At 45.3% G+C, this 59,994-nt stretch overlaps 2 protein-coding genes across 3 annotated transcripts; both read left to right on the top strand.

Annotated features, from left to right (window-relative positions):
* The first annotated feature begins 2,108 nt into the window (after window positions 1–2,108).
* On the top strand, window positions 2,109–36,075 carry C4H14orf93 (chromosome 4 C14orf93 homolog). 2 transcript variants are annotated; one of them, XM_066277439.1, is made up of 7 exons: window positions 2,109–2,183; window positions 23,647–24,687; window positions 27,199–27,519; window positions 31,859–31,920; window positions 32,149–32,252; window positions 34,958–35,070; window positions 35,338–36,075. In XM_066277439.1, the coding sequence occupies exons 2-7, from the start codon at window positions 24,094–24,096 to the stop codon at window positions 35,755–35,757; spliced, it is 1,614 nt and encodes a 537-aa protein (XP_066133536.1). In that variant the 5' UTR covers window positions 2,109–2,183; window positions 23,647–24,093; the 3' UTR covers window positions 35,758–36,075. The 2 variants fall into 2 exon arrangements, with proteins under 2 accessions (XP_066133536.1, XP_066133537.1); XM_066277440.1 differs by lacking the exon at window positions 27,199–27,519.
* A 3,285-nt stretch (window positions 36,076–39,360) lies between these two features.
* Window positions 39,361–49,449, top strand: AJUBA (ajuba LIM protein). The gene is made up of 8 exons (XM_066277467.1): window positions 39,361–40,755; window positions 43,567–43,668; window positions 45,338–45,405; window positions 45,529–45,591; window positions 46,635–46,765; window positions 46,849–46,900; window positions 47,520–47,588; window positions 48,040–49,449. The coding sequence occupies exons 1-8, from the start codon at window positions 39,720–39,722 to the stop codon at window positions 48,163–48,165; spliced, it is 1,647 nt and encodes a 548-aa protein (XP_066133564.1). The 5' UTR covers window positions 39,361–39,719; the 3' UTR covers window positions 48,166–49,449.
* The last annotated feature ends 10,545 nt before the right edge of the window (window positions 49,450–59,994 follow it).

Here is a 59,994-nt window from a genome sequence, read left to right as displayed (position 1 = left end):
CCTCCTCTCTGTCTCTCTCTTTCCTCCCGCAGCCAAGGCTCCATTGGAGCAAAGATGGCCCGGGCGCTGGGGATGGCTCCTTGGCCTCTACCCCAGGCGCTAGAGTGGCTCTGGTCGTGGCAGAGCGATGCTCCGGAGGGGCAGAGCATCGCCCCCTGGTGGGCAGAGCGGCGCTCCTGGTGGGCGTGCCAAGTGGATCCCGGTCGGTCGCATGCGGGAGTCTGTCTGACTGTCTCTCCCCATTTCCAGCTTCAGAAAAAAAAAAAAAAAAAAGAATATCCTAGACATTGAGGACCAACAAGTGTATGGAAGAGGACTGACTGATCACCAGTGCTGAAATATAGGGACTGAATAAGACAGCTGGCTTGCAGTTTCAAGTCGGTCACCTGTTAGCTATTAGAACTTGTAGTAAGCTCTCTTTGATTCTGTCTCTTATAAATAGGGATGCCAATAATCTGCCTGCTAAACACTGATATAGTCAGATTATCTAATTTCAAATTTCATTCATCATATTAAATTTTGCCCAGTTATCCTGGTAATGTCCATTATAGCTTTTCTTCCTAAACCAGATCAATCAAGGATCATATTTTGCATTTAGTTTTATGTCTCTTTATTGTCCTTTAATTTGGAATAGTCACCTTTGTGTGTGGCTTCCTTACATTGATGTTTGGAAGTTAAGTGTTCAGGCCATCTATCTTGTGGAATGTTGTGACCATATTTTTAGAGCTGAGCTCTTGATTCAGTGAGGTATAGTGGTTAAAAATTTAAACTATAGAGCCAGATTTTTTTTTGTAATTTATTAAGGTGACACTAGTTATGAAGCTAGATTTTGAGTTCAAATCCCAGGTTTCTCTCTTATTAGCTGTACAACTTTAGTAAAGTTATTATGCCTTTCTGTGCTTTATTCTCATCTATAAATTGAGGATAATAGTACCTATATACTACTGTGGAGATAAATAAGTAAATACATGTAAAGTGTTCACAACAGTCCCTGCACATAAGTGCTCAGTAACTGTTAGTTACTATAGAAGGCAAATTCTTGTCTTGGGATCTGAGTTTCCAAATTTGTGTCTTAGCCAGAAAAGAAAATTCACTTATTTAATTTTTTTTCAATGTTTACTAAATGTCTACAATTATGCCAGCTGGTGCAGTAAAAAATTAAAAAAACAGATTCTGAATGGAAAAAGAAGTTTGAGATATGATCTCTGATCTCAAACAGCTTACTAGTGTGAAATTACTAAATGTATGAAACAAAGAAGGTAGAGTTAAGTACTGCTACCCTGAGTAAGCATGAAGTTCATGCTGATAGAACAAGGAAGTGATTCATGTTGACTAAAATAGCTGAAGAATGGATAAAAACTGACTAGTCTGAGAAGAGGAGACAGGCATTATTCCAGGCAGCGAAGACCACTTGAACAAAGGAATAATAAGAGGTGAACAGGTAAGGGCAGTAGGAACTAACAAACAGGGGCGTGGGACCTGATAAAGGGAGGCTTAAAATCCAGTACAGGCAACCAGGTCTTCATGCAGGATGTCTAGAAAAATCGTTTTAGGTTCTTGAGAGTGAAGTCTTAGTTAAATAGAGAAAAACTGAGGATTCAGGAAGAGTAAAAACACTACCAAAAGTGTAAGACTGCTTTCACCTAAGTATTTTACATGTATGAATATTCATTTAAAGGTGAGAGTATTAAGCAACAGACGACGTGACCCAGAGACGTGACGCAGTAAGCTTGGCCCCACAAACTAAACCCTTGTTGCTTAATCCTACCTAGTCAGGAATTTTACTGACTGGTTAACTAAGTTTAGCAAATTGTCAGAAGAAACTCGCTCACTGTTTTACTATTTACACTGGTACGAGGACATCTTTGCACTGAGAAAAAATGATGGGTAAAGGTAAGAGGAGGGTAAGAAAATGAAAGGAAGGTAAGAGGTGAAAGGGATAAAAGGAGAGCCGGGCCGCCAGGGTCCCTGCGGGAGGGGATCGGGGTCGGGGGTCGGGCGGCCCTCAGGGAGCCCCACTGGGCCCGCGCCTCCGGCGCAGCGCGTGTGCTTGCGGGCGGGGCGCCCTGGCCGCCAGTGGCCAATCCGGGCGGGCGTCTTGGGAGGGGCGGGGCTTGACGGTTCGGGCTCCGCGCGTCCTCCTTTTTGCACACACACGAATACAAAGAGCAAACGACCTTCGGGTATCCTTTTTCCATTTTCCCCCCTATTTAATCTTGTGTGTGTGTTCAAAAAATTTAAAACTAGAGATCTGTGGCAGTGCTGGGGTGAGGAAACTGTTGCTAGGGGGAATTTGCGCTTTCCCCCGTTTCTTTTTCTGTCTCTCTTCCTCTTTCTTTTTTCCTAGTCAAGGATTTAAATATACCAAGAACTTGAGAAGCAGGATCGTCGTGTACAACTGTTTCCAGCCAAATTTATAGAAAAATTTTTTTTTTCTTTTTGCTACCACATTTTAAGAACTGATAAATTTTTGTAGTCGAGGATTTTAAAAATTTAGCTGCTTGGGGAGTACAGATTTCGTTTTTTATACGAGATGAAGGGATAATGTAAATTTCTGCCACGGGCATCGTTGAAGAAGAGGAGGCTTAAGACTCCCTTACAAACTGTTTGCGTGTGTTTTACACGGTCACGCAGAACCAAAACTAAGTGCCTTGAATGTGGCAATTGTTCAAGGCCCATGGGTTAAAAATGTTTGAATAGTGTAATTGTGACACTCATTACCCTGGGGAGTGGGTCAAAGCCCCTTTTACGGTGTCTTACACGCATTTTCATAGTGTGTGTGTGTGTATTTCATGAAGCACATAACATCGTAAAGCTTTATCTGAGGGTTTTGTGCTTTGTATATATGTACAGTATGTACAGTTTGTGTATTTGTGCCATATTTTTGTTTTCTGAAGTGATTGCCTTTGGTTTTATGTGTGCAAAATAGCCCTTAGGGTGTGATTTTTTTGTTCTTTCTGTTGTGTTCCCAAATGTGATCAAAACGGTGTTGTGTGCAAATTCAAGTTTAGAAGAATTCCTATGCTTAGCATATTCAGGCACTTTGTGTGCATTTACTCTCTTTTCCTGCTCCTCTTATAAAGGATCAGATAAGTGAATAATTAAATAATTGCCAGGGAGTACACAGTCCAAGTAGCAAATGAAGGTAGGCAGTTTATTGAATCTCTGATTCAAAGCCTTTTTTCAGTGACTGTTTCGCCTAAGTGGTTTTGCTTTTTATTGTGTCCTATTCTTATATGTACAGCTGTGTATATTTTGGCCTTTATGTGTGGTTTGGTTGGTGTGTTCAAGAAGGGAAGTTCTCTCTTGGCTTTTTGACAAAATTGTCGTTTATAGCTTGCTATTTGTTTGAAAAGCTCCGCAGCTGGCAAAGTATCAGGAAAATAATCCAGTCAAATCCAATTCTCAAAAACTACTCATGGTAGTCAGTGGTGAGGGGGAGTGGTCAGAGGGGAGGCAAAGGCAAATAATAAATAGAGAAATCATGAGAAATGCTTTTGTGTCCTGTAGCATTTTTGGAATAAAAAGCCTGCTCACATTTAAGTTACAGAGAAAAGTATATGAATTAGAGGACAACAAACTTAAAGCAGAACCTCTGATTATGTGAGATATATTCTCACTTCACTCTGTTACTGTCTCCTATTAAAGAGCCATATGGAAAATATTTATATTCAACTCTATGTTCTCAGATTGTAGTGAAAGCATTGAAGTATATGGGGTGATGAGGGAGAAACTGGAATGTTGCAAGTGTAGTAGCAGCCAGGAGATTAAAGAAAGGGATCCACTATAGAGTTCAAATTTCATTACCACAATGTGTATGATGATAATACATTTCTATCCTTCACCTGCTGCCCTAGTTCCAAGCAATATTTGAAACACTTAAATAACTACAGCGATAAAATATTTGTACTGATCATGAAATCCATTATAATGAAAGTGGCCCTGTGTGGGCTCTCTGTTTCTTAACCAGAATGAATGTACTTATTCCTTAACAATACAAGCTAGATCAGTGCTTAATAAATAGTGTTTCAAATGTGGATCATTGTACAAGTTTAGACCAGCCTAACTTTGAAATCTAGTTAGATTTTAGTGAGTTTTGTGATGGTGGCAATGCTGGAAATTTATAATGAATTTTACCCTTTCTAATTCTTTTCTGCAGTACTGCAGATCATCACACTTTTTAGCTTCCCAGAAAAGGGAGAGCTCTTCCTAGAGCAGAGCACAGCCCAAGCCCCTGACTTCCTAGGCTATTTGATTATTACTAGGACACCAGGCTCATATCCAGTGTCTTGCTTTCTTTTTAAGAAGAGAATCCCTCTCATGAATATATCTTGGCTTGGTCTTCCTAGCAAAGTATAGCAAAATTAAACTTAGTTGATTTTGATTGAGAATCTGTGAGGCCCCTGAAGATGAAAACTTCTTTGAACTAAGGGGAACTGCCACTTTGCTAATGATAGCTGAAAGATTTTGTAACCAAGGCCGTGGGGAACGAAAATCCTCCCACCACCAAAAGTATGGAACCGATCTGTGGCAACTATATTTATAATCTTGTACACTCAGCTTTGTAAGCAGAAGAGAAACAAAAGTGAGTAAATAATAAAAAACACAAGTTAAAGATGGCGCCTGAAGGGCCTTGAAAAATCCTCGCAGTCGTGTTCCTCCTTGAGAAGGCCCCTCCTTTCCCTGGCTCGTTGAGTGACTGTGGGTTGGAGCCAATAACGTCCCTGGCTCTGCTCCTCCCATAGTCTAACCGCCAATCACGGAGCCAGCGGGCAAGCAGGGCGGTGCCTACCAGCGTGCGCGTGCTGGTCGGTACACGGGCCGGCGCCTTCATTTCCCTCAACTGCCGGTGCGTGGGCTTTGGTCATGCTGAGTAAGCTGGCGCGGCAGTGCCGGGCACACGCAGTGGGGACACCGGCGGGCTGCTATAGCGAGGCCGCAGCAGGAACTGCGGCGCCGCCCTTAGCTGAAGTCTGCAGATCTTGCGTGGTCACGTAGTCTACCCACGGTGTCCCAGCTAGATCCCCGAGTGCTCCTCGGGGCACTTTGCTGGCCGCCACTTCTCTGGACTCATGCCTTTCCGTGGGACTCCCAAGACACGCTCTAGATTGGGTTCAGGGGCGGGTCGCCCACTTCCTTGTGGCTTTGTAGCCAGTGCCTGAGCCCTCTCCCTCCTGTGTTGCCTGTGTCACCCCTGTCTCTAACAATCACCCTGTCTCTTCGGAAATGGTTCTGTCTCTGGTGCCCACCTCGTCATTTTTTACTAGTATTTAATTAATTATTTACCGAGGTCTTTCTGAGCACATGATGTTGCTTTAGTTTTTCATTCTTCATTTTCTCCAAGAATGCAGGAAGAATCCTTTTAACACCAGGCACATTTATATGAAAAGGTTAAACTGGATATATTAATTTTACCAAGTGCATTTTAGCAAATGTAAATGAAGACTGTGCAACACTGAGTTTAAAACTCTGTACCACTCTACAGTTATACTTGGATTGTTTGGATTAGGTGGAATCCTTTTCATTCTACCTCATTCTGCCCTCTGGGTCTACATCTCTCTTTTTTATCCCTAAAAATGAAGCCTTAGACTTTCTTTGCAGGACAATAGTATTTTATGATATTTGCTTACCTACTCTTCTTGTGTGATAAAGAGCTCATTTCTGATAGAACTAGGTCTTCAGAGGACCTTTTAACAAGTGAGCTATTTTGCAACCTCAGGTGGAGGAGCAGAGCTGACCAGCAGAGCAGGAGCTTTAAGTGTCTTTTCCTTATTTATTTATTTTTAAATATTTTATTTTATTGATTTTTAGAGAGAGAGAGGGGAGAGAGAGAGAGAGAAGGGGGAGGAGCAGGAAGCATCAACTCCCATATGTGCCTTGACCAGGCAAGCCCAAGGTTTCAAACTGGCAACCTCAGTGTTCCAGGTGGACGCTTTATCTCACTGCGCCACCACAGGTCAGGCCCTTATTTATTTATTTATTTATTTATTTAGTATTTTTCTGAAGTTGGAAACGGCGAGGCAGTCAGACAGACTCCCACATGTGCCCTACGGGGATCCACCTGGCACGCCCACCAGGGGCAATGCTCTGCCCATCTGGGGCGTTACTCTGTTGCAACCAGGGCCATTCTAGCGCCTGAGGCAGAGGCCATAGAGAGCCATCCTCTGCGCCCGGGCCAACCTTGCTCCAATGGAACCTTGGCTGCGGGAGGGGAAGAGAGAGACAGAGAGGAAGGAGAGGGGGAGGGGTGGAGAAGCAGATGGGCGCTTCTCCTGTGTGCCCTGGCCGGGAATTGAACCCGGGACTCCTGCATGCCAGGCCAACACTCTACCACTGAGCCAACTGGCCAGGGCCTCCTTATTTATTTTTTTAATTTTCAAATTTTTATTGATTTTAGAGAGAAAGGGAGGAAGGGGGGGGAGAAACATTAATTGGTTGTTCCGTTTATTTATGCATTCATTGGTTGATTCTTGTATGTGCCCTGAACACGGATCCTACCTGCAACCTTAGCATATCAGATGTCACTAATTAACTGAGCTACCCGGCCAGTGTCTCCTTTAAAAAAGAAAAAAAATATTGATTAATTGATTTTTAGGGAGAGCAGAAGGGAGAAAGAGAAAAATAAACGTTGATTTTTTGTTCCACTTATTTATGCGAGATCATTGGTTGATCTTGTATGTGCCCTGACCCGGGATCAAATGTGAACCTTGGCATATTGGGACAATGCTACCCTCCCAGAGCTCCGTTTTTTATTTCTTAAAATGAAAATTATGGCATGGCCCTGACTGGCTAGCTCAGCAGTAGAGTGTCAGCCCAGTGTGTGGAGGTCCTGGGTTCAATTCCTGGCCAGGGCAACAAGAGAAGCACCCATCTGCTTCCCCCCCCTCTACTTTTTCTATCTCTCTCTTCTTTGCCTGCAGCCAAAGCTCCATTGGAGCAAAGTTGGCCAGGAGCTGAGGATGGCTCCATGGCCTCTGCCTCAGGCGCTAGAAGGGCTCCAGTTGCAATGGAGCAATGCCCCAGATGGGCAGAGCATCACCTCCTAGTGGGCATGACGGGTGGATCCTGGTTTGGTGCATGCGGGAGTCTGTCTCTCTGCCTCCCTGCCTCCCTGCTTCTCACTTCAGAAAAGATACAAAAAAAAAAGAAAAGAAAAAGAAAATTATGGCATGAATTGCTATGCTTTTAGTAATCACATTTAAGGAAGTCCATTGCTAGTGTGACCCTGAGTGAGTCAAGGACCCGTTATAAAAACATATATCATCTGAGTAATACCGTATCACACATATCTGTTAGTGAAAAACTTTTATTTTTCATAGTTTGGAGGTGAACTCAGTCATGCAGAAAATTCAAACTCAGAATGGGTAGAAAGCAAGCAAGGGAGCTGCCAAGAATATGATATATTTAGTTCTAACAAAAATACATGTGACTTGGGAGGAAAGGGATAGTTAAGATTATGGGCAGTCTCACCCTGAACTGTCTGAGTAAAGAAGATGAGTTTTGTTTTTTTTTAAATCCAAATGTTTGTGAGGAGAATATCAAAATTATTGAAAAGTACATTTTCTAGTCTCCTTTCATATTAGACCAATACTGAAATAAACCCCAAACACATATTCTATGCAAACAAGTTTGACAGCTGCTGTTATTTTGTTTTGGCGACTCATAAGATTCAAGATCTTTTTCTGAACACTCAATTTTCAAAGTTGATAGCATTTTGCAAAAGGCGTGTATATTATTCTATGGTGGTCAGTCCTAGTTTATTCCTAGTTTTTCTTTCTTGACCAAAAATATTAACTTGATTTTAAAATAAATTAGTCTAAAATTGCAGAAGTTAACAGTATCGATGTTTAATAATGTCATTGCTATTACCTGGTTAATTTACTACAGTTAATATTGCTTTGCCAAACATTCCCTGTACTACTTCATGGGTTAATGAATTAGTGTTATACATTTTGAGAAGAAAGATAGCAAAATAAAGTTTATATATGTTAATAATGTGACAGGGTTGGCTGACCAGGCTGTGGCACAGTGGATAGAGTGTTGGCCTGGGATGCTGAAGACCTAGGTTCGGGGTCACCAGCTTGAGCATGGGATCATAGACATGACCCCATGGTTACTGGCTTGAGCTAAGGGTTGCTGGCTTGGCTGGACCCCCGGTCAAGGCACATATGAGAAAGCAATCAATGAACAACTAAGGTGTCACAACTATGAGTTGATGCTTCTCATCTCTCCCCCTTCCTGTCTGTCTGTCTCTGTCTGTTCTCTCTCTCTTGCTAAAAATAATAACATACTACTCACAAAAATTATGGATATTTCAAAATGAATATGAAGCAATAAAATATCCTTGAATTTTTGTGAGCAGTGTCATAAAATAATGTGACAGGGTTCAATGGGCTTGAGAAACTTAAGCTAGTGATGGATAAAAGCAAGAATAATTATGTTAGGTCTGGAGTGTAACAAAAACGAAACAGGTTGCGCTTGACCAGGCAGTGGTGCAGTAGATAGAGCGTCGGACTGGGATGCGAAGTACCGGATTCGAGACCCCGAGGTCGCCAGCTTGAGTGCAGGCTCATTTGGTTTGAGCAAAGCTCTCCAGCTTGGACCCAAGGTCGCTGGCTGGAGCAAGGGGTTACTCGGTCTGCTTAAGGCCCACGGTCAATCAACAACTAAGGTGTCGCAACGAAAAACTGATGATTAATGCTCCTCATCTCTCTCTGTTCCTGTCTGTCTGTCCCTATCTATCCCTCTCTCTGACCCTCTCTCTTTGTAAAACAAAACAAAACAAAACAAACGGAACAGGTTGTAGGTTGTAGTAACAATAGTGCCAATAATAAAATTTTGTTATCAATTTGAATTATTCATACGGAAGAAAGTCTGTCTCCAAAGTAAAAAGAATCTCTGTAGTATATACAATTTTGTCTTCCTTTCTCTACCTCAACAAACTTTCTCCCTGCGTTCATGTTTTTCTTCTCAGGAAAGAGTTCACCATTCTTTCTTTCACATCGGGAAAATCCTTGCTGGGAGAAAACTTAAATCCTATTCTAATATCTCCACTCTCTATTTTTTCACTGGCATTTTTCTTTCTGCTTATTTTTTTTAATTGTTAAAAAAATTTACTGATTGATTTTAGTGAGAGAGGCAGGGAAAGAGAGAGAGAGAGACAGGGATATCAAGCAGTTCCTATATGTGCCCTGACTGGGGACCGAACCATCACCCTCTGTGCTTTGAGACAATGCTCCAGCCAACTAAACTATCCAGCCAGAGCCAGGGCTCTTTCTGCTTTTTTTATTTTTTATTTATTTATTTTTGAGACAGAGTCAGAGAGAGGGATAGACAGGAACGCAGAGAGATGAGAAGCATCAATCATTAGTTTTTCGTTGTGCATTGCGACTTCTTAGTTGTTCATTGATTGCTTTCTCATATGTGCCTTGACTGCGGGCCTTCAGCAGACTGAGTAACCCCTTGCTGGAGCCAGGGGCCCTGGGTCCAAGCTGGTGAGCTTTTTGCTCAAGCCAGATGAGCCTGCGCTCAAGCTGGCGACCTCGGGGTCTCGAACCTGGGTCCTTCCACATCCCAGTCCAATGCTCCATCCACTGCGCCACCGCCTGGTCAGGCATCTTTCTGCTTTTTTAAAATTGAATTTATTGGAGTGACGTTGGTTAATAAAATTATGTAGGTCTCAGGTGTGCAATTCTATAATACATCATCTGTATATTATATAGTGTATTTACCCTCTCAAATTGTCTCCTTCCATCATGATTTATCCCTCCTTTACCCTCTTCTACCTGCCCCCATCCTCATTTCCCTCTCGTAAACCCTTACTGTTGTCTGTGTCTATGAGTTTTTTTTTCTTTGCTTATTTCCTTCACATTTTTCTTTTTTTTTTTTAACTTTTTTATTAATTTTTAGAGAGGAGAGAGAATGAGAGAGAGAGAGGGAGGGGGGGAGGGAGGAGCAGGAAGCATCAACTCCCATATGTGCCTTGACCAGGCAAGCCGAGGGTTTTGAACCGGCAACCTCAGCATTCCAGGTTGACGCTTTATCCACTGCACCACCACAGGTCAGGCCTCCTTCACATTTTTCATATGGCACCCAACCCCCATCTCCTCTGACACCTGTCAGTCTGTTCTCCATATCTATGAGTCTGTTTCTATTTTGTGTGTGAGCTTATTTTGTTCATTGGATTCCACATATAAGTGAAATCATATGGTACTTGTCTTTCTCTGACTGGCTTATTTCACTTAGCGTAATATGCTCCAGGTCCATCCATGCTATTGCAAAAGGCAAAATTTCCTTCTTTTTTTATGGCTAAGTAGTATTTCATTGTGTAAACATACCACAGCTTTTTTATCCACTCATCTACTGATGGGCATTTGGGCTGCTTCCAAATCCTGGCTACTGTAAATAATGCTGCAATGAATATAGGGGTGCACATATTCCTTTGAATTAGTGTTTTGGGTTTCTTTGGATATATACTGTGTAGGGAAGTGGAATTGCTGGGTCATAAGGCAGTTCCATTTTTAATTTTTTGAGGAATCTCCATACTGTTTTCCACAGTGGCTGCACCAGTCTGCATTCCCACCAACAGTGCAGGAGTTTCCTTTTTTGCCACATCCTTGCCAACATTTGTTGTTTTTTGATTTCCTGATAATAACCATCCTGACAGGTGTGAGGTGATATCTCATTGTGGTTTTAAATCAAATTTCTCTGATAATTAGTGAAGTTGAGCATCTTTTCATGTTCTTTGCCCATTTCTTAATTGGATTGTTTTTAATGTTGAGTTTTGTAAGATCCTTGTAAATTTTTGGTATTAAACCCTTATCAGATATATTGATGAGTATGTTCTCCAGTGGTGGGATTCAAATAATTTAACAACCGGTTCTCTGCCCTAGTGACCGTTTCAAGTATAAAAAAGATAAACCAAAAGGTAGTTTATTATTTCATGCATTTGATACTTAAATAAGAATAATAAAAGAGGTAGACAAAACTTGATTATGTTATAAGAAAGAGTTTAAAAATATTAATGAAAAAATATGAAATTATACCTGACAAAAACAATATAAGTTGTCACCCCTGGTTGTTTGGCACTATTTCTCTTTAATTAATTAATTTATTTTTACAGGAACAGAGAGAGTCAGAGAGAGGGATAGATAGGGACAGACAGACAGGAACGGAGAGAGATGAGAAGCATCAATCATCAGTTTCTCGTTGTGACACCTTAGTTGTTCATTGATTGCTTTCTCATATGTGCCTTGACTGGGGGCCTCAGCAGACCAAGTAACCTCTTGCTCGAGCCAGCGACCCTGAACACAAGCTGGCGAGCTTTTTGCTCAAGCCAGATGAGCCCACACTCAAGCTGGAGACCTTGGGGTCTCGTACCTGGGTCCTTCCGCATCCCAGTCTGATGCTCCATCCACTGTGCCACCGCCTGGTCAGGCTATTTCTCTTTACATTATATGTTTGTTTACTGAAGTAAAGAATGCAAGGAAATTAAAATGTAGTATTTCATCAAAGGTATACAGGTAATGAGTTTTATGAAATGAATAAATAAATATTACAAGCATAGTTCTGTCAATTTTTTTTTTCACCTGTGGATGGAATGAACATTACCACAGGCACTTAGAATACCCTGTTGCACAGATGAAAAAGAGTAAGAAAGCCCTGGCCGGTTGGCTCAGTGGTAGAGCATTGGCCTGGCGTACAGGAGTCCCGGGTTCGATTCTGGCCAGGGCACACAGGAGAAGCGCCCATCTGCTTCTCCACCCCTCCCCCTCTCCTTCCTCTCTGTCTCTCTCTTCCCCTCCCGCAGCCAAGGCTCCATTGGAGCAAAGTTGGCCTGGGCGCTGAGGATGGCTCTGTGGCTTCTGACTCAGGTGCTAGAATGGCTCTGGTTGCGACAGAGCGACGCCCCAGATGGGCAGAGCATCGCCCCCTGCTGGGTGTGCTGGGTGGATCCCCGTCGGGTGCATGCGGGAGTCTGTCTGACTGCCTCTCCCTTTCCAACTTCAGAAGAATACAAAAAAAAAAGTAAGAAATGTAAATTTGTGATTTTCACACTGGGCAACTGCCCAAGAGCCCCCCTTAGAACCCTGATTACAAGTGCCATTTTAACAACCAGTTTGCTGAACTCAACAAAAAATTCGGTATTGGTTCTGCAGAACTGGTGCAAACTGCTGAGTCCCATCACTGATGTTCTCCCATTCAATGGGTTGTCTTTTTATTTTGTTGATGGTTTACTTTGCTGTGCAAAACTTTTTGACTTGATGTAGTCCCATTTTCTTTTGTTTACCTTGCCTGAGGTGATGTATCAGAAAAAATACTGCTATAAAAAATGTCCGAGATTTTACTGCCTATATTTTCTTCTAGGATTTTTAGAGTTTCCAGTCTAACATTTAAATATTTAATTCATTTTTAGTTTATTCTTGTGTATGATATAAGAAGATGGTGGTTTCTTTTTCTTTTTCATTATTTTTGCATTTACCAGTCCAATTTTCCCAACACTATTTATTGAGTAGACTATTTTTACGTCATAGTATGTTCTTGCCTCCATTTTATTTTTTTATATTTTATGTATTTATGTATTAAGAGAGAGGAAGGGAGGCAGATGAGAAGCATCAACTTGTAATTGCGTCACTTTAGTTGTTCAAGGATTGCTTCTCATATGTTCCTTGCCGGGCAGAGGCAGGAGGGCTCAAGCCAAGCCAGTGATTTCTTGCTCAAGCCAGTGAACTTGAGTTCAACCCAACAAGCTTGGGTTCAAGCCAGCGAACTTTGGGCTCAAGCCAGCAACCCTGGGATCATGTTGATGATCTCATGCTTAAGCTGGCAACCTCACACTCAAGCTGGTGAGCCTGCGCTCAAGCCTGATGAGCCCTCACTCATGCCTGCAGCCTCAGGGTCTCAAACCTGGGACCTCAGCATCCCATGCCAATGCTCTGTCCACTGTGCCCGCACTGGTCAAGCAATAGCCTGTTTTTTTGTTGTTGCTGTTGTTCATTTCAAAGAGAAAGAGTGAGAGAGATAGGAAGGAAAAGGGTGAGAAGCATCAACTCATAGTTGCTTTCACTTTAGTTGTGCATTAATTGCTTCTTGTACATACCTTGACTAGGGCTCAGTCAGTGTTCCCTTTTTCAAGCCAGTGACCTTTGGGCTCAAGCCGGCGAATTTTGGGATTATTTGGACGATTTCCTCACTCAGGCCAGTGACCCCATGCTGATGTGCCTGCACTCAGAGCCTGGTGATCTTGGGGCTTCAAATCAGCAACCCCAGTGTTCTGGGTTAATGCTTTTTCTGCTGTACCACCACTGGTCAGGGTCTTGCCTCCTTTTTCAAATATCAATTGACTATAAAGGTGTGGGTTTATTTCTGGGCTCTCTATTCTGTTCCATTGATCTATATTTTGTTTTTATGCCAGTACCATGCTTTTTTGATTACTATGGCCTTGTAGTATAGTTTGATTTTAGGTAGCATGATTCCTCCAACTTTGTTCTTTCTCAGGATAGCTGTTGCTATTTGGGGTATTTTGTGGTGCCATATAAAATTTTGGAATATTTATTCTAGTTCTGTGGATTTTGCCACTGGTATCTTGATAAGAACTGTGTTAAATCTATAGATTGCTTTGGGTGCTATGGACATTTTAATTATCTTAATTATTTCTATCCATGAACACAGTATATGTGTCCTTCAATTTCTTTCCTCAGTGTCTTATACTTTTTCCAAGTACTGGTCTTAAACAGCCTTGGTTAAATTTATTCCTAGGTATTTTATTCTTTTTGAAGTAATTGTGAATGGGATTATTTTCTTAGTTTCCCTTTTTGATAGCTCATTATTGGTCTATAAAAACGCACAGATTTTAGATATTTATTTTGTATCATTACTGAATTCACTTATCAGTTCAAGAAGTTTTTTATTTTTTGGTGGAATCTATAAGGTTCTCTATACACATCTGCAAATAGTGACAGCTTTACTTCTTCCTTTCCAGTTTGGATGCCTTTTATTTCTTCTTGTCTGATTGCTGTTGCTAGGATCTTTCTGCATTTTAAATATGCTAAAGTTCTAGAATCTCTATTTCCTTTCTTTCATAACTGAAACTCTAGAGAACCTGACTTCACATCTTGTTTGCATTTTCTTTCCATCAATTCTTCTTTTACCTACTATATAATATTACTTTCACCACCAAAAAAACTCTCTAGTCACTGCCAATGATCATCACAGATAACTTTTTTCCTGTTATTTTTTTAACCATTCTGCTGTGCTTGTCACCATTGATCAGATCCACTTTCTTGACAGTTGGTCTTCTTAGGCTTTCATAACACTTTTCTCCCACCTCACCAACCATTCTTCTCTTTTAATTAAACCTCTCCCATGGATTGGCTTGCAATGTTGTCCTTGGCCTTTGCATTTCACGCTTTATATTTACCCCTTGGTGAACTCATGCACTCTCTCAGTTTCTACTACAATCTTCCTGCTAAAGATTTCAAATCTGCATTCCAGATCTGACCTTTCTCTTGGTTGTGTTCCTCAGTCAGTTGCTTTCAGTACATTTTATTTAAAGATGTTGCCATCAGTTGAAATTTAATGTTAAATAAATACATGTCTCTGTCATGCTGGTGCCTCCTCTCAGCTTCCTCATTTCTATCATTACATCAGTGGTACCATCTTCTGACCTTCAGGCGTACAATATTGAAGTTGTCTTTAGCCAATATTTTTATATCCCATATATTTTTTTAAAGATTTTATCTATTCATTTTAGAGAGGAGAGAGAAAGAGAGAGAGAGAAGGGGGGAGGAGCAGGAAACATCAACTCCCACACGTGCCTTGACCAGGGAAGTCAGGGTTTCGAACCAGTGATTTCAGAGTTCCAGGTCGACGCGTTATCCACTGTGCCCCCACAGTCAGGCAGTTTCTTTTTTTTTTTTTTTTTTCATTTTTCTGAAGCTGGAAACAGGGAGAGACAGTCAGACAGACTCCCGCATGCGCCCGACCGGGATCCACCCGGCACGCCCACCAGGGGCGACGCTCTGCCCACCAGGGGGCGATGCTCTGCCCATCCTGGGCGTCGCCATGTTGCGACCAGAGCCACTCTAGTGCCTGAGGCAGAGGCCACAGAGCCATCCCCAGCGCCCGGGCCATCTCTGCTCCAATGGAGCCTTGGCTGCGGGAGGGGAAGAGAGAGACAGAGAGGAAAGCGCGGCGGAGGGGTGGAGAAGCAAATGGGCGCTTCTCCTGTGTGCCCTGGCCGGGAATCGAACCCAGATCCTCCGCACGCTAGGCCGACGCTCCAGTTTCTTTATCTATGTTGTAATGTCAGTGGCTGAGGCCAGGCAGATTCACATTGGATTCGGGCAGATGGTAGTAAAACTGCGGAGCCGGAGAGGATTGGGCCATTCTGTATAAAAAAGTCTCACAATGACAGACAAGCATACAGGCAGGGGAAACCAGCTTCTGGGCAAACAAACAGCAAAATGGCCCCTCACAGTGGCTGGCAGGCAATCTGCCATCTGTAATCCCCCCCCATATTAATGAAAGAAAAATTATCATCCCTAGCCAATTGGCTCAGTGGTAGAGCGTCAGCCTGGCGTGTGGTTGTCCTGGGCTTGATTCCTGGTCAGGGCACACAGGAGAAGCAATCATCTCCTTCTTCTCCCTTCCTCTTCTCTCTCTTTCTTCCCCTCCCACCGCCTTGGCTCAGTTGTTCTGGGCACTGAGGATGGCTCATGGAGCGTCTGCCTCAGGCGCTAAAAATAACTTGGTTAGCAGGGCCCCAGACAAGGGTTGCCGGGTATATCTCAGTCAGGGTGCATGTGGGAGTCTGTCTCACTATCTCCCTTCCTCTCACTTAGAAAAGAAGAAAAAGCCCTGGCCGGTTGGCTCAGCGGTAGAGCGTCGGCCTAGCGTGCGGAGGACCCGGGTTCGATTCCCGGCCAGGGCACACAGGAGAAGCTCCCATTTGCTTCTCCACCCCTCCGCCGCACTTTCCTCTCTGTCTCTCTCTTCCCCTCCCGCAGCCGAGGCTCCATTGGAGCAAAGATGGCCCGGGCGCTGGGGATGGCTCCTTGGCCTCTGCCCCAGGCGCTAGAGTGGCTCTGGTCGCAATATGGCGACGCCCAGGATGGGCAGAGCATCGCCCCCTGGTGGGCAGAGCATCGCCCCTGGTGGGCGTACCGGGTGGATCCCGGTCGGGCGCATGCGGGAGTCTGTCTGACTGTCTCTCCCTGTTTCCAGCTTCAGAAAAATGAAAAAAAAAAAAAAAAAAAAGAAAAGAAGAAAAGAAAAAAGAAATATTACCAGTTCTTCCTCCAATATGTTGAACCTTTATATCCATAGCTCTCTCATTTTCATCAGTTCACCCCTGGATTACTTTTTTTTTTTTTTAATTCTTATTTTATTTATTCATTTTAGAGAGGAGAGACAGAGGGAGAGAGAGAGAGAGAGAGAGAGAGAGAGAGAGAGAGAGAGAGAGAAACAGGAGGGAGGAGCTGGAAGCATCAACTCCCATATGTGCCTTGACCAGGCAAGCCCAGGGTTTTGAACCAGCAACCTCAGCATTTCCAGGTTGACTCTTTAGCCACTGCGCCACCACAGGTCAGGCCACCCCTGGATTACTTAAAGAGTCTCCTAATCTCTAACTGTTCCACTTTTAGGTTTCTAAACAGGGGTCAGCAAGCTATAGCCCATAGACAAAATCTGGTTTGCCACCTGTTATTGTATGGCCCATGAGCTAAGAATGTTTTATATATTTTTATTTTTTATTGATTTTAGAAAAAAAGGGAGAGAATAAGAGAAACATTAATTTGTTCCACCCAATCATGCATTCACTGGTTGATTTTTAAAAACTTTTTATTTATTAATTTTAGAGATGGGAAGAGAGAGAGATCTGTTGTTCCATTTATTTATGCATTCATTGGTTGAGTCTTATATGTGCCCTGACCAGGGATCAAACTTGCAACCCTGGTCAGGATGACACTCTAACCAGTTCAGCTAACCGGCCAGGGAAGTTTTTGTCATTTTTTAATGTAAACAACAAATGTAATATTTTATGGTGTTTTTATGTCTGTAAGTAAAGTTTTTTTGGAACACCCATGCTCATTTGTTTAACATATTGTACATGGCTGTTTTGTGCTCCAATGACAGAGCTGAGTATTTGTGACAGAAATCACATGGACTACAAACCCTAAATTGTTTTCTACCTGGTCCTACAGGAAAAGGTTTGCCGACTCCTGCTCTAATAGTTTCCTTAACTTGGATTTCAAAGTTCTTTGTCAGCTTTCTTTACCTTTCTATATAGCCCCTTTGTTCTGACCTCTCGCATGTACCCTGTTAATTCCTGTAATGTTTGTTTTTTTTTCTCATCTGTTATGTCTTCTTACTACCCGACCAGTTCATCCTATGTGTACATCATTGAAGGCTCAAGTGGAGGTTTTTCTTCTTTAAGACCCCTTTCTCATACGATTTCATTTTGTTGATTTTTCCTTATTTTGACCTAACTCCTCAGGCCTTTTTTAGTTTGTACCACATTTTTAGGCACATGTGTGTATTTTGCTTTGTTCTTTAGACATTGCCATTCTCAAATATACTGTAAGCTCCTTGCACATAGAGACTTTGTCTTCCTTTCAAGTACTTAGATGTGATTATCCATTTTGGTGATTCATCCTTTAGCATGTCATTATATGCAGAGAAGTTTTAGAAACAACTCTTTTAAAAAAAAAGCAACAAACCACAAAAAAACAAAAAAACTGCCTGACCAGGCAGTGGTGCAGTGGATAGAGCATTGATCTGAGACACTGAGAACCCAGGTTCAAAACCCCAAGATCATCAGCTTGAGTATGGGCTCATTCGGCTTAAGGGCAGGCTCACCACCTTGAGCACGGGGCTGCTGGCTTGAGTGTGGGATCATAAGCATGGCCCCATGGACGCTGGCTTAAGCCCAAAGGTCGCTGGCTGGAAGTCCAGGGTCACTGGCTTGAGCAAGGGGGTCACTGGCTCAGCTGGAGCCCCCTGGTCAAGGCACATATGAGAAAGCAATCAATGAACAACTGAAGTGCCACAACAACAAGGTGATGCCTCTCATCTCTCTCCCTTCCTGTCTGTCTCTCTCTAAAAAAAAAACCTCCAAAACAAAAAACCTTGTTCACCTTTAGTAGTGGAAATTGTGTAACTAATGAAATTAGTGGGTTTTTTTGGTTTGTTTTTTTGTTTAATTTTTATTTATTTATTTATTTTTGTGGCAGAGACAGAGAGAGTCAGAGAGAGGGACAGATAGGGACAGACAGACAGGAAGGGAGAGAGATGAGAAACATCAATTCTTTGTTGCGGCTCCTTAGTTGTTCATTGATTGATTTCTCACACGTGCCTTGACTGGGGGTACAGCAGACCGAGTGACCCCTTGCTTGAGCCAGCGACCTTGGGCTCAAGCTGGTGAGCCCTGCTTAAACCAGATGAGCCTGCGCTCAAGCTGGCGACCTCAGGGTCTTGAACTTGGGTCCTCCATGTCCCAGTTCGATGCTCTATCCACTGCGCCACCACCTGGTCAGGCTTGTTTTGTTTTTAATCACTATCCAGCATCTAAGTTATCTGGTTAGTAAATATTATAATGTGAAATGATCCTTTATTATCTGCTGACTCAGTTTCTTTCCTTGTTCTTTCATTTCAATGTCTTAGAGCAGTGGTCCCCAAGCCCCGGCTGCGGACTGGTACCGGTCCATGGGCCATTTTGTACCGGTCCGCAGAGAAAGAATGAATAACTTACATTATTTCCGTTTTATTTATATTTAAGTCTGAACGATGTTTTATTTTTAAAGAATTACCAGATTCCCTCTGTTACATCCGTCTAAGACTCACTCTTGACGCTTGTCTCGGTCACGTGATACATTTATCCGTCCCACTCTAAAGGCTGGTCCGTGAAAATATTTTCTAACATTAAACCGGTCCGTGGCCCAAAAAAGTTGGGGACCACTGACTTAGAGTTTATGTGAGAGACTAGAACAGGAGGCAGGGAAATTAAGTCAGCAATAATATTTATAGAAACCAAAAAAGAGTTATTTGAATTCCCATTGTGCTACAGTGCACTGTACTTAATTCAAGAAAAACACCTATTTGTTGTCCTAAATTGGACATTCTAAAATGGACATAGTATGTTAATACACAAAATAGAAAAGTAGAAAGAAATTGAGGGAAAAGAATTCACAATACAAAAATATATTTATTATTAAAAACTAGCAGAGTTGAATATTATTCTTAGTCTAAAGCCAGGTGCTATAGTAAATAATTGCACATACTCTGTTTTCTTAATTATCTTTCTAATTTGCACCGTAGAAGGTTTTGTACCTATAAATACATCCTGGAGATTTGAATTTACTCTTAGAATTTTTGAGACAAATTTAGGGGAAATCCCCCAAAGTTCATTTCAAACCATTGTTTGTTTTGTTTTGTTTTGAGAGGCAGGGAGAGAGAGACAGAAACATCGAGCTGTTCCTGTATGTTCCCTGATGGGGGATTTGAACAGGCAACCTTCGCACTCTGAGACAACACTCCAGAGCTATCTGGCCAGGGCATAACTTCTATTGATTTTTAGAGAGACAGAAAGAAGAAGGGAGAGAGAGGGGAGAAAGGGAAACATTTGTTGCTTCACTCAATTGTACATTTTTTGGTTGCTTTCTATGTGTGCCCTGACTGGGAATCGAACTTGCAACCTTGTTGTTTCAAGACAGTGTTCTTAACTGACTGAGCTAAATGGCCAGGTCTGCTTTGCTTTTTTTTAAGATTAGAAAATCAGGATAGGTGTCCAGGGTGGGAACACAGATGTTTCAGGAATAATCATGGTATTGTCCAGCAGCTAGTGTGGAGCACTGACCGTGTGCCGCATTCTGTAGCTGCCTTACTCTGTAGATCTAGCACTCTGTGTATGATCTTAACAAAAACAAAGTTGGCAGAGATGAAAACTCTGGGGATCCAAAAAAAAAGTGAAAAATTTGCCTCAGTTCACACAGCTCTTAAGTGGTGCAGCAGGTTGAGAACCCCCCCACCCCCCTTTTAAACTTATTGTTCAGTGCGTTTTTGGAAAGATCATTTAAGAGGGAGGGAAGGATTCGAGGCAGGCACTGTGCAGGCAAGGGTAAAGGCCTTTTGCAAGAGTGTTTGGGGCAAGAGTGTAGCTATCGTCAGTTGGTATCAGAAAAGTTCCTCACCCAGGTTCCCAACTTGATGTATCTTAATTTTTTTTTTTTTTTTTTGTATTTTTCTGAAGCTGGAAACGGGGAGAGACAGTCAGACAGACTCCCGCATGCGCCCGACCGGGATCCACCCGGCACGCCCACCAGGGGCGATGCTCTGCCCACCAGGGGGCGATGCTCTGCCCCTCCGGGGCGTCGCTCTGCCGCGACCAGAGCCACTCTAGCGCCTGGGGCAGAGGCCAAGGAGCCATCCCCAGCGCCCGGGCCATCTTTGCTCCAATGGAGCCTTGGCTGCGGGAGGGGAAGAAAGAGACCGAGAGGAAGGAGGGGGGGTGGAGAAGCAATTGGGCGCTTCTCCTATGTGCCCTGGCCGGGAATCGAACCCGGGTCCCCCGCATGCCAGGCCGACGCTCTACCGCTGAGCCAACCGACCAGGGCCATGTATCTTAATTTTAAAAATTTTTTTATTTATTAATTTTAGCAAGGGAGGAAGGGGGAAAAAGAGAGAGACAGGAACATAGATCTGTTCCCGTATGTGCCCTGACCAGGGATCGAACCGGCAACCTCCGTGCTTTGGGATGATGCTCTAACCAACCAAGCTATCTAGCCAGGGCTCTTAATTTCTTTTTTTAAAGTATATGTATATCTTACTTTCTGATTTTATCAATATTGACCTAACTGACAAGCATGTATATATTATCATCTACATAATTACTTTTTTAAAGATTTTATTTATTCATTTGAGAGGAGAGAGAGAGAGAGAGAGAGAGAGAGAGAGAGAGAGAGAGAGAGAGGAGACACAAGGGTGGAGGAACAGGAAGCATCAACTCCCATATGTGCCTTGACCAGGCAAGCCCAGGGTTTCGAACTGGCAACCTCAGTGTTCTAGGCCGACGCTTTATCCACTGTGCCACCACAGGTCAGGCACATCTACATAATTTAACTTTCTTTTTTTCACAATACCCATGTTTCAGATTAAACTAGCATGATGTTGGTTAAAAAAATGAAAAACCCTGCAGGAGCAGTGTAGGCCTTTATTTAGGAAGGAAGAGGATATAGAAATGATTCATCCATGAATTGACATTGGAATCACTTAGTGCTTTCCTTTAACCTTTCATTTTAATTTGGCTTTAACCTTTAGTTTTAGGCTTAGTTGTGCCTTCCAGTGACTCTAATGACAGAGAGAAACTATAATGGATTTGAGTTCAGTTCTTGCAAGGAGTAAGTATATGGCACAGAAAAGTGTTTCTTGATCTAAAGAGTGGAAAGAACAGATGAAGACTATTCTTTAACAACCAGATGAAATTAAAATGCATTGTCAGATTTATACGTTGAGTACCTCAAAGACATTGATGTTACCTGTCCTTTTTTTTTTTTTTTTTTTTCCCCCCTGAAGCTGGAAACCGGGAGGCAGTCAGACAGACTCCGGCATGCGCCCGACCGGGATCCACCCGGCATACCCACCAGGGGACGATGTTCTGCCCCTCTGGGGCGTCGCTCTGTTGCATCCAGAGCCATTCTAGTCCCTGAGGCAGAGGCCACAGAGCCATCCCCAGCGCCCGGGCCATCTTTGCTCCAATGGAGCCTCGGCTGTGGGAGGGGAAGAGAGAGAGAGAGGAAGAAGAGGGGGAGGGGTGGAGAAGCAGATGGGTGCTTCTCCTGTGTGTCCTGGCCAGGAATCAAACCCGGGACCCCTCACGCCAGGCCGACGCTCTACTGCTGAGCCAACCGGCCAGGGCCTACCTGTCTTTTTTTTTTAATTGATTTTTAGAGAGAGAGGAAATGAGAGGGAGTGAGAAAGCGGTGGGAGAGGCAAGAAGCATCCACTTGTAGTAGTTGCTTCCTGTATGTGCCTTGCTTGACCAGCAAGCCTAGGGATTTGAACCAGCAACCTCAGCGGTCCAGGATGATGCTTTATCCACTGTGCCACCACAGGTCAGGCCAATATTACCTGTTTCTAAAATGAGATTGCTGATTTAAAAAAAAAATCCCCGTCTGACCTGTGGTGGTGCAGTGGATAAAGCGTCAACCTGGAAACACTGAGGTTGCTGGTTCAAAACCCTAGCTTGCCTGGTCAAGACACATATGGGAGTTGATGCTTCCTGCTCCTCCCCTTCTTTCTCTCTCTCTCTCCCCCCAAATGAATAAATAAAAATTATTAAAAAAAAAAACTTAAATAAAAAAAAAATCCCCAAAATCTCAGTATACAAACAATTTTTCTGACGTCTTCCTCTCTTTTTTTTTAAAATGTTTTATTATTCATTTTTAGAGAGGAGAGAGAGAGGGAGAGACAGAGAGGGAGAGAGAGACAGAGAGAGAGAAGGGGGGAGGAGCTGGAAGCATCAACTCCCATATGTGCCTTGACCAGGCAAGCCCAGGGTTTCGAACCGGCGACCTCAGCATTTCCAGGTCGACGCTTTATCCACTGCGCCACCACAGGTCAGGCTCTTCCTCTCTTTTTAATTGTGATATTAAAATTTGCAAGGTAAGATAGAAATGTATCTCTTGAGGAAATTATAAACATACTTAAGATTTTATCATTAGGGAGCTTCAGACAGAAGGATTCTTTTTCCTGTAATCAAGTGTCATTTAGAAAAGGACAGTATGAAGTTCCTTGGAGTGCTCCTAGTGATACAAATCAACCTTCCTACCTCTTCTCTCTCTCTCTCTCTCTCTCTCTTTCTCTCTCTTCTGGAGCGGTCTAATTGGTTAACTACAGTGATTCAAAAGAGAGGCTGTTTGGTTTATCATTGGTATTCTGGTTTCTCCTTTCATGGGGGATGGTCATGTGGGCAAAGTAGCAGCTCTTAACTATTTAGACAGTCCTGTTGAACTTTGCCTCTTCCTTAAGGAGCATGAGAAGTGGAGACCAGAGACCCCAGAGGTGATCTCTCTGGGCTGAAGGATTCAGAACACACCTTATATAGAGATGGAGGCCGAAGTGTATAGCAGAGCACAGGGCTCTGCAACCCTAGGTTACTGCAGCTCAATTCTCTGATCCAGCTTTTCCCTTCATTTCCCTACTCCATCCCCAAAGCATTAATGATATAATAGTGTGAGGTCAATGACATGTTGAGGACTGCAGTGATCAGCATATTTCTTATTTTTAGGAGTCTTACTCTGAATGCATCTGTGTGAAAATTATAGAGAGGATAAAGTCATGATTCTTTATGTCAACAAAAAGTGATATCAGTTCAAATAATAAACACTAGACTGAAAATAGATAGCTAGATTCTGTTGTCTTCCTCTGACCTTGGAAAAGATATATAACTTCTTCGCATGTCTTTTCTCTGGAACTGGTGTAATATGTGTTTCCTAGAGCGGCCTCAATGATGAGATAACCTATGTGAAGTGTTCTCATCTCCTTAAGGAATGATGTCAAAGCAATAAAATACAATACTTGTTATTACAGCAAAGATAGTGAGGAGGAGGAGAAAGACCTACATTTTCTTCCTTAATCTTCTAATCTTCTCAGATCCTGTGGTCCTTTCAAGTCCCCTGTCTGCTCCTTAGGCTGGAGTGGTAGGGGTTCCATGTTTGGGTGCAGGAAGAATGCCTCTACCTTCTAAAACTGTGTTCATCGGGGGGGCTTCGTAGGTACGACCCTTCCCGTAGGGGTGAATGTGACACCTAGTGTGTTGTGCTAGGGAAGCACAGGATCTGCAGACAGAAAGTGGCGTCTGTCTCTCCGCTGCAGGACTAGGAGAAGCAGCCTTGGACTGTGTGCTCCTGCATGGCTTGCCTACTCCTTCACAGAATGCACGTCCTGGTGCACAGGCTCCTCTGATCACCTTCTGTGAGAAAGAGAAGTGAGTCCAAAGAGGCCAGTGCTTCTTACCCAGCTCGTGAAGTCCAGTTGACTGGGGACACCTTTTGGAGTAGTCCAGCAGTGTGAGCGTGGTTGTTTCTCATTCCGTCAGCCATGTCCTTCAGTGCCACCATCCTCTTCTCCCCTCCCAGTGGCAGTGAGGCCAGATGCTGCTGCTGTGCCTGTAAGAGCGAGACTCCTGGGGGCAGCACAGGCTCTCGGGGCGGGAATCCTCCTCCCAGCACCCCTATCACAGTGACCGGACATGGCTTGGCAGTTCAAAGTTCAGAGCAGCTCCTGCATATTATCTACCAGCAGGTAGATAAGGCAGTGGGTCTGGCTGAGGCCGCTCTGGGTCTTGCCAGGGCCAACAATGAATTGTTAAAACATCTCCAGGAGGAAGTAGGTGAGTTGAGGCAAGGGCAAGTGTCCACCCCTGATGAAGATGGGGACAGCCGGGCACATGGTTCACCACTTGAGGAGCCTGGGCCTCTCAAGGAAAGTCCCGGAGAAGCCTGCAAGGCCGTGTCTGCCATGGAAGAGGAGTGTGACAGCGCGGGCAGCAGTGTGCAGGTGGTGGTCGAGCAGCCGCTGGGAGCAGCCTTGGCGGTAGGGCCTGGGCCTCTGGGCTTCCCAGCCACTCAGAGAGATGTGCGGCCCCCGGGATGTGCCCTGGCTGCCAGCGAGGGGGCCCCGATGCTCAATCCTGTGAGTATGGCTGCAGAGCAGGACACGAGTATTGTTGCTTCTTAGTGCTTTTCCTGGCCTTTCTGTTTTTCTCTCTTTCTGTATTTTCCCCCTCCTTAAGCCTTTATTCTATTGTATTTTTGATGAAATAGAACAGTACCAAGCTTCCTTTGCCTTCAGAGATAATCAACACTCCTGTCTTCTTCCTGAACCATAGCCTCTTTGGCAGGAGGTCATTTCTGGTGTGTGTGGTGATGGGGTGCCCTTCCCTCCCCTCAGTAGCCGTGTGGCACCTTCTCCACAGCTGTCTCAGCTCTCCATGAGCTCTGCCTCTCCTGGCGAGACTGCCTGCCGTGCACAGACGGCTCATTTATATTTTATCACGGGCCCTCTGCTTGCCAAGAGGAATTCAGTACAGAGAGAGGGGGATGAGAGGGGAGAGATGCAGAGGTAGAGAGAGAGAGAAGGAAAGAGTGAGAAGAAGGACAAAGATAATAGAAGACAGGCTAGGGAGGGAAAGAGGCAGGTGGAAATGAAGGGTTGAGGAAGGAGAGAAAATGAAAAAAGGGAACACAAAAATGGTGAATCTAAATGAAAAGAGAATTTCTGCAAGAGAGAATATGAAATAATGTGGGAAGAAGGCAGAGGAAAAGAAAATTAGGAAAAGAAGCGGGCCATTGAGAGTTAAACAGTAAGAGAATAATGTAAGGAGAAAGAGGGAGGCAAGTGAGCATATTTGTGAGCAGGAAAAGACACAGAAGTACTTTGTGCTATTTCAGTTTCTTTATTGCTCAGGGCCATATGAGCAGGGAAATCCTGGCTGAGTAGAGTAAAAACTGCAGAATGTCACACATGGAAGTATGAAAAGGAGATGGAGCAACTATAGAGATCATAGGGATGGGAAATAACAGATGTGTTGCCGCTTGAGAGACAGTGGGAGGTCTGTCAGCTCTCCTCCCCCAGGTTCTTCCTCTGCCCTTTCCCTTTTCCTCCTCCCCTCCAGACAAGGCCCAGACACCCAGGAAGGAGTAGAGGAGCAGAACACAGGGTGCAAACAGGGATGCAGTGCCCAGGCCATCGGCTGGGTCTGAGAAAGGAATGTACAAACTCCCCTGTCCCCCTCCAGTGTCACACTGCAGTTGGTCACTGTCCCCTAAAGCAGTGTCCCCAACCTCTGGGCTGTGGACTGGTACCGGTTCGCAGAGAAAGAATAAATAACATTATTTCCATTTTATTTATATTTAAGTCTGAACGATGTTTTATTTTTTCAAAATGACCAGATTCCCTCTGTTACATCCGTCTAAGACTCACTCGTAATGCTTGTCTCGGTCATGTGATACATTTATCCGTCCCACCCTAAAGGCTTGTCCATGAAAATATTTTCTGACATTAAACCGGTCTGTGGCCCAAAAAAGGTTGGGGACCACTGGCCTACAGGCCTAGCCAGGTTGGTAGGTGATGGCTACTGCCAGTCTGTACATGGCCGGGACTACCGGTGATCTGGAGGGCTGCGGGAGGAAGAAATGAGAAGGTGGGAGGAGGCAGGAGGGTAACAGGCCCGGCAATGCCCTGAGCTGTGGTTCCTTCAGGCAGGGAAGGCTTCCAAGCCAACAGGATGGAATTACATTTCCCAGCGCAAGCAGCTCACACGTCTATAAATCTCAGCCTCCTCCCCCGCTTCTTTCTGTGCCCCCCCCCCGCACTTTACTGTTTAGTTTTCTTGGCTGCAGAAATTCCCCCTCCTTTCTTCCGTCTCTCTCCCTTTCTCCCTCCTTCCTTTCCCTGCCCTGTATGTCCTTGAGTGAGGCACAGTCAGGCAAGTAGATGTCAGGGCAGTGGCAGCTGAATGGCCAGGGCAGATCAAAGTGAGGACACATACTGGCCCCACAGCAGGAATGGAGGGGGGCGTTGGTGCCAGCCTCTCTGGAGATTTCTAGCTCTCCCATTTTTCTCCAATTCCTCCTCTTTGTTATTGTTACCATTTTATTTTCTTCCATCTCTTGCTTGATTTTCCTTTCTTGTCATCACTTCCTCCCCCAATTCCTTACAATTTTTTTATTGATTGAATTTTAGAGAAAGAAGAAAGAGAGAGAGATCAATTTGCTGTTCCACTTATTCATGCTGTCATTGGTTGATTCTTCTATGTGCTCTGACCTCAGCATGCCAGGCTGATACTCTAACCAGCTGAGCTACCTGGCCAGGGACCCCCAAACCCTTTTAGACAAAACACTCCAGTTCTTATACCCAAGAGCAAATATAAATGACCTCTCACAAGTAAAGCATCAGAAACATGCCTTATCCTTATAATCAGTCCTGTATCAATGACCCCAAACGAGAGGCCCTATACACACAGAAATATTTGCCTAGCACTCGCATAGGAGTCCCATAGAAACAAGCCATTGACCATTAAAGACTGTGCTAGATTCCCACCGCTTTCCACTCTCTGTTCTTTATTCTTGGCCAAAGATTGATGGTTAACCAGGTTCCTTTAAGCCTGGCTGGCTAATAGGCTATTCTTTTTTATGTTCTTAGCTGGTGGATGATTATGTGGCCTCTGAGGGTGCAGTACAGCGGGTGCTGGTCTCTGCTTATGCCAAGCAGCTCTCACCAGCCACACAACTGGCTATCCAGCGGGCAACCTCAGAGACAGGGCCAGAAAATGGAACCAAGCTGCCACTGCCTCGCCCTGAGGACATGCTCAGTGCTGCTGCTGCGCTGGAAGGTGCCTTGGAAGTGTCAGGCCCAGGGGGAACTGGGGAGCTGAGACACTCTCTAGGGTTTACTGCTTCCCCATGCAGGACCAGAGGGAGTGGGCAGAAGAACTCCAGGCGCAAGCGGGATCTGGTACTTTCTGTGAGTGAGCTTAATTTCTATGAATTTATCTTCAGTCTGGAAAGATAAATGAAGAGTGAAGTGTGGGTTGATTTTAAACTTCCCGTATTGAATGAATGGTATACTGAATCTTACTGGAGTGGGAGGAGCAAGGACATTGTTCCATAGCTGTAGGGATAAGCAGTCCCCTGCCACCAATGGAACTTTTTTATTTATATATATATTTTGGGGGGGGTTGTTTGTTTGTTTTCCTTATGACAGAGACAGAGAGGTATAGAGAGGGACACACAGACAGGAAGGGAGAGAGATGAGAAGCATCAATTCTTTGTTGTGGCATCTGAGTTGTTTGTTGATTGCTTTCTCATGTGCCTTGACCGGGGCGGGGCAATAGCAGACCAAGTGACCCCTTGCTCAAGCCAGCAACCTTGGGTTCAAGCTGGTGAGCCTTGCTCAAACCAGATGAGCCCACGCTGGAGCCAGTGACCTCAGGGTTTCAAACTTCGATCCTCTGTGTCCCAGTCTGACGCTCTATCCACTGTGCCACCGCCTGGTCAGGCCCAATGGAACTTTTTTAGACTTTTCAAAATATATTTAATATTTTGCATTTTAAAACAGGGCATTATATCACATCTCCCAAATATCTATTAATCTTAATGGGAAGATCTTTAAGGGAATGAGCAGTTTGGCCACTGAAAGATGGCACTGAAAACGCCTACAGATTACCAGTGTTCAGGGTAAGCAGCAAGGGGACCTTTGGGCAGAAATGCTAGGGTGTCCTGAGGTGGTCCCAAACCCCAAAGATGCAGAGGACCACTGGACACTAAGATCAGTTACAAAGGTTTGGGAATTCTAATGAGTCTAAGAGCTCTTGGCAAAGAAGGCACTGGCCTGAACCAGGTCTGTTTAGAGCCTCGGCATGGCTTAAAGCACTAGGAATGTCGCACAACACCCTGCAGTGCACAGGACAGTGCCCTACAATTATCTGGCCTAAAATGTCAATAGTGCTGAGGTTGAGAAACCCTGTTCTAGGGTGACCACAGGCCTCTGGATCAACTCTGTGCCCAAAACCATCTTTCTGATAACCATGGAGGTATTCTTTAGCCATATAATGTTCATATCGAATGTAACAGGTTTCCATTCCCTGGATAAAGGCTGATGAAGTAACTTGAGAGTTGTGGTTAGGCATGGAGATCACCACTCACATCCAGCCAAAATCTTATCACAGTATATCGTCTATTTCTTCTTGTTACAGTCGTAGCAAAGATTGAAAACATTTTATACCTCCTTTATTTATATTACTTCTTTCTTCCTTTTCCTTTTTCTAAGAGATCCTACTCTTACTCTCCCTTTTATTTGTTTTGTTTTTACATTGAGGGGCTCTTTCTTTTTCTAGGAATGAAGAAACCATAATCAATATCAACAGGTTTCTAACCTTCATTTCAGATTTTGGTTATGTTCAGAGACATCTCCTCACTTATCAGGAATAGGGAATGGGCTTAGTTTCTCTGTCATGGATTTTGGCCCAAGAAGTCCACCTTGTTTCCAGTGATAAAACGGAGGCATTTCAAGGGATTTCCCCAATCTCCAGTGTTTAAGTTATGAATAAATACATAATAATTCCATTCTTCTCCTGCCTACTGTCTCCAGTCAGAGGTTTAGTGTTGAGACCTGGCTTCATCCTGCCCTTTGGAGAACTTGGTGGAACAGCAGACCTTCTGGGAGGACAGCATGCTCACTCATTATAGCACTTGAGAAGGAGGGCCAGTTAGGGAACTGTGCTGTCCACCGCAGAGGAAGGTTTACAATGTTATTGTGCCAGACTGGGTTTAGAGGGAGAAGCATAGATTGCAGATCTTTGCTATTGTAACCTTTAGCTCTGAAGAGGAATCAGAGAGGCAATCTCTCTGATCTTCTGAGGCTGCTGTGGATTGCTGCTAGGATCCAAAAGGACCAAACCAGAACTCTTAATTCCTTGGAATGCTGCACATCCCAATCCCAGCCACCCCTTGTGGAATTTATTTTTAGCTCACTCAGGAGGTAGTTGAGCCAGCAGCCTGTACAGTCTTAACACTTATTATTGTCTAGAGTATTTTCCCTTTCCACTTCAAGCTTGGTTTGATTTTTATCAGCTCATCTCTTTCAAGCCACTTGAATTGGAAACTATGTGACTTTTTTTATTTTTTCTGTCTTTTGCAACTCTTTCAAATTCTTTCTGAAGCATTCACACTCCCCACATGATTCCTTAAGTTTGGGCTTCTAAGAGATAAAGTAACTCTGTCAAATATGAAGTTAGTGTAATCGTCTTTTTTTATAGAGTGGAGGCCCTAGTCCCAAAGAATGAACAGTAACCCCTAAGTTGATACAGTTAGTCAGCCACAGAGGTAGAAGGGTAAGTTGGGCATTTCTGAATCTGAAGCTGATGCCTTGAGGTCAAGCTTGAGCAGGTCCATCAACTTAGGACTGGGTAACATCCACTGACTGCAAGAACTTGGAATAAAAATATAATCAGAAACAAAAGGACTAAATTTAATAGGAATAAGTGTTAAATCCTGAATTAAAAAATTTTTTAAATCTGCAGAATGGTAGAGATAGTAATACATATGAAAAATGAACTTGAGTTGACTACAGGTTCAGTATGAATGAAGCCTGTGACACTATGAGTAGGAATGGGGTTGCTAAGGTAACACCATCTTGGGTTTCATTCTTAGAAGAGTAGAGTTCCACTTAAGGAAGTAAGGCTGCCTTTGGCCAGACCTCAACTAATAAGTTAGATTCGGTTCCAGGTGCCACGCTGTAAGAGAGATGCTGGCAAACCATAGAGCCTCACAGTTTCACAACAAGTCTGTTTGGAAGCTCTGTCATGGGGAGTGGCTAAAGCATGTGGGGGTATTTAGACTGGGTAAGAGAAGACTTTGAGACTACATGAAAGCTGTCTTCAAATGTTTCAGGTGCTGTTATGAACAAAATGGGTCATATTTTGGAGCATCTAAAGCAATTTTTTTTTTTTTAGTGTGCACTAGAGAGAGATAGAGAGAGACAGGAAGGAAGAGAGATGAGAAGCATCAACTCATGCCAGGGAAGGCAGTGGGGGGTGCTCCAGACAAGCCAGTGACCATGGGATCATGTCAATGATCTCCTGCTCAAGCCGGCGACCCTGTACTCAAGCTGGTGACCTTGGGGTTTCGAACATGGGACCTCAGCATTCCAGGTCAATGCTTCATCCACTGCACCACAGCCAGTCAGGCTAGGTCAGAATTTTTTAACAGAGATGTTCAATAGTACAATAAGCTGACTCAAAAAACTAGTGAGGACCCATGGTAAATGTGTAGAAGCTAAGCTGAAAGACAGCCTGTTGAATGATGTGAAAGGGAGGCTGTGTGAGAGTCTCCGAGGTCCTCTCTGTTTCACATTTCTGTTATTTTAGGTTTGTGTTTTTCAGACCATAATGTGTGTGCCCCTGAGACTTGTAATGTGCAAAGGGATATACCTGGCTCATTTTCCTGGGTTGTCAATTTTACTAGAAGATTTTGGAGGATATTTATATATTAAAAGAAATACAGATATATATTGTGAAGAATTTTTTTTTAAGTGAGAGGAGGAGAGATAGTGAGACAGACTCCTGCGTGCGTCCCCACCAGGATCCACCTGGCAACCCCATCTGGGGCCAACATTGGAATCAACTGAGCTATATTGTTTTTTGTGTTTTTTTTTTTAAATTTATTGATTTTAGTGAGAGAGGAAGGGAGAGCCAGGAATATTGATCTGTTCCTGTATGTGCACTGACCGAGAATTAAACCAGCAACCTCTTTGCTTCCGGATGACGCTTTAAGCAACTGAGCTATCTGGCCAGGGCTATTTTTTTTTAACCGAGCTATCCTCAGTGCCTGAGACCAGCACTTGGACCAACTGAACCACTGGCTGCAGGAGGGGAAGAGGAAGAGAAGGAGGGGAGGGATGGAGACAGAAGCAGATGGTTGTGAAGAAATTTTTTAAATTTGCATGTATAGCGGCTTCAAGAAATGTCCATTTGCAATAGCCCTGGTGTATATTCACTCTCTCCTTGCTACTGGGAGTATGTTTGTGGAAATGCCTGAGACCCTCTGCTCTAGTGATCATATTCCTTAGGAGCAGAAGTCAGACCAGGGATGATCTTGGAGTCTTCACACAATTTAATTGAAAGGGGACCCCATTAGAAATAGTAACTTGGATAGGCTCTCTGGCTAAGAAAAGACATTGACAGAAATGGTACCCAGACTGTGGGAAGGATTCAGGCAGAAAACCCTATGGGGACTATATGTAGGAACAGTGGAGGGTTTTTTATATACACTCCTGCTTGATTCTGTTTGTTTTTTCCCCCTAGAAATTGGTCCACAATGTGCATAACCACATCACCAATGACAAGCGATTTAATGGGTCTGAAAGGTATGATCCACTGAAGGGAAATGACTCACAGCCTACTTTGCTGAGGAGTGGGAAGTTGAGGGGACTGCTCTAATATAACAGTGAGGCTATGGCTTTGGACACACCAATGCCTCTTGTATCCTCTCTTATGCCATGGCGGAATTTACCACAAAGTTGATTAGTGCTGGGATTCTCTCTTTGGTTTCAAAAATGCCGACTGCCTTATTCACTCTCTTCTTTTTGTGGCAGCATCAAATCCTCTTGGAATATTTCAGTAGTGAAGTTCCTTCTGGAGAAGCTCAAGCAGGAGCTGGTGACCAGTCCCCACAATTACACTGATAAGGAACTGAAAGGTAAGAAAAAACTGAGTTAGGCCTTGGCGGGTTAGCTTACCTGTAGAGCGTCAGCCCAGGTTCAATTCCTGGTCAGGGCACACAGAGAAGCCACCATCTGTTTCTCCACCCCCCTCCCTTTTCCAGAGGTGGATTAAGGTCAGTTGAGGCTCTGGGCGCAGAAGAAAATATTGGGCCCCTTACATTAGAAAAACGTGTAAAGTTGAGGTTTTGTGGGGCCCTTCAGAAGTCGGTGCCCAGCATGCACGCCTGGGGCACCCACCATTAAATCAACCTCTGCCCTTTTCTCTCTCTCCTTCTGTCTCTCTCTTACTCTCCCCTGTGGGTCCTGGTCGCAGGGGTGTATGCAGGAGTCTGTTTATCAGCCTCCCCATTTCTCACTTAATAAAAAAAGGAAAGAAAAACCAAGTTACAGTAACTCCCTAATCCTTCCTCCTTGTTCCTGGTCAGAAGAGAAGAGGTATAGTGGAGATGATTTAGGTGGTTTTGAAAATAGTGAATTAAAAAAGGTTTTTTGGAGCCTGACCTGCAGTGGGCATGGATAAATGTTGACCTGGAATGCTGAGGTTGCCAGTTCGAAACCCGGTCAAGGCACAGATGAGACACAACCACTTCGAGTTGATGCTTCCCATTCCCTCCTCCTCTCACTTTCTCTCTTTCTCATTTCACCTCTCTCTAAAAAGAAAAAAAGTTTTTTTGCTTTTCACCTACAGTATTCACAGGATTGTGTCTAATTGCTTTTTCTCCTACCCAGTCTGAAGTGAAAATGGGAGAAGGAAAGGGCTAGAACACAATCATATGTGATGTGTACATAGGGCCTGAATCTAGGATGTTATGAATAGGAGATCAGAATCCCGGCCTGCCCTTTTTTTCCTAAGTATTATGTCCTGGCCTTTCTATTTTCCTAGCTCTTCTGTTGTTTGTCTGTAGCCAACCCTGAAGCATTAGAAATGCTACTGCTAGCCTGACCAGGTGGTGGCGCAGTGGATAGAGCGTCGGACTGGGATGCGGAAGGACCCAGGTTCGAGACCCCGGGGTCGCCAGCTTGAGCGCGGGCTCATCTGGTTTGAGCAAAAAGCCCACCAGCTTGGACCCAAGGTTGCTGGCTCCAGCAAGGGGCTACTCGGTCTGCTGAAGGCCCGCGGTCAAGGCACATATGAGAAAGCAATCAATGAACAACTAAGAAGTCGCAACATGCAACGAAAAACTAATGATTAATGCTTCTCATCTCTCTCCCTGTCTGTCTGTCCCTGTCTATCTCTGCCTCTGTAAAAAAAAAAAAAAAAAAAAAAAAAGAAATGCTACTGCTGAAGAGAGCCAACGTCACAGTTCAGTAGAGGTGGCACACTTGACACCTGTCTGAGTCAGGACGGCTCCTAGGAGTCCTCACTGGCAACGCTAACCAGAAAACAGATGAACCAAGGGATAAGTAGCAACTTGCTTAAAACCACCAGCAAGTCAGCTGCAGAACCAGAATGGGCCCAATGGGTCAGTTCAACCCCCAGTCCAGGGTGTACCACCATATCACATGTATCTTTGTCAGAACCAGTCCTGAGCCAAGACCTGACACCTACCCTCCCATCGGTCTGCTTGGCCCCACACATGGGAATGCTGCAGCTACTGGCAGGCAGAGAAGCAGCCCCCAGGCTCATGGGCTCGAGCCCCGCAATCCTGCCTGCAGCCTCTAACCATCGGTGGGACTCAAGCACATGCTCTGTGGTTAATGGCCACCCACAGTGAGTGGCATCTGACCCCACCTTCCAGGGACTGTCGCTGTGTATGCCAAAATGGCAAAGCTGAAATAAGGTGATTAAGTGACAAATAAAGCCACCATTTTACAAAAAAAAAGAAAGAAAGAAAGCTTCTACTGAAAAAATACTTAATTTACTATCAGCAGAGTAGAATGGGGGTGAGTTTAATTGGGGAAGGAGGAAAGGAGTTACAAAGTATTGCAATTTTCCTTTTCTAGTGGGTGATGGGGGAGTCAGTGTTAGAGATAGATGTAGGCAGGGAGAGCTAAACCGAAGAGGAGGTTTTTTGTTTTTCTTTGTTCTTTTTCTGATGTGACATTTTAGTTGTTCATTGATTGCTTTCTCATATGTGCCTTGACTGTGGGCCTTCAGCAGACCGAGTAACCCCTTGCTCAAGCCAGCGACCTTGGGTCCAAGCTGGTGTGCCTTGCTCAAACCAGATGAACCCGCACTCAAGCTGGAGACCTCGGGGTCTCGAACCTGGGTCCTCTGCATCCCAGTCTGACACTCTATCCACTACACCACTGCCTGATCAGGCAAGAGGAGGTTTTAAACATAGTGAATTTAAAATAAACCTTTTTTGCCCTGGCCGGGTGGTTCAGTGGACAGAGCATTATCCCAGAGGGCTGAAGTGTCGAGTTCCCTCCCAGGTTAGGGCATGTATAATAAGCAACCAGTGAGTGCACAACAAAATGGAACTAAGTGGAACAATGAGTTAATGCTTTTCTCTCTCTCACCGTTTCCTCTCCCTTCCTCTGTGTCAAATCAATGGGATTTTTTTTTTTTTACTTAAAAAAAAAATGTTTTGTTTTGTTTTTGCTGATGGGTGATGAGTTCTCCAAGAAAACCCATTGTCTAAGGAGCGATTCTCATTCTCCCATCCAGTAGTGTTAGGGCAGAACGAAGGGCTGAGAACAACTGCTCTTTGCTCCCTCCCTTCTCCATCCCTGCCAGGAGCCTGTGTAGCCTACTTCCTTACTAAGAGGCGTGAGTACCGCAACTCCCTGAACCCCTTTAAAGGCCTGAAGGAAAAAGAGGAGAAGAAACTTCGAAGTCGCAGATACCGGGTAGGTTTCTAGGCCTTCCTTTCAAAATACTGAACTCTAAACCCTAATATACCACAGAGGGAAGGGCCAGAGGTCATGGCATCTGAGACTAGAGTTGAGAGTCAGGAATGTAGGCAGATAGAGGAGAGGAGGGTGAGCCAGTTCTAAGATTTGACTTGGGGCTTTCTTGGGCACAGATTTTACACAGCCTTCCTCCCAAACCTTCCTCCCAAGCCTAATCCATAGTTTGTTTCTCTTCCTAATCTCTGTCCTGGGACCCTACCATAGCTTTTTGCCAACCGATCCAGTATCATGAGGCATTTTGGACCTGAGGACCAACGCCTGTGGAAGGAGGTGACAGAAGAGCTGATGTCAGATGAGGAGGACAGTCTTAATGAACCAGGTGTCTGGGTGGCCCGGCCTCCCCGTTTCCGGGCCCAGCGCCTCACGGAGCTCTGTTACCACCTGGACGCCAACTCTAAGCATGGCACTAAAGCCAACCGTGTGTATGGTCCTCCCTCAGACCGATTACCTTCTGCTGAGGTCCAGCTCCTTCCACCAGAACTTTATAATCCTAATTTCCAAGAAGAGGAAGATGAGGGAGGTGATGAGAATGGACCTGTCTCCCCATCTTTTGACCAGTCCCACAAAGCTTGCTGTTCTGACTTGAACTCATTTATTGAAATCAAGGTGGAAAAGGATGAGTGAGAGCTATAACCAGGAGTAGCTCTGGTTTCTCCCACTCCCCATGTCCCAGAAACAGGTGGCTATGGGGCTTCCCAGAATAATGAGATGTCCTCTGCAGTCTGAGAAAGCAAGCCTGCCTCTTAACACAGTCCCTACTGGAAGTGGAAACTGGCAGCTCTGGTGGGATAAAAGGACTTATCTGAAAGGGGGAAACTGTCCCCATTGTGAATGGCAAGTCAGAAAACGGGCTTATTCCTAAGCATAAACAATGTCTCAGAAGAGTCTGGGGTGAGAAAAGGAGGAGGATGGGTCTAAGAAATATGAGGCCTTCTCAACATATGCCTGGGTCTCTGAGTTTTTGTTTTGTTGGTTTTGTTATTTTTTGGGTTTCACTCATAGCTCTGGGGAAGCAGCCCTGGTTGCACCTGTACTTCCCCAGGACCACTGGTCTTGCTCTGCAGTGGAAGCAGCACAGGACCAGCCCAGGGTAATACTGCCACCTGGTGGGCAATTTCAGTCATGGGCTTGATTTTTCTAAGCGGAATTGAGGCTCTCTCCATCCCTTTTTGGGAATTAGGATTTAGATATAATAGCTTTACTGAGTTATATAAAGCAGACTTTATTATTATTTGTATCCTACACATGAGGAAATTAAGACTTTAAAGAGTTCCCATGTCTCACTGGTATCCACTCTCCCACTGTGTGACCAAGTAGTATATAGGGTTCTATAATTATTTCTTAGTTCTATTAGCCAAGCTGTATTTTGAGGAAGGGGTATGTGTGTGTGTGAATTTTTAATAGACTGACAAGTAAAAATGGCTTTCTATTTATTTATATAACAAACATGACTGCTTACTAGGTGTTACAGATATTGTGCTAAGCACTATAGACATACTGTTTATCAAGTTAGATGTTGATCAGGCATTTTGTTATCTAGTCAGAAAGCCAGGCATTTAAGTAGGCAATGAAACGAATTGTGATAAAAGCGATGATGAGGGAGTGTAGGGTGCCCTGACAGTATACAGTAAGGGTAACTAACCTAGTCTGGTGGTCTGAAAGGCTTCTCAGAATGGTGTTTAAACTGATATCTTAAAGATGGGGAGGAGTTAACCAGAAGAGAAGGGAAGGCCAGGGAGTATTCCAAACATAGGGAACAAGTACTAGAGCGGACAGACAAGATACAATTCTACTGCAGAATAGTGTGGGGAGGGGCGATGCTGAGAGAAGAGGCTGGAGAAGTAGAGAAATCTTGTTAAATATCTTAAAGAGCTTACACTTCAAGGGCAGTGAGAAATCACTGAAAGGTTTTAAGGAGGAAAATGAGTTGTGTTTTAGAAGAATCACTTGACCTTAGATTACGAGATGGTTTCGAGGGAGAAAGCCTTGGTAGTGAGACTTTTGCAGTGGTTCAGGAGAGGAAAGACAGTGGCCTGACTGCCATAGTGGTGATGAAGGGAATGCAGAGCTGAAAGCAAAATTTAGGAAGCAGAATTGATAGGCCTCAGAGATAGGACTCAGTTGGATTTGAAGTTATGGGAGGACATAAGGTTGAGGTTCAGGTTTCTGGTTTAAGCAGATAAGTGATTAATGGTGCCATTTACTCAGGGAATGCTGGAGGAGCCACTTTCAGGGGGCAGAGAAGGGGAAGTCATTTTAGGGTGTTGTATGCCTTTGAGACAACCAAATGGAGGTACTAGTAGTCAGATGAGTCTTTTTAATCCAGGAAAGTCTGGGCTACAGATATGAATTTGGCAGTCATCTGTATATATACAGACCTTAATTAGTCTTGGGGATAGAAAATAGGGCCTGTGGAACTCCCAGCTTCAATTCATACTATGGAGTGGTTTCCCTGAGGCTGTGCCCTTTCCCCCTTGTGTCTGCTTCCTGATTCACTGAAAACACAGGCTGTTGATCCCAATTGTGCTCATTGCTGCCGCCACCAACTCCTAGGTGGGCTTTCTTTAATGGCTTTTCAACTTTTCATAAGATTTACTCTCCCATCTTCACCCTAGTGGAGCAAAGCTTCCAAATACTAGAGGCTGTGTGGATATTTTAGATGTAAATAATTGGAAGGAAGGAGAAGAATGGAGGTTCTCCTTCCCCTTCTGGAGACAGGAAAGGAGGGAGAGCCCTATGGTTAATTCTGAAGAAATTGCAATCTGGATGCAATCTGATAGCTCGCCTCTATTACTAATGCTTTCAGTCTTCCTTGCTTCCAGTCTGATAGTAAACTCTCCTCTGGATCAGAGAAAAGTTGTAAGCCTGACCAGGGAAGCAGAGAGGCTGCTTCTCAAGAGAGATGAGGTCAGGGAAACAATGCAGCTAGGACAAAGCCGCCAAGTAGTTTGTGCCAAATTAATTTCCAAAAAAATATTAACCTCCTTTCCTCCCCCCATTCCCTAAGGCTACACTAAGATTATAAAAGGTATTCAAAATGTTGAGGCGAATATGGTTTGCTTATGATTTTATACTCATTTACTATCTAAATACAAAGGAGTCATTTCCCTTCTCCATTCTATTTCCTCCCTCCCTTGCCCCTAATGTGCTAGTCTAGGCAAAATCAGTAAGCTGGTATTTAATTGGATGTGTTCAGCTTCAGCTACGGTTTCTTTTCCTTATTCTTGATCTTTCCTATGGCCAATATCAGCCTCTTTTCCACCCTGACCATTTTCCAGTTGCTGTCTCCTTTAAATGACATTTCTTTTCTTCCTCTTAATATGTATTATTTATCACCAATCTCCTGTGGGCCAACCAAGGGGTTATCACCAATCTCCTGTGGGCCAACCAAGGGGGAGGCGTTCGCTAGCCCCAAAACCAGACCTCCTATCACACTCACCTGAAATATTTGCTGAAAATCTCATTTTCCAACACCAGGGGGGGTATGTCTATCCCTCTATCTGTCCTAACTTTAAGGTAGAGATTAGTTCCAAATCTTTTCCTCCTTTTACATAGACACTAAAGCCCCTTCCCTCACAGAGCTTTAGGTTAAGAAAGCGGGTCTTTATTTCAGTTTATCTCTTTATCTCTCATTCTCTCTGGACTTGCACAAATTTGTCTTTTTCATAAGTCTATTCATCCTTCGGTCTCTGCACCACCCTCGATTCCCTTTGCTCCCTTTCCTTTCGCTACCTGTCTTCCTCCAACTCTCTATATGGTCTATCTCACCTTTCTGAACTCTACGTAGACATCTCTAAACCTCTTATGTATGTATCTTCTGTTCCCTTATCTTCCTCTTTATGACTCCCTCCCGGTATCATCACTACTTCTGCATCAGCCTCTCCATCTCTCAGTCTCCACACGAGGAACAAAGTCATGGTGTTTGCGCAGAACATGCCTCACACCGTCCATTCTGATTCGCAACATTCCACCGTGCCCCTTCGCGCATTCCAACTGCAGGCAAAGAGTCCCACTTTAACTTTTTCCTGTCCCAATTATTGAGTGATGTAGTAGCAGCTGCCCAAACTTGCCCGCCTCTTCTCTTCAGTCGGCGGATCTCCACCTTCAGGACAGTTAGCACCAGGTCCTACCGCCCCCTTCGGCGCACCAGAGATCCCTGCGCAGACACTCCCGTTTCTCTCCCACTCGGAGCTCCGCCCCTCCAGGAAAGTAGATCCGGCCAAGCAGACAAAAGTTTGGGAAAGAAGTTCCGTCGGTGCTGAATGTGAGAGCGAGGGGGGCGGGAGCCGGCAACAGTGGGGCGACAGGGCAAGTGGACGCGTGAACAGATAGACCTGCTGACGGGACGGCGCGGCCGTAGGCCCTTCTTGCCCTGCTTAACCCCTGATGCGTGGGGGGACGCAGCCCCTTTTGCTGGGGGATGCTGGGGGAGTCCTGGCGCCGGGCATCCGGGCCGTCCGCTAAATCCGTGTGCCTACTCTGTGCCCCCGGGGAACCGGAGTCCGGCTGCAGGGAAAGAGAAGCGGCGGCCGAGACGCTGCAGGGTGCCAGGCGGGGAGGGGGCTGAAGGCCCCAGGCCCGAGGGTATGGAGCGGTTAGGAGAGAAAGCCAGTCGCCTGCTGGAGAAGTTAAGACTCTCGGACTCCGGCAGCGCTAAGTTCGGCCGCAGAAAGGGTGAATCTAACCGGTCTGGGTCTGATGGAACCCCCGGGCCGGGCAAGGGGCGCCTGAGTGGGCTGGGGGGACCTAGGAAATCAGGGCCCCGTGGAGCTACTGGGGGACCTGGGGATGAGCCGTTGGAGCCAGCCCGGGAGCAAGGCCCCCTGGACCCCGAGCGGAACCCGCGCGGCTCCTTTGAGGCGCTGCGCTACGAGAGCTCCTTTTCCGTGGGGCCGCCCCCGACCCGGGCCTTGCCTCTACCTCAACCATTGACCCCAGACTTTCGGCTGGAGACCACAGCCCCAGCCTTGAGCCCCCGCTCTAGCTTCGCCAGTAGCTCAGCCAGCGACGCGAGCAAGCCGTCCAGCCCCCGAGGCAGCCTGCTGCTGGACGGGGCGGGGGCTGGCGGAGCTGGAGGTAGTCGGCCCTGCAGCAACCGTACCAGCGGCATCAGCATGGGCTACGACCAGCGCCACGGCAGTCCCTTGCCGGTCGGGCCATGCATGTTTGGCCCACCTCTGGCCGGGGCTCCGGCGGGCTATTCCCCTGGAGGGATGCCGGCCGCTTATCCGGAGCTCCACGCTGCCCTGGACCGACTGTGCGCTCATCGGCCCCCGGGGTTCGGCTGCCAGGAAAGCCGCCACTCGTATCCCCCGGCCCTGGGCAGCCCTGGGGCTCTAGCTGGGGCTGGAGTGGGAGCGGCAGGGCCCTTGGAGAGACGAGGGGCGCAACCCGGACGACATTCGGTGACCGGCTACGGGGACTGCACTGCGAGCGCCCGATACCAGGATGAGCTAACAGCGTTGCTGCGCCTGACGGTGGGCACAGGTGGACGTGAGGTCGGTGCCCGTGGGGAAAACTCTGGGATTGAGCCGTCTGGTCTCGAGGAACCGCAGGGTCCGTTTGTTCCGGAGGCCGGCCGACCCCGAATACGGGAGCCGGAGGCCCGAGAGGACTACTTTGGTGAGTGTGAGAAGTGGGTAGGGAAAGGAAGGGACCCGTCACCACATTCGGCCTTTACTGCCCCGACGACCCAAATTGCCGGCGCCGGGTGATACCAGGCAGAGACATGGGGCTAGAAAAGAGGCTAGAGGGACGTCACTTTCTCACTGGGTTTCAAATAGACTAGGGGCTGCTTATTCCTGCCGAATTCGAACCCCCCTGATTATCTCGTGAGTCCCAGTTCTTCCCCAAGCTTTAGCGTCTCGGTTTTCGCGGTAGAAGGCCTCTTAGGGAGGGGACTATGGGGCAGGGATAGTATCCCCCATATTGCTCCCCCCTCAGTGGCGGTGCCCCAGCAGGCTTCTGAGCTCTGAGCCCCCACGCGGGCCTAGGCTCCTCCCGCAGGAATTCGGGGAATGCGCGCGCTGGGGGGTGGGGGGGACCCGGGACCGGGCGGGCGGGCGGGCCGCGTGCGTGCCAGCTCCTGTCCCGGCGTTCCAGGTGCCCGCGGGCGGGGCCGCCCGCGCGGCGCAGGGCAGAGGGGTGGGGGTTGGCAGAAGGGGGGCGGGGGACTGCTTCCTAACACGCGCGGAGCTGTGGCCGCGGTTGGGGAAATGGAACCTGAGAGGGAGGATGAAGCGCTTTGAGTCGGAAAGCAGGGACCCTTACTGCTGCTCGCCCCAGCCTCCTGGCTGAGTGCGTGCGTGGGCATTTAAACCAAGACCTGGTGGTGTCAACTTCTCTATTTCCTTATTCAAAAGTCAGGACAGAAGGCATAACCACCGGACACCATCACTTCTGATGGATAACAACCCTGTGTAACTGCCAGAAATAACCTGGCCTTCAGTTCTGGCCATAACCTGCTCAGAATTCAGGCTAGAAGTAGCCTTTTATTTTTCTGCCGTTAAGGAAACCTGGTCGTTGTCTCTCTCCTCCACGTGGTTATCTTGAAGAAGTATTGATTGATTTTATGTCTCAGCTATGAGGGAATATTAGGGTCTTGAAATATCTTTTAGCCAAGACCTACATCACTTCACTATATAAGAAATACTAATCTGATTGTGATAGGAAGAACAGTAAGAAGTGGAGGGCTCACACCCAGGGCTGTGGACCTCTTCAGTTTTCCAAGCATCTTCTCACCTTTCTTACCTTTCATTTTCCTGCCCTGGACACCCCATGCTCTAGTTCTCTAGGACTAGAAATGTGAATAGGGAGAGAACCCCCGCCAGGGAGGGAAGGTACAGAGAGGTAGCAGGGCTGCAGGCTGGAAAGGGCCTGCCTGGTTCAACCCATTCTCCACTGTTCTTTTCCCTCTGTTCTTGGAGAGGAAAGCCCAGAGCTGCTGAAGCTTTGGTCAAGTGATAGTAACAGGATCCATTTAGCAATTTTGTTTTGAGGCCCAGAAGAAATGGCTGTTGGGAGGAAAGAAGTCTCTTTAGCTAAGCCATAAGAGCCAAAAGGAAAAATGAATTCAGAGACAGTGCAGTAAAATGACAGGAAGAACCTAGGTGTGGATCTCCTGGGTTAGAGGAGGTGAGGTGACAGGCCTGAGCAGTTTGCTCTTCTTCCCATAATGTCCAAGGCTTCCCAAAGAAATGACTCAGACCAGGACCCCTGGCATGGCCGTCTTGGGGCAGATTTCCACTCCCGTTGGGAGACCACATTTTGACCCAGAGGTAGGGGCCTCTTCTCTGGGTGGGTCAGTTTGCCTCCTCTGACAGAAGCCCCAGCCTAACTGTACCCTCCTGCACCAGCCCTTAGTAGGGGCCCTTTTCCTTGGCTACTGCTTTGCCCAGCTGCCAGAGGGTGGGAGCAGGACAGGCCTGGGCCCATCAGTTGCTGCAGCTGCTGCATGGGCTCCTGAGCCCCTGGGCAAAGACTGGGATGGGCCCCAACAGGCAAGGAGTGTGGCAGTGTGCCGAGGGGGAGAGGTGGGGCCGGGTGAGGCAGGCCCGTTGGGATCTGCTCCCCAAACACAGGCCCTCACCCTCACTCATGGGCCTGGAATTGGGGAGTGGAGGGAAGGAAGAACACACCCAGGAAAGGTGGGTACCAAAGCCAGGTGTATGTATATATTTTAGGGGGGTGTCAGGGAAAAGCAGTTCAGCTCTGTCACTTCCGTGATAGAAAATGACAGAGAAACATTAGGGATTCTGCCACTCTTTTCCCTCTTCCTAGGCAACCTTCCTGGGAACACACCCTGCATTCTCAGTAGCCACCTCCCAACAGGAGTCATACTCACATGGTCCCCTCTGCACAGTCCCCACTGCTGAGCCAGATCCTTCTTTTTCCATCCTTGGAAGCTTGGAGGTACAGAGCAGTGAGAAGTCATTCTATAGCTGAATACCAGCTCATTTTACAGATTGGAAAACAGGTCCCAGAGAGACTTTCTGGACCTGGCCTGCTTTCTCTAGGGAGTTTTCTCTAGTCTACTGCTGAACCCAAATAGACTGGCAGCTCTGACTTTTCCTCCCACATGGTGCAACAGGGATCATACTTTTCCTGTTCAGTCTTTTTTTCCCCAGTAGAAAGTAAACATTTGAAGGCCAGGCACTGTATTTTTTACTTTCCTCCAGTTTTCCACAGTATTGAACATAGTATTTTTGCTGGGCACAAAATAGATGCTCAGAAAATATCTTTGATTAATCAGCAAATAAGAATGAATCTGTTCAGTGGACACCTTGCTGCATTCCATTATCCTCTTTTCCCAGAGGGGAGACATTAAAGGGAGGCTCTGACTGGTGGGCCTATGGCGCAATCAGGAAAGACAAGGAATCCCTGCTTTTGAGCAGGGATAGTGGGTTGTGATGGTGACAACATCTCTCCCTTCAGGCACCTGTATCAAGTGCAACAAAGGCATCTATGGCCAAAGCAACGCCTGCCAGGCCCTGGACAGCCTCTACCACACCCAGTGCTTTGTCTGCTGCTCCTGTGGTGAGTGCTGCCCCCAGACCTGGACCAGGGCCCGAGGCCTCGAGCACTCCCCATACATATAAACAATCACAAGTGCCTAGGGAAACAAGAGCAGAACTTGTGCCTCTTCATTTGCTCACAGAGCAGCTGTCCCAGCCATGTGTCTGAACATATATTACTGCCCCACCTTCTCTCTTGCTTCCTTTCTCTGTGCTCTATCTACCTGGCTCTTCTACCCCTTTGGGTCTGCCTTCTAGAGTCAGTCTACCCTCTATTCAGCCTCTTCCCTCCCCTCTTTTCCTTCCTCTTCTGCCTCCCTGCTTGCCCTGTCTGGACTCCCACCGCGCCCTCCAGCCTCTCCTTGGTGGGGTTTGATCTTGGGCAGCCAAGTTGCTTGGGGCGACAATGAAAGACTGGAATGTGGGAAGGGTGGGGGTGGGCTGAAGGAGTGGGGAACCATGGGGGGCAGAGAAGGGGGGTTTTCTCTTGGCTGGTCAGAGTTCAGCCACCTCACTGGAGTGCAGGCCACCGGGCCATGCCAAGCTGATGACATCACGCTCCAGGAATGCCTGCTGTTAGCTCAGGAGGCCTGAGGCAGGGGGGGAGGGGACCAGCTCTCATCGGCCTTAACTCACCAGCCCTTCCCTCACATCCCCTCATTACCTCCTCCCCACTGCTTACCCACTCTGATTCCTTTGCTAAACCTTTAATCTCCTATCTCTGCCTGTCTGACTCTAGCATTCAGCTTTTCTCTCATTCCCCAGTCCCCAGCCTCTGCCTGGTTCTCTTTAGGTTCATCTCTGTCCTTCTGTTTATAGGACCTCTTCTCTACACCCCTGTGTCTCATCAGTTTCTAAGTCAGCTTTTCTAAACCACTGGGCAGAACTGGAAGTGGAGATTTTGATGAAAAGAGGGCAGAAGTGGGAAAATTGCCCATTTTCTGCCCTGGTCTCACTCCTTCCCCATTCCTGGCAATTTAGATGCCCTGGAGCAGTTTCTAGGTGCTGGTTACATGGGGAATTGTCCTGCTTGTCTGTTCGTTGAAGATCCTGAGCTGCCTCTGACCCTGGAGACTCTGGGTCTCTCTAAGCTTGGAGAAGCAGCCTAGTGGAGCGGGAAAGGGGACCAACTTTGCTCTCAAACAAAGCACTTTATCCTCAGCAGTAACTCCAATAAGTCCTGACTTCTGTAGAGTGTATCCCTAGAGGGAGACAGACAGGGCTAGGAGAACAGGATAGCTATGCTCAGGCAAAGAGGCTCCTAGGTTGAAAAGCCCCAGAAGGCAAGGCCTGTGACAATGTGATCATCTCTGTGTGCTTTGTGCACCACCTTTTTTGGAGTTCCTTTAACCATGTCAGCCTGTGGTTGGCTTTGCTTTCCCAGGTGCCCCCCATGCACCAGGTGCTGGAGAGGAAGGTACTCCTAAAAGACAGGGTCATAGAAAACCGTTGAAGAACCAGGAACTGGAAGAGCAGTGAGCAGAGAAGAGAGGATATGGGCAGGAATGAGACTAAAGCAAATTGGGATTGTATCAGATGGGACTTTTGTGTGGGGAGGGAGGACAGACAGCAATTTAGATAAGCTCTAAAGTCCAGATTTAAACATATCACACAACGCAGGAGAGTGCTGAGTGGGGAAGCCTGCTGCTGCACACCAGGATAGGTTCTAGCCCCTTCTCTGCTGCTCCTAGGGCGAACTTTGCGCTGCAAGGCTTTCTACAGCGTCAACGGCTCTGTGTACTGTGAGGAAGATTATCTGGTGAGTGAGAGGATCCCCTGAGCTTAGAATTGGCTCCCAAACTGGGACCCCCTTCTTGGTGACCTATTGGGGTTCTACCCATCAGGTCTTTCTCAGTTTGTAACATCCTCCCTTGGCCTCTAGTTTTCAGGGTTTCAGGAGGCAGCTGAGAAATGCTGTGTTTGTGGTCACTTGATTTTGGAGAAGGTAAGCAAAACATCTTCAGTGGAAACTCTGGGAGAGTGAGGGGTGGGATCAGGGTAAATGGGTACTGAGAAAAGGTGTGTGTGGAGGTGAACACATCACTGGATGAATCTCTCGCATCCATTCTTCCCCAGAGCAACAGACACCTAATTCTGCCATCCCCAGACCTGTGTGATCTGGCCCTTCCCGATTTTGCAGGCACAGCCTGGCCCTCCATTTTCGTTAGGAGTACTGGGTTCTGGGTTTTAATCTTTCTGCTCTTGGGTAGGATCTGTTGGAACTCAGTTTTCTGTAAGAAAGAGGGATTGGATTAGATCAGTTGTTCTCTTCCCCAGCAGCCTAATAGATCATCTGGGAAGTAAATAAAAATACCAATGTCTGGGTCATCACCAGAGACTGTGATGAATATGCCTGGGTAATACTTCTGGGGTGGGGCCCAGGCTTTGATGGTCTTTTTTTTTTTTTTTTTTTTTTAAACTATTTTTTTAATTTTATTTATTCATTTTTAGAGAGGAGAGAGAGAGACAGAGAGGGAGAGAGACAGAGAGAGAGAAGGGGGAAGGAGCTGGAAGCATCAACTCCCATATGTGCCTTGACCAGGCAAGCCCAGGGTTTCGAACCGGCGACCTCAGCATTTCCAGGTCAATGCTTTATCCACTGCGCCACCACAGGTCAGGCTGATGGTCTTTTAAAAGCTCCCTGAGCCTGACCCGTGGTGCTCAGTGGATAGAGTTGACCTGGAACACTGAGGTCGCCGATTTGAAACCCTGGACTTGCTTGGTCAAGGCACATACATGAAGCAACTATGAGTTGATGCTTCCTGCTCCTCCCCCACTTTTTCTCTCTCCCCCACTCCCTTCCTTCTCTCTCTAAAACATCAATAAGTAAAATATTTTTTATAAAAGTGCTCCCTGATGATCCTATTATACAGCCAGGGGCTGAGAACCACTGATCTAATCGACCTGGGAAGGTAGCAGGGAATGTGAGGGGTAGCTGGAGAGCTGGGACTAACGAGAGACTAATTCTCCTCCTGCTCCATGAGCCAGATCCTACAGGCCATGGGGAAGTCCTATCACCCAGGCTGCTTCCGATGCATCGTGTGCAACAAGTGCCTGGATGGCATCCCCTTCACTGTAGACTTCTCCAACCAGGTGTACTGTGTCACCGATTATCACAAGTAGGTCTGCCCCTTGGGCTTTGGTGTGGAAATGGACTCAGGAATTTCTGAATCTTAGCTCGTCTCTGCTCTCTCTCTTTCAGAAATTATGCTCCTAAATGTGCAGCCTGTGGCCAGCCCATCCTCCCCTCAGAGGTCAGTATGTCTGGGTTTTCCTGCAGGGTAGCCAGTGCTGCTGCCTCTGGGGAAGGAATGGGGACATACTGCTGGGCCTCCCGCAGGATGCAGTGGTGCTGAGGAATGTTCTCTGAAGATTCCCGTGTGACTCTGCTCTCAGGGTCACCACCCTGACCCGAACATCCGGGCCTGGACATGTCTGACAGCCTTACTGGGCCCAGACTCTGTCTCTTCTCTCCCAGTCTAGAGGAGGATACTTTCTTTGAGGTCACTGTCACCAAATCCCAGATATAGGGGCTGGAAAAAGGTGAAAAGAATCCTTAGGACCCATAGGAAGGAGTTAGAAATGAGTTCCGCTGTGTGCTGAGGGTGTGCCTAGCCATTTCCTCGTCCCCGGCAGCCCCAGTTTAGCCTATGTTATTTGTGCAGCCTGCCTCTTTCCTTCCCTCTGCTTCCTCTACAGATGAGAGAGGTAGATAAGTCCAACCCCTGAAGCCAAAAAGGGAGGGGAAGTTCCAGTAGGATTTTCAAAGGCCTTTGTATGATCTTCCCATTGTGAGAGGGAGCCTGTACAGGGGAGGGTGGTGTTAGTGTGGTTATGCTGCTCTCATCCCCATGTTGGTCTGCATTATTTCAGGGCTGTGAGGACATTGTGAGGGTGATATCCATGGACCGAGATTATCACTTTGAGTGCTACCACTGTGAGGTGAGTGTTGGGGGTCAGGGTTCCTGGAGGAGAATTGGAATGGGGCCAAGGAAGAGTCAAGTCCTAGATTTTGACTGTAGGGGAGTGTAGAGCATGGAACATTAGGAAGGTGCTGTGACCTATCTCCAGTCTCTTTCTCATCCTCCAGCCACTCTGGTCCTAGTTGTTTAGTCTTTTTCTGAATCTGGCTTCCCCAGCGTCAGGATTCTTAAAACTCTAGGGCCTCCTGGAATCCACTGGAAATGGGAGCCTGTCTCATTATTTCTACTATAGCAGCGACACCTGGTGCCCAGCTGAGGTATTTTCCCAGGTTTCTCTTCTAGAAGTCCATTCCTTCCAACCCACCCTTCTTTTCCAGTCATTAAAAATCTAGTGTTGAGAGCAGGGCAGACTTTCAAGATGTCCAAGGTGCCTGGGCTGAGGTGAACTAGGTGTCCTTCTTCCTCCCTAGGACTGCCGGATGCAGCTAAGTGACGAGGAAGGGTGCTGCTGCTTCCCTCTGGACGGACATTTGCTCTGCCACAGCTGTCACATGCAGCGGCTCAACTCTCGACAGCCCCCTGCCAACTATATCTGAGCTGTGTCACTGCTGCCATCATCACTATGGACAAATTCCTCTGGCTAGTGGGCCCCTCTGAGGCCAGCTGAGGCAAACGCCGTACTCTGCAGGCCTGGCAGAAGAGTCCTTTGGGGGAGGGTCCCAAGGGCCAGAGACCCAAAGATCATGACATTCCAAATGGATTCTGGAGGAGGAACTTTCTAGTTACTGTGGTGGGCCAGTGACTGGCCTCTTTCCAGATGTGCAGCCTGTGCTGTAGCATAGACATACTTAGGTACACAAACAGGCCCCAGTGCTCTACAGGTCTGGTTCCAGTCTGTATCCCCAGTGTACATCTGTGCATAAGTCAAGTATGGTTCTGGTTCAGGACTGTTGGAAAAGAACATCATGGGAGTTCCTTACTGTTTTGTACCCCACGCATGATGTCAAACCCTACACCACAGCATTTTATTTTTGTATCTGGATGAAAAGGTGGACCTTATTAATGAGTTATTTCTTGGCCATCTTCTCTCTAAGAACTAAGAGAGCTGTTCACCCTCTGCCGGGAATGGAGACCAGCTCCGAGTGGGCCTGCTGCCTGTATTGCCTGTTTCTCAGGGACTCACGTGGGCCTGGGGAGACTAGCTGTCGGCCTGCACTTGGTTCCTCCTCTCAGCTTCGGGAGGAGGTAATGAGTGGGTCTCTGGTGTGGAGTTGCTGGGGGAGACATTTAGGGAGCTGCAGGCTATCCACACGCCCCAGGTGAAAGTGCACTGAGCCCTCCTCATTTTATGCACCACAGGCATCCTCTCACACAGACATACACACACTCCCTTCTTCTCAGGTCACGCCACACTTGGTTCCCCAGCAGTAGCTCACTGCTCCAGAGCTACCTCCTTTCAGAGGGATCCAGGATTAGAGCTACTGCAACTCCTAAACTGAGGTTCTGGGCAGCCAGAGAGGCAAAACACTTTGGCTTGGTTCTAGTCAGTTCAGCTGAAATTGGTTCATCTAAAGCTAGAGCTTTGAAAACCTGTATATTTAAAGTTCCAACCACTTTGCCAAAAGCTCAGATCCCTTTTGGGTATTTTTTTAGCCATTTAGTTCTCTTCTTTTTTTGTCATGCTTTGGGTATTTCACGGATTTATATCTATTCATTCAAGAGTATTTCTGTGTTATCAGCAACATAAATTTATCAAATTTGCAGCACTTTGTAAATGATGAGATTGCTTCCTACTTTTTTGGGTATCTCTGTTACCTATTTTTCAAACACTTTTTAAAAGCTTAAAGTTTCTAGCAATAAATATAATTGGTACAGACATTTTGTGTATCTTTTTTTGTGTTTCTTCATCCAGTATTCCTTTACAAATTAAATGCTTTGAAAAATGTAATGAAGCTCAGTATGATTTTATGCTTTGGTCTAACTTTACGCATGCTGTTAAAATGCCAATATATTCTAAACAAGTGAATAGGTATGTGGCATATTCAGTTGACTGACAATTTAAGGTTATATAAATAGTCTACAGCATAAAAAGTGAAAGGGTGAATCTGAAATCCTTTTGAAAATGCTGCAGATTTGTATTTATTTTAGACTAATTGTCTCTAGGTAAGTTGATTTTAGGCAAGTTAATCTGATAATTAATCTTGGATCCTTAGTCTCCATTCTCTATTACTTAGAATTTCATAGTGGAAATGATGACTCCTGAGAACAGAAATTCCACATTCAGGGGTCATTCTAAGATGACGATGCCAGCCACCCTCGGGATTACATAGAAGAGACCTCCAAATGTGAGAGAGGAAGAGTTCAGATTCATACCACTGACTACTGGGGGTGGGGGGATGCACTTTTTCAGAGAGATAAAGTGTTCTGATACTAGATTACTTGTTCTACAGCCCAGGTTACTTTTTCTGAACTATTATTAAATAAGTGAATGCAAAGACTGTGACTGGGAAATTGTCTCCGCAGGGTGTTCCAGGCCTGGGAAATCCAGTGAAGTGTGTACAGCTTTATATCCATCCTCTCAGTTCTGTCTTTACTCTTGGGGGTCTTGTCTGCTCTGTCATTCTGACCCTGTTTCTTATTCTGCTTTTGACCTCCATCTGTTGCTGACCGGTTTATTCCTTTCTAGGTCTGTGCTCACCAAGACTGTTCTAGCTGCTGTGGCTGCTCTGCTTCCTGAGGAAAAACAGTGCTGGAACCTGGTCAGGTAGCTCAGTTGGTGAAAGCATTGTCCCGATACACCAAGGTTGCAATTCTATTTCCCAGTCAGGACAAATACAAGAATCAACCAATGAATGCAAAAGTGAAACAACAAATTGATGTTTCTCTCTTCCTCTCTAAAATCAATAAATAACAAAAACTAAAAATAGTGCCAACATCTGACAGGCCCAGGGAAGGCAGGTTATGGTAGAATAGCCGCCCCTGCCCCCCCCCCATCACTGGCAGGCTCCCAAATGTATCTTCATCACAAGAGTTTCCCTTCTGCCTGACCTGTGTTGATGCAATGGATAAAGAGTTGACCTGGAATGCTGAGGTTGCTGGTTTGAAACCCTGGGCTTGCCCAGTGAAGGCACATAAGAGAAGCAACATGTTGATGCTTCCTGCTCCTGCCCCTGTCCCCACCCTCACCTTTTTCTTTCTCAAATCAATAAATAGAATCTTAAAGAAATTTTAAAAAGCTTCCCTTCTTCCTGCTCACTGGGAGACTGCTCATTCTTCATAGTTGTATTTAATATTTATAGTTCATAGTGAAAGATTCATAGGGTGCTGCCAAGGATACAGCAACGGGTAGATTGGCAACTCACCACCTGATTTTCATCAACAGCTACTAGGCCTGAGATGGGGTAAGGAAGAAAATGGAAGAATTATGGGTCCATTTTGTATCCTTTAGAGTCACAGGACAGGGGTCAGGCTTTCACAGAAGACAGGCTATTTGCTCTCACTAGCCCTGTTTGTCATAGGCTTGCATGTGGTTTATCAAGAGTAAGGCTGCTGGTGGTCTCTCTCTGCCTTACTCCTTAGAGGTTCATTTCACCCTTCACTACTTGGAGCCCTCAAGACCAGGAAATGGTAAGATTCTGTTTATAATTAGGCTGGAGACTGTCCTCAGCCAAGGAGGAGGACAGTTTGTTTCTATCTTGTTTGTATATTTTGTTCTTTAGATGCAGCATACAAGTGATATAATATTTGTCTTTCTCTTATTTCTAGAGAAAGTTAATTTAGACACATAAAGCCAGTTGGACAAGGTTTAAGATTGTACATGTACAGCCTGACCAGGCGGTGGCGCAGTGGATAGAGCATCGGACTGGAATGCTAAGGACCCAGGTTTGAGACTCCAAGGTCGCTGGCTTGAGCCCAAAGGTTGCTGACTTATTCCAAGTTTGCTAGCTTGAGAAGGGGTCACTGGCTCTGCTGGAGCCTGCCATCAAGGCACATATGAAAAAAAAATTGTACCTGTACAGAAGGGAATAAAAATGGGAAGGAGACTAACAGAACTGAAATAAAAGGATTGAGAAAAACAAGTGAGTTAAAGCATTTTTATTTCATTTTGTTTTATGTATTTATTGCAGTGAAGAAAGAGAAAGAGAACATAAAACTAAAAAAGTGTCATAGTTATAACACTTTAGTTCATTGAGTGCTTTTCATATGTGCTTTGATCATGGGACTCAAGCTGAGCCAGTGACCCCTTGCTCAAGCCAGCAACCTTGGACCTCAAGCCGGCAACCTTTGGATTATGTTGATGAGCCTGTACTCAAGCTGGTGATACCACATGCAAGCTAGTGGGCTTGCGCTCAAGCCAGGTGAGCCCACGCTCAAGCCAGCAACCTCCAGGTTTCAAACCTGGGACCTCAGTGTCCCAGGTCAACACTCTATCCACTGTGCCACCACTGGTCAGGCTCTTTTTGTTTTTTAGGAAGACCCAGATCTCAAAGATGGCCTGGAGTCATTATAAGCCGTAAGGGTGAGGTTCTACAAGGACAAGGGTCCAACCAATTTCATCCTTCTCCACCTCCTCTTCCTTGTAGCAAGAAGACCTTAGACTGGGCCTCTGCTGTGGCATTTGCTTGTACAGGGTCTTGGAATATCCACATTTGGCTCTAGTTGTAAAGGATGAAGATTTGACCTTGGGAATATGAGCAAACTATTACTGGGATGTGCAGATTAGACCAGTATAACTGTCTATAACTGATGGTAGACAAGTCATCAAAGGCAAATTCTGTCCACTGTGGGTATTATTTCACCTAAGCTTAGATAGGATACTGCTGACGGTGAAGGGAGTCAGTGTGCTATCCAAGCAGGGAGAAACGGGTTGGGAGGAATACACTAAAAGGTACTGCTTATGCATGTATCCTAGACATCCAGTAAAGCTGCGTGTGATTTTAGAGATGACCCAGTCACTTCATTTTACTGAATGAAGAAATAAAAACTCTGAGTGGTGATGGGACTTACCTAAGGTCACACATCTAGAAAATGAATTGTAACTTTTGAAGACCAATAAAGAGCTTATTTTCCTTCTTCCCTCCCACCCGATCACAGGTATTCCCACAGCACAGGTAAACTAAATGTCATAAGCACTTCATTATGATAACTATTAAGTTTTAGTGGGAAAGCCAGGAAAAACAAGAAACAATAATGAAAACATTTGGTTTTTATTAGTGCTTATTTTGTCATTAATTAGAATTAGTGGTAGGCAAAGTAGCTTTAAAAGTACATTAGGAGAAACAAAGGAAATACATTGCATATGAGTCCCTGCCTTTGAGGAAGTCACAGTCTAGCCAGGGAGATAAATATATAAAATGCCTTGAAGGATTACAAGCAACATGTCGGCAAGTGCAAAGTAATTGAGTGTTACAAACAAAAGACCTAATGCTGCAGTGTACAGATGACGGCGAGATTTTATCTGGCTCACATTGTAGATCAGAAAGTGGAGGTGCGTAGTCTAAATCTTGCCCCAAATGCACTGAGTTTGGCCCACTGGCTCTTATATTTTACAAAATTAATTTGAACCCTAGTTGAGGGAAAAACTCCAGCTAGTAAATATAGAAAGAATGATATAATTTGAAAAACAGCATTTTGAAAACTTAATAAAATTGTTGATCTGACAAAAAATTTTAAAACCATAGGGGAAGCCCTGGCCTATTGTCTCTGAATAGAGTGTCTGCCCGGCGTATGGACATCCCGGATTCAATCTCTGGTCAGGGCACACTGGAGAAGCAACCATCTGCTTCTCTCCCCCTCCCCCTCTCCCTTTTCCCCCTCTGTTCCTCCCTCAGCGGGTGGCTCAATTGATTCGAGCATCAGCCTTAGGTGCTGAAAATAGCTTGGTTGATTTGAGCATCAGCCCCAGACAGGATTGCCGGGTAGATCCCAGTCCAGGAGCATCAAGACTCTGTCTATCTCTCCTCTCACTTAAAGAAAAAAAATAAATAAGGGAAATGGTTGGTGGAAAACTGGACATTCATACAATGCCAAGTAACTATCAGTTTACTGTCTTGAAGGCAGAAATGTAAACTGTTAGAGGGATCAGACTTTCGTCACTTGTCCTGGAATGAGTCTTCGTATCACTAAACAGTAGACCAGTTCTAGTGTGAGGTAAATACATAACTCAATCCAACCTAGTACACATTCTAGCTACTCCCCACCCCCCAAAAAGAATTGTGCACTAGATGTGACTTGCCATTTGGGGATAGAGAAACAAACTGAAGGACTCTAGAAGGAAGCAACCAGACAAATTTAGAAGGTGAGGCATTCTGCAGGACACTGGCCAGCTCTCCAACTAGTCAGTATGATTTTTTTTTTAAAGTCAAAACTACTGGATTAGAGATATTTAAGGTATTGTAATTGTTAAGCCTAATCCAGAGGGACCCGAAACATTGAAGACACGAACAAAGTCCGTCGATTACACATCAAAGCTTTATTGTCTAGCTTGGCCAAGCGGCGGCAACTCCGACAGAGGTCTGAGGGAGAGTGCTCGCCGGCCCTTTGTTCTACTTAGCGTTTATAGTTTTGTAAGTGGGAAGTACAGAAGCAAAAATTGCAACTAGGAGCCCCTTACCACTATTGGTTATAGTCATATGTCCTTTAACATGATAGGACCACGTTCAATTTGCAAGCCATTATTTTGGAGAAAACAAATTTTACAAGTCAACACAATGGTAGAAAGATGTCTTTTTACATATTAAAAGGCATTCCTATATTATTAGTGTTTGTCTGCCATCTCTCTGTCCAGAGTCACACGTGTTAATCACACGCATTTACATAGGAGAGGTAGTTTCTGTGAGGACAAATGTCTGCAAATGGCTCATTACTATAAGAAAAGGTTGCCTGACCTGTAGTGGCGCAGTGGATCAAGCGTCGACCTGGAATGCTGAGGTTGCCGGTTCAAAACCCGGGGCTTGCCTGGTCAAGGCACATATGGGAGTTGATGCTTCCTGCTCCTCCCCCCTTCTCTCTCTCTCTCTCTCCTCTAAAATGAATAAATAAAAAAAAATAATTTAGAAAAAAAAGAAAAGATTTATTTTGGCTTTTCTCTCCCTGTACCTGGCTAGCCATTCACCCCTTTCCCCACAGGCGTGGTGGAATGTCAGGGAATTCATGTTTTCCTTCCCTTTGCATTTACAATAAAATGCCAAGGGCCATCTTGGTCATGCCAATCACACAGTACAGAGACTATTCTCACAATTTCTCTGCACACCTTAACCCAAATTAATAAAATGTTTTTCAAGCCTCCCAAAATATTAATATTAATTCTGTAGCTTTTGGTACTTTACAACACCTGTGGGTGAGGTGGCGCAGTGGCTCCTCAGTATTATAACAATATAATGCATGGTCCTGGATTCCCTATTGGGCAATTAGAAAATTTTTAACATAGATTGGATTAGATGAGATCCATATTTACTAAGATGGGAAGGTCAAAATCATTAACACAATGCCAGTTCCAAAATCATATATACAGGGAAATCATATGTTATTTAAAGATTTTATTTATTGATTTTTTAGAGAAATGAGAGAGAGTGAGAAAGAGGGGGAATAGCAGGGAGCATCAATTCGTAGTTGCTTCTCATATGTGCATTGACCCAGCAAGCCTGGAGTTTCAAACCGAGACCTCTGGATTCCAGGTCGACACTGTAACCACTGTACCACCACAGGTCAGGCCATATTTTGTTTTTAAAATGTCTATATATTTATGAAAAAAAAATCTAAAGGATATGCACTAAGGTGATCTCTTGTGAAAAAAATGTTTTATTGTTAGCCTACATTTTCTTCTTTTTTTTTTAGCTTGAGAGACAGAGACACAGGAAGGAAGAGAGATGAGAAGCATCACCTCATAGTTGCTGCACTTCAGTTGTTCATTGATTGTTTTCTCACATGTGCCTTGACTGGGGGGCTCCAGCTGAGCCAATGACCCATTGCTCAAGCCAGCGACCTTGGGCTTTAAGCCAGGGACTATGGGGTCATGTTTGTGATCCCACCCTCCAGCTGGCAACCCCACGCTCCAGCTGGTGGCCTACACTTAAGCTGGTGAGCTTTCGCTCAAGCCAGTGACTTGGAGTTTCGAACCTGGGTCCTTAGTGTTCCAGGCCATTGCTCTATCCACTGTGCCACCACCTGGTCAGGTTTTTAGCCTACATCTTCTATTTTTATACATGTGTTTTGCCTCTGTAGTAAGTTATTACAAAGGATCCTCGGGTTACAATAGAGTTCCATTCCTACGACAGTGACGTAACCCGAATTTTGGTGTAAGTTGAAACACACCCTAGCCTAAATCACTTACCTATCCTAACACAGTTATAAAATACTCTAAAACATAAAAACACAAACATGCCACCTTACTGCGTATTCATCTGCTGCGTGCAACCAAACTAGTTCGCCCACATAGTCTGTAAGTATGATACTAACAGCATAAGCTGAAACATGTCTCAATTTTTTAAAGTTTTTATGGGAATAGGCATCTTAAACTCGAAACATCATCTATGCCGAGACTGTCATAACCCGAGGATTCTCTGTACAAATAAAATAATTGGTTGTTGACATTGATAATTCAGGATATTTCACATAAAAATCTAGATACTATAATGAAGAATGGGTTTCTAAGGTTTTTTGAATAATCAAATCTGTCACCCTTGAACTTTCATTCCCATGTGGCAGCAACTGGTTGGAAGGAACCAAGTGATGGCTGCTCCTTTATTCAGTGTATTCTCTCCTTAGTTTGTCATAGTTCTACCACTCTCCTCTGTATATTTCACAAATGCTTACCTGCCTGGCTCCCACAGACAGCTGAGTAAGTAACCATTGATTTAGATAAACTTTATGGCCTTCCCATCTGTAGAACCTCTCATTGTTAATCATTCGAAGGTACCAATAAATTAACTGACCAAGAAAAGCATCAATTCCAAAATTATCTGTGCCTGGGTTTTTTGGGTTTTTAAAAAATATTTATTTATTTATTTATTTATTTCAGAGACAGCGCGAGAATCAGAGAGAGGAATAGATAGGGACAGACAGACAGGAACGGAGAGAGATGAGAAGCATCAATTATCAGTTTTTCGTTGCGATACCTTAGTTGTTCATTGATTGCTTTCTCATATGTGCCTTGACCGTGGGCCTTCAGCAGATTGAGTAACCCCTTGCTGGAGTCAGCGACCTTGGATCCAAGCTGGTGAACTTTTTGCTCACACCAGATGAGCCCGCGCTCAAGCTGGCGACCTCGGGGTCTCAAACCTGGGTCCTTCCGCATCCCAGTCCAAAGCTCTATCCACTGCGCCACCGCCTGGTCAGGCTGTGCCTGGGTTTTTAATAAGGCAACCCAGCCATGGGAAACCCAGGTGAAATACTTCATCTACTTAGCCACCATAGTTGCACACTGTAAATTAAATTAGCAAAATTTCTCATGGTAAGTGGAATCTAGAAAGTACACGAAGTTGCTAACTTCTGTAAGGTTTTGCTTTTTTGCCATAACACCTTAATCATAGGAGGCATTTCAAAATTTACAATATATGTTCTTCCCAAGTATGAAACTCCAAATGCCCTTTGGTTGGTCTGTTTCTCCCACTGGTTCTGATACAATTTTTATTTTATTTTATTGTGACAGAGAGAAAGAGAGAGAGTGTCAGAGAGAGGGACAGACAGACAGGAAGGGAGACAGATGAGAAGCATCAATTCTTCGTTGTGGCACCTTAGTTGTTCATTGATTGCTTTTTCATATGTGCCTTGATGGGGGGGGGGGGCTACAGCAGAGCGAGTGATCCCTTACTCGAGCCAGCGACCTTGGGTCCAAGCTGGTGAGCCTTGCTCAAACTAGATGAACCCACGCTCAAGCTGGCAACCTCGGGGTTTCGAACCTGAATCTAATGTCCCAGTCCGACGCTCTATCCACTGTACCACCACCTGGTCAGGTTCTCTGATACAGTTTTTAAACAAGAAAATCTCCTTCACAAGCAGCTCAGTATAAGACAATGTCACTATCAGTTTAAAGTACAGGGAAAATTTTTTATCGGCCTAGCAGATGTTTTCGTATAATAGCAGCACACTCAATCCTTTTAACAAGAACAGCATACCTCCTACTTCATATCCAGCTTTTCAAAATGGTACTAGTTGTCTTCTGAATCAATTTCCTTTACTGTCTCATATTCCTTTGCTAAAAATTGTTTCAATCTGTCCCATATTTTCAGCCAAATTTCTTAGCTTTTCTTTAAGCTCTAAAATTCCCTGTTGAGCCTTGTTTATATCCTAGTTCACAATAATGTCTCAAAGTAAAATCAGGCTCATTCTAGATTGTACAACAAAAGTTTCCATGTACAGACAAGCAACCCTTGAAGCCTCAAGGGGCTGGGTTTGAAATCCCTGGGAAGGGTTAAGCAGTTGCAAAAAATGGCACATTATGAGCATTTGTTCCAACAATTTCATTTGATGTCATAGGTTGATTACACACTTTTACCCATTTGTTTTCTCCTTAAATCATGTACTTAAAATGGGCATGAAATTTTCTAGCTTAATCATCAATAGTTGTGGCTCTGAATACCTCCAATTTCCATTGAACATCCTTGAAAATAATTCTAAAATCTCTTGACTGCCTGTAAAAATTTTAATTCATGAGAATAGTTTCTGGGTCCAAAATACCATAATATAGTCCTGATACTTGGCTTCAGATACTTTCAAAGCATCATGGCATTTTTTTATTTTAATTTTTTACTTAGAAATTAAATTTAATGGGGTGACATTGATCAATAAGAGTACATAGGTTTCAGGTGAACATCTCCATGACATTTGAACTGTTGATTATATTGTATATCCATCACCCAAAGTCAAATTATTTTCCATCACCTTATATTTGTCCCTCTTCATTCCCCTCGCTTGCAACCCTCTGGCTTTTTTTTTTTTAATTGATTATAATTGATTTCAGGAGAGGAAGGGAAAGAGAGAGCATGACAGAAATATTGATCTGTTTCTGTATGTGCCCTAACGGAGATTGAAGCAGCAGCCTTTATGTGTGAGGACAATGCTCTAACCAACAGAGCTACCTTGCCAGGGCTCCCCTGGCTTTCGTTTTTTTGTTTGTTTGTTTGTTTGTTTGTTTTTTTCTTTTTCAGAGGATGGGAGATAGTGAGACAGAATCCTGCATGCGCCCCAATCGGGATCCACCAGCAACCCCTGTCTGGGGCTGATGCTCAGTCAACTGATTTCTCCTCAGTGCCACCCTTCCGCCAACCAAGCCACTGGCTGTGAGAGGAGAAGAGAGAGAAAAGGGGGAGAGGGAGGGAAAGAAAAGCAGATGGTCACTTCTCACATGTGCCCTGACTGGGGATCGAACCAGGACATCTGCATGCTGGGCCAACGATCTATCCACTGAGCCAACTGGAGAGGGCTTGCTTGCCTTTTTTTTTTTTTTTTTTTTTACAGAGAGAAGAGAGAAAGTCAGAGACAGGGACAAATAGGGACAGACAGACAGGAGGGAAAGATGAGAAGCATCAAGTCTTCATTGCAGCACCTTAGTTGTCCATTAATTGCTTTCTCATATGTGCCTTAACTGGGGGGCTACAGCAGAGTGAGTGACCCCTTGCTCAAGCCAGCGACCTTGGGGTCATGCCTATGATCCCACACTCAAGCCAGCAACCCCGCTTTCAAGCTGGTGAGCTTGTGCTCAAGTCAGTAATCTCGGGGTTTTGAACCCGGGTCCTCCATGTCCCAGTCCACGCTCTATCCACTGTGCCACCCCCTGGTCAGGCTTGCTTGCTTTTTTTTAATTTTAATGTGGCTAAAATGTGTTCTGTGGTCTAATGTCTATTTTAACATTCTACTTTGTTTTTTTTTGTTTTTTTTTACAGAGGCAGAGATAGACAGGGACAGACAGACAGGAACGGAGAGAGATGAGAAGCATCAATCATCAGTTTCTCGTTGCGCGTTGTGACTTCTTAGTTGTACATTGATTGCTTTCTCACATGTGCCTTGACCGCGGGCCTTCAGCAGACCGAGTAACCCCCTGCTGGAGCCAGCGACCTTGGGTCTAAGCTGGTGAGCTCTTTGCTCAAGCCAGATGAGCACGCGCTCAAGCTGGCGACCTCGGGGTCTCGAACCTGGGTCCTTCCACATCCCAGTCCGATGTTCTATCCACTGCGCCACCACCTGGTCAGGCTACTTTGTTTTTTTTAAGGTTTTTATTTATTGATTTTACAGAGAGAGGAGGGGGAGGGGGTAGCGAGAAATATCAACTCATAGTTGCTTCATTTTAGTTGTTCATTGCTTGCTTGTTGTATGTGCCTTGACCAGGCAAGCCCAGGGTTTTGAACAGATGACCACAGGTCAACAATCTATTCACTGTGCCACTACAGGCCAGGCTTAACATCCTACCTTTAAAACTGATTATTTAA

This window comes from Saccopteryx bilineata, chromosome 4, assembly GCF_036850765.1.
Source record: "Saccopteryx bilineata isolate mSacBil1 chromosome 4, mSacBil1_pri_phased_curated, whole genome shotgun sequence".
Classification (NCBI taxonomy): domain Eukaryota; kingdom Metazoa; phylum Chordata; class Mammalia; order Chiroptera; family Emballonuridae; genus Saccopteryx; species Saccopteryx bilineata.
Note: the sequence above shows the minus strand (reverse complement) of the source record. Positions and strands in the feature narration are given on the sequence as shown.

Coding starts and splice junctions, on each gene's coding strand:
- AJUBA (XM_066277467.1), top strand. CDS start 39,720: ATGGAGCGGTTAGGAGAGAAAGCCAGTCGCCTGCTGGAGAAGTTAAGA. Junction 40,756..43,566: donor GGCCCGAGAGGACTACTTTG/GTGAGTGTGAGA, acceptor CTCTCCCTTCAG/GCACCTGTATCAAGTGCAAC. Junction 45,406..45,528: donor ACTGTGAGGAAGATTATCTG/GTGAGTGAGAGG, acceptor CTTGGCCTCTAG/TTTTCAGGGTTTCAGGAGGC.
- C4H14orf93 (XM_066277439.1), top strand. CDS start 24,094: ATGTCCTTCAGTGCCACCATCCTCTTCTCCCCTCCCAGTGGCAGTGAG. Junction 31,921..32,148: donor CGATTTAATGGGTCTGAAAG/GTATGATCCACT, acceptor TTTTTGTGGCAG/CATCAAATCCTCTTGGAATA. Junction 32,253..34,957: donor CACTGATAAGGAACTGAAAG/GTAAGAAAAAAC, acceptor CATCCCTGCCAG/GAGCCTGTGTAGCCTACTTC.